Here is a 72,089-nt window from a genome sequence, read left to right as displayed (position 1 = left end):
AATACTATATACATTGGTGTAACCAAAGGATGGGACCCTCCCCCAGCAAATTTTTTAGTTTTCCTATATAACATTGGAGCGAATACCCCCCCCCCCCCCCTGAATATTTATCTTAAAAAAATAAGTTTACAAGTTATAATTTTTAAATAATGACTATAAATTTTAAGAAAAATGTTAAATATATTACATAATCCCACCAATAGCTTATAAAGAAGGGGCCTAACTATCCAATAATATTTTAGGGATATAAAAACCTACCCATCCCCTTACAATAATCTCCAAAGTATGTCTAAGAAAAATTATATACAATATGAAATTAGATTTTTATATAACTGTTGCATGATGTTTATTAGTAAAATTTATAAAAACTCTGGAAATATATTTAAAGAATCTCTAACTTACAATTTAGTGTTCCATAATTATTACAAACCATACTTCCCTATGCTTTCAATCTGTGGTTGATTCTTCCCAAACTCGTCAATACTGGTGTCATAGAGCCTACCCCTCTTACCCAGAGCAATAGCTCTAAGATTTTTACTTAAGGAAGACCGGGGTTATGGCGAACCCTAATAGGCAAACCTTAATAATATTAAAAGTATACTTTATCATTTTTAACAAAAAATATCTCATTTTGATCAGATATATTAGTTTGAAGGTACGTTTAAATTTCAAATATACATATCTAATACTTTTTTCAAAATTTTATTTTTTGGAATTTTTTTTGAGAACGAGTGAACCCTAGCCGGGATGCCTTTGCTCGGGGCTATTATATCTGCTTAATTTTCTACATAAAAGTTATATATTTTTTTTATTAGAACATATTTAATGATTTAAAGCATAAAAGTAATATATAAAATCATTTATAAACAAAATGGAATTATTATAAATCTTTGCAAATAAAAAAAAGGATTAAAATTGAAACATCTTCCGTGTGATCAATACCTACATTTACGATATTGAAACCAGTCATGATTAATGATACTAGAATTTTTTTGCACACTAAACAATGGTTTTTCTTATTAATAACATTTTTTGATTTTTTTCTTTTATTTACTCTCTTCATGGACATTTTTTCCATGTTAAAATCTAAAAAAATGGGGAAAAAGGCTCGTTCTAACCTCATAAAAATAGCCCCGATGCCACTAGTCAAGATCATGTTTTAATTCTATAAAATAGGATTTTTTCTTTTATATAAGATAATTTTTGGGTGGTAAAAATGTACATTAATCTTTATTTTAGAAAAATAGTAAAGGTTTAAAAAGTTACTTTTGCAGGTAAGAATCATATAATGCATTATCAAAATTCTTCAAGCTATCTGATAGAAATAAAAATTATAGCCGCATTGCATTATATAATTATTTGGTAAAAAAATCATCCCTTAAAGTTTAATACTCTAGAAAATAAAGCCACGTCTCGCTATAACCCCGAGTTCATTATATCCCCGATCTCCCCTAATTTAGAATGGCATGAACCAAATTACTCTTCCAACTTCCACAGTATTAGCACTTAGATGTGTCCGTAATAGGCACAGGTGATTATCTATATTTGATCACAAGGCAATCTATGAAAATTATTCCTTTGCAACTTGGAGTAAAGGTTTATAACATTAATCTTTGCGCAAATTTCTTCCTAGATAGTAACTTAAAAATCAGGAATTTTTCCACATAATTCTATTGAATGTTACATCTCAGCTGAATTGGGTAGGAATTATTTATAATGCATTTGTATTAGTAAACTTAATTCCATTATTAATCGAACCTTGAACCCAGCTAGATTTTATTTTATAAATCAACTTTACCTTTTTTAAATAACACATATGACTCAACAGAATTCTTAGCAGAATGACAAGTTAAGAAAAACCAAGATGTTTTAATTGGTATTTTACTTGTATCGACTCTCACGTCTCCCAAAATAGGGACATTATAAAGGAAGGTTACGGAAAGGCGCAATCGGTCACATCATATTCTATAGGAATATTTTTTGATTCCGATTGTCTTGAATATAAAGGACAAAACCGTTCAATTGTCTTCCAAATTTAAAGAACTGACGGATCATGACCCTTATGCTGATTTAAAAGATCGGAATGGGTCAATGCAAAGATCGGACTCTGAAAAAAAAATTTATAAGATTAAAATATACACAAATGTACATATAATAAAAATATATTTATTACATATAACCATATATTTTTATATTGTAATAATATTTATTTATAATAATATTTATTTATAATATATAAATAATAAAACAAATTTAATCGATATATTTTTATTTAATTTTATATGATAGATTTTTTCATTGATTCAATTTTTTCTTCAGGATCCAAAACAGATAATATAAGATTGAAGTTGTTTTATGCTTATTTATATATGGTATCTCGATACTCTTTTGCGAAATGCATAAAATGTTTGAAGAAAAATCTAGGCAAGAAATAATAATTAGCTATTTAAATTTAGACAGTATTTTATTATCGGGGTTTCCCATTGGAAAAGTTCCGATCAAAAAATAAAAAGGGGCAATAAAATAAGGGGTGTCAATTTAAAAAGAAAAAGTCACAAAAAGAAAATATATATCAATCAAAAATGAAAAATGTCAATCAAAAATAGAAAAATTTCAATCTGAAATTTTATTTTTCTCTAATTTTTGGTTATTTTTTAATCTATTTTTTTCACATCTTTAATTTCATTATTTTCTTTTTCTCATTTATTCTCCGTCATTTTTCCTAAATTCCCAATTGTTTGCCATTATTGACCACTATTTTTCCATTTTCAACTTGGAATATAGCTCTAATTTGAATATAAAAGAAAATGGTTTAAATTTTTGTCAGAATTTAAAATCAAATAATAAGGAGGAATGTATTAATTTATAAAGAGCATGGATAGAAAGGAATAACCTAAGAGAATATCAGAAATTATTTTTAAGAGTTTTATAGGATGAAGGGAAATGATTAATATAATTATTTATTACTTATATTGCAATAGCAATAATATAATTTGATATACAACATTAATAAAAATTTGATTTCCAAAAAAAGAAAAAAATTATGGAAATATAAAATGAAAATATAAGGAGAAAAGGAAAATGGTAAAAGACAAGAAATTGGGTTAAAAATGTTTAGAGAATTGAGGAAAGATGACAGGAAAAATTAAGAAATGTTTAAAAAAGACAAAAGAGAATAAATAATGGGAAGAAAATAAAGGAAATTGAGGAAATATGACAAAAATAATGACGTAAAATTAAAGGGAAATCCCAAAAAGTTGGAAAATAAGAAAATTAAAAATGTCCGAGAATTAAAGAAAAATGATATTTCAGGATTAGTAAAATGATAACAAAAAAAACATTTAAAAAAACAAAATTGATATTTTAGTTTTTTGATTGAATCTTTTACTTTTCTTGAGGGACTTTTCTTTTTTTGTTCAAACCTTTTCTTAAGTCTTTGATACTTTTCCTTTTTTGATTTTTATTGCACAATTTATAATCATAAGTAGGATATAATTATGAACACTTCATAAGATGTAGAAATCACTATTATTTACTCTCCTTCTGATTGCATAATCTTACAGTTTATTATGTTCATTTTTAAAAAATTTTAAAAAAATGCCTCACAATAGGAAAAAAATTAATACCACAAGAAAAGATAGAATATTTGTTTGCAATATCCTTTATTTAAAATATAAATTCGAATAGTATACCAATAATTCTTATAAGTTAAATTTATTATTCGTCAAAATTTTTTTAATATTCGTATTCATAACTTTCAAATCGAATAACAAATCAAATATCGAATAATTAGTGACAGGCTTACCTTTAGCCTCTAATTTGCTAATAAAACTCTTATAATAGTAATATTTACATATATAATAATTTCTTGTTTAATAATTTAATTTTTAAAAATATTCTTCGGTAATAAAATACTTTATCATTTATCAGCCAATGTTATAAAACAAATTTATACAAATAAAATGTATCTCGTAAAAAAATATAATGGTAAAAAAGAATATAGATTTTGTTTTGGTTTAAAATAAGTTTATTTTTTTAAATTTATAAAATACTTCCCCAAAAATGTTATTTATTGCAAAATAAACATTTTTTATTAGTTTTTTTTAATGATAGTTTTTGAATAAACATTTGGTGGAATTTTACACTTTTGATATAATATTTGAAATATTATTATAAACCATAAAATTATCAAAATCAATTAAAGATGTCAAATCAAAAAAAAAGGAGTTATAATTATCTAAATAACGATAAAATCGAATTATTTAAATGGATGTCAATCTTAGCATGATTGAATATTTTCAAATTTTTATGTTAACGCAGAAAAAAAAGGAATAAATAATTTATATGATCAAATACAATTTAAAAAAATAAATAAAGTCCATAAGGTAAGAAGTTTGAGGCAGCGACGTAATAACAAGGGTAACAGTGCGCCATAATGGGTTATCCCAAAAGTTATATATTTTAGGGGTGTTAAGAGGTTTCATGGACACATAGCCTAATGATATGTTGGAGTATCGTGGGAAAATAATAATTTGGAAGAAAATAAAATATTAAAAATGTATAATACCAAAAAAAGTGAATACTTTAATCAGGAATTTATCCCTATAAATATATCATCAAAATATTTTTTTTCTGAAAAACAAAAACGTGATTATTAAGGATAGGTTTTCTAGCACAGTCCATCGGTCTGATTTTTAAAGGTTCTGTCTTAGAAACTAGTTCCTAAGAATGGTCCTTCCAGATGATTTGCCTTTAGAAAACGCGTCTTAAGAACATGTCCGTTTTATCAAAAAAAAACGAAAGGTTAATTTTTTTTAAATCATTAAACTTAAAAATCTATGTTGATCAACACTTCCAGGTTTTTGATTATCCTATTTTTGCATTCATTTCCTCGTCTTTTGTTTCTTTTCAATTTCATAGTTTGTTTCATATCTTATCCTAACCCTTGAGTAGTATACAGGGGGATAGTAGTACCGCCCCAATTTTTTTGAATTGTTACAAAATATCTACACTAGTGTTGTTAAACGGCTCGTTTTGAGCCGATTTTTTAAAACGGTTAACTCAATATTTCATCCAGAAAATTATGCGAGCCTGAAGATTTTGCCCATAGAAGGAACAAAGGTTTAGACATATATTATCGAAATTTTGAAGCAATATATTTCTTGCTAAAATATTGAGTTAGCCGTTTTAAAAAATCGGCTCAAAACGAGCCGTTAAACAACACTAATCCACACTATGTAAATTTCCACCTACCTTTTTTTAGTAGCCTCCTATTTTGTGCTGAACTGTGTTTCTGTATAATTTTATGCTTTTTTTATTGAAAATAAGATATATATATACATTTATTGAAGGCAAAAAAGTATATTCATATTAACTCTAATAATTCTTTTTTAAAAAAATACTTCCTTATTTGAAAATAAATTGAAGTTCATATTTAAATATTAGTTAAAAGAATTATGTTAATCATTGTATGTTTTATAGGAAACCGGGGTAGTTGAACAGGTAATTAGTCACTGTTATAATATTTTTTTAAAATTATACAAAATACTTTAGCGATTTGCAAATTTTCATCAAAGGGTTTTAAATGATAATGTAATTTAAATAAAGAAATATACTTGCACTGAAAAAAGATAATCGTAATGTAATATTTATTTGCATTGATAAATATAAATATAATATACCATTTAGTTGTACCAACAAAAAATATATAACTAACTAATTACACTAATACTAAAGTAGACTGGGGTAGATATGATAGACGCCATTGAAGTCATTTTGTCTAATTGCCTTTCACATTTTATCTAAATGCCTGACACATTTTATCCAAATGCCTTTTACATTTTACTTAAATGCCTTTCAATGGAGGAATTTAATATAGGGTACTTATTATTCTTTAAAATGAAACTTCCATACAAAAAAGATTTCAGGAGGAGGAAAGCGCTTATCTTTGGAAGTTATTATATAAATATAATGAGTGAAATATATAGTTTATTATTTACTATAATTTTATAAGATATAATTTGAAAAGTAGCTAAATTATTTTATCGCCATATTATGAAAAATGTAGCTGGTTTTAGTTCTATTAACAATTATATTTTCACAAAAATGTAACTAATACTGGAATTTATATTTAAATAACTTTTATAATTTTAATAATTATTACTTATAAAATAAATGTAATTAATTAATTAGGCGTATTATTTGTCAAATATATTCTCACAACAAAGAAACTTAATATAATATATATTGTATAAGTTATATTTGTAAGTCAAAATGCCAAAATGTCACCCAAACCATATTGACTTTTTATCCAATGTTTAATATACAATAAATATATTATATTTAAAAAAGTTCTTTTTAGAGTATATAGAAATGAATGATATTTGTTTCTTTTTAAAATATGAATCTTTTCTTATCTTTTATTTCAAATGCATTTGATTTGAATATCATATTTGATAATATACTTAATAGATAATTTTTTCCATTATACATACCTCCACCAATGTATTTTTTTAAAGGAAAAATGTTATTTAAAATATGTTTTTATCATGACAAACTATATCATTAATATAATTATCGGCTCCAATAATATGGGCGCCATGAATAATATTACGCAATAAAATATAGAAAATATTACTTTAAAGGTAAAAATAAACCATTAAATATTTTAATAGTATACTTACAAGTTATAATCTATTTTCTATTCGCAATAACCATATACATAAAAATTAATTCATAAACTTTCATATAATATTTAAAATTCTAAATTCATGTCTGATATTATAATCTTAAATTAACATTTAATTTAAGATTATATATTCTGATTTGAAAGAATATTTTAAATTTAGGAGTTCAAAACGATAATCATTGTAGTGCTATGAAATTACTATGTATGTAAGTGTCCCATTTTGGAAATGAGAAGGGGTCTAAAATAAGGCAAATCTTGCATAAAAATATACAGATTTTGTGATTTTCTTTTTTTAAGACCAACAACACTCTTACATTCATTTTATTTTACACATAATCCTTAACTCTTTTTATTTTACCCTGCCTATAACATTGGTATATACATGATTTCTACTAGGGTATATAAATTAAGTTCACATTACATTTTCATAACCGGCTAATTATTCATTTAAGTGTTTCATTATCTTAGGTCTCTAGATTCCTGACGAAAGGCAAAATCTTTAAAAATTTAGGCCAAAATATAATTCTATACTCTATATGGAACCCTCCGATGAATTTTAAATATCGAACCTAAGCTAAGAATAAGAACATCAAACTTTGATTAAGAATAATTATAATGTTTTGATATTATGGAAAAGATCAAGCAGCATATTGCAAAACATATATGTTCTTTATACCAAGTTTTGGTGGTAAGGAACTTCATAAAAAAAATTTATATAGCAGATGAAAGGAAATCATCAAATAAGGAAGTTAGACAATATAAGTTTTTAAGAGACCATAAAGATGGCCTTATAACATTATGCTTTACTGAAAACAGTAAAAAATATTTTATGGAATTTATTAATTCCAAAGATGTCACAAGTCTATTTGACTACTCTAATGGTATCGCTACTAAATTATAAAAAAAATATCAAAGCTAGAGTCAGAAACATCGAGTCAAATATTTTAAAATACGATAAAAAAAATTGATATTTTATAATGATGTGAATTTTTTTTTAATATATTTTGTTTAGCAGTGCTTCATATTTTTCGTTCTATCTAGAATCTAGATATCAAATTTTAAATATTCTTTATTTTGCTTGACAACTTTTTTAAATATTATTTACCAATTGAATTGAAGCTAAATGTATATGTTATTTAAGCATTAAATATTGGCCTAAGTTTAATAGTTAGTGATTACAAAAGTCTGGCAAACTTAAGCTTAGGACTACCTCTTATGAGATTCAAATTCATATCAAATTTTTCAATATAGCTCGATTCTAAATATAATAAAATTTACTGTAAGCGTAGAATTATAATTAAAAGTATTTTGAAGAAACCTTACATATTGAAACGCTATTATTTTTGAATCACGATTTAGTTTTCAATTTATAAGATTTAGCCTAAGGTGTAGAGTTATGGTTTTTATTTTGCTTAAAACTGGATTCTGTTTATGACTGGGAAATCTGAATGGTGAATTAGTAGGGGAGATGAGCCATAAATGGCCATGTTTGAAGACTAGACACCACCCTTTAAATTTTTATATTTTATATATTGAACCAATTTCTCTCAAAATTGATCAAAATGTGAATATTTATGATATCCTTACCAAAGTTCATTTATTGAGTAGAGCAATCTAATAAAAAATATTTGATAAACTGTTTTTAGTACCTCTTTCTCGAAAAATCACGTTACATATTTTTTGTTTGGTGAATAAATTGCTAATTTAGATTACTGAAATTTTACATAAATATTATTCTTAGGAATTTAACATTATTCACACAAAAATATTAGAGCTAGGTTTTATTTAATAGATATATAAAGGAGCTGAATAATAATAGACAAGTGAGTAAGTCATGTATTGACTGGCCACAATTCATACATTCACATTCATTGAAATGAAATGAAAAGCACGAGCAATTCAACATTTGGTGAAATTAAATTTATACTAATGTTTAACAAAAAGATAATTAAGATATTAATTTATAAAATATTATCATTAAATAGATTATGATAAATTGAGATAATACTAATTAAATTAGTGTATAATTATCTTTTATATACCTCAAAAATGAAGAAATATAACATAGGAATTTTTTATATTTATAATAAATTCCTAAAAATATTATGGCCAATTAACACATTGTATATGGCCAGTCAATACATACCAAATTTTGACTGGCCAGAAAACAACTTTCACATAAACTCATCCAGTTCATAAACTATTATAAATAGAGCTTTGATTCAAATTTATTTCAAATAAGAATTGGGCTACACGTTAATAAAAAAATTGTTTGATTGAACACTAATTTTAATGTCTTTTTTTGAAAAAAACGAAAACATGAGGCATTATTCATTGGGATACCCAGATATTTAATTCTCCGAATCTTGACCATATTTCTTATTTTGCCAATAATATATTTTCCTTTAACTTATATAACAAAAATGTAGAAGAGCTAAAATCTACTAAATGCGCACTAATTTTTAATATAAGTTTCAGAGGGTATGCTTCCAGAAGTATGGCTGACTTCAGACTTAAGGAGTGGTATAATATTTTATAATGGGCTTATAGCGGTTAATTTTTGAGGTTGGCGATACTGGATAATTAGAACTTATATATTCTCCTTTCTAGAATGATGCCAAAAATTTTTAAATTTATTTTACCAGTATTTTATTTTCTTTCTACCTAACAGAAGAAAACAAAATGTAGTAAAGCACTACGTAAGAGTTTGGTATAAGCCGCTAATTAGTAATTCCAAAAGCTTACCTCACTTCACGCTTAAGCGTGACGTCATAATTTTCATTTTGTTTATAACTCGGTTTCTTTTTTTTGGTTCTCAAAACTGATTGAGGAATTAATAAATACAAGTCGTTTAATATTCTAGATTTTAGTTCTTAATTTTGTTAATAGTTGTTTTTCCTTTATACATTGTATATCTAATGGATTTAGATAATATACAATTTATCTTTAAATATTGATAATATTTTCAAAATAAATGCAGTCGCTTAGTGTTTGCAGTGGTCCGGTCGGACTGGTCGCGACGTTCCGGTTCATTTTGGTCTTATCTGACTCTTGGGTCCGGGACTGTCTGGTCGGATGGTCCGGTCTGGTCCAACCGAAGACTGATTAAAGGATAAAAGTTTACTATGAATTGCTTTTTAGTTAATGTACATGTACATGAACACATAAAACCTGATTATTTAATGCCTAACACTTTATAATATCTCATTCATCGTTTAATTTTTATAACTTTCATTTCATTCAATTCATTCGTCAAGTAATTTAATTTAGTAGGGTAATTTGTATTGAATATAATAAAAATAATTTAATGATATATTTAAAATATTGGTAAATTAACACTTTTCATTTTTAATAAATTTAATGCAGAATTTCATAGGTTAATAAAAAAACATTTTTTAGATGGAACCAGACCGATCGGACCGTACTGGACCGATAACTCCACGGTCTGGTCTCATTTGATTTATCAATCTATCGGTACTATTGCAGACACCTCAATCGCTTATGGTTATCTAAAATTTTGCTGCTAATAATATTTTCCTTTTATAATGGCTACTATAGGAAAGCACTCATAGGCACTAATTAAGCAGGAAATATTGGCATAGATTTTAGAATTAGTTTTTCCAATTGATCAACCAATTTTAAGGTGATGATCTTAAGATATCGGATATTTTTAAAAAGCAAAAATAACCACTATTGAGTCAAACTTAAATATCGAATCGTTAATTTTTAACCGGCCGATAACTGATAAATGGGGGTTAGGGAGCGAAGTTCCCCCAAAAAATTTGTAGCACCCTCTTCCCCCTAATAAATTCTGGCTACGCCACATTTGTTTAATCTAAATAAATTTTGAATAAGCAAAAGTTAATAGAACTAATGTTCTTAGACGTGACCAAACACGACTTCTAATTTTAAAAAGGGCAATTAAAATCTTACTGCCATATTAAATAATAGTGTTTAAACTTTCCCAAAATTTATTTTCTGAAATTTTAATTATTTATAAATCTAAACGATAAAATACGCATTTATTTTTTATTACTTTAGGCTCATCCCATCAAAAATATTGAAAAAAGATTAGCTATGGCTAATATTGTAATAAAATTTTTATTTAATAATTCATTATTTTATCAATATTATAAACAACAACGTTTTTTTACCACCTTTTTGATCTATCTATTCTGATTTGTGTATTGCAAATTATTTTTACATAATTATGAAATGCATTTAAATTTACGTCACTCAATTTACATAATTATGAAATGCATTTAAATTTACGTCATCCAATTTTACATAACTTTTTGAACAACTGTTTTTTATAATGTAATGTATTTTTTATGAAATGCTTATTTTAAAAAAATATATAAGATTTATAAAAAAAAATCATTTCTCCTCAAATTCTTGCAAAAATGTTAGTCTCTTTTTCTCCATTTTAGCACGCCCTACCATTTTTTTAGAGTAATAGCGTGCTTCCACCTCAAATTTTAGGACAAGGGCACTTGATAGGGGCTATTTAAAGTAACATAGATGTTTGATAATATTTTTAAAAAATCGTAGCCCCCTCCCCACCCACATAATTTTAAGGCAATGCACAACTGAGTAAGAAGGAGCAATTAGATTTAAGATTTTTAATCCCAGTTAAATTCTGTCTCCCAGCCCAGGATTTAGTTTCATAAGTCTGGCGTTTTAGGTAATAATCTAAACTTGTTTTATTTATAGCATGATGAATATCCTTTTGTTATTAGATCCAGTTTATGAAAAATTTAACGATCACGTTTTTCTGAAGGCCTATTTTTTTATGTAAATTATATTATATCTTTTAATATATAAATGGGATTAGAGAGAGAAAGTCATTTTAATAAAATTTGAAGACTGTTTCCAAATTCTTGTATCTCTAGTTATGTCCATTTATTATATATACATAAATATAGAGAATAAATGCAAGAAAACGTTTTATTTCATTTACTACACTCCTGCCCTCACATTATAAATTTGTAAATTACAAAATTAATGAGTTTTTAAATTAATATGTTATATTGGAAAAAATAGTTAAAAGGAATACAAAATGTAATTTGTTAATTGGTCACATTATTACATTTTTTCAATACAAAATACTATTATTTTATACTATATATTATATTTAATTGTTAACAAAAATAAATAACGATCCCAGTTTCTCGTATAATTTAAACATAATTATGAGCATATAAACGGAAAAGATGTCCCTAGAGAAATAACTCTAAATTATAGCGTTAAATTAAAAAGATAAGATGGTAGATCAACATTAAAGTAAGAATCATTAATGTATTTTTTATATTATTTATTATATAATATTTAATATATCATATATAAAAAAAATTGATGAATAAATATAATAATATTTCTTAAGAATAGAGTTAATATATGTGTCCACCAAATTTTAGCAAAATTATATAAAACATAACAGTTATAGAGCTTGTTTTTTATTTTGAACGATAGTATTTAGCGGAATTTTCGAAATTTTATGAGTCGTCAAATGAAGTCTACTAAGTCCGTTAAACAATTTTAGAAACATTTTGTTGTCAAAAATCTAGGAATCGGGTTCAAGAATTTTAAACTCTATTTAGCGGAAATTTGATAACAGAAACAGAATCGGGGCAGGTTCAACCTCTTTTAGAAAATCTGTTTTGGTTAAGTTCTAGATATCAAATTTCCGCTAAATTGAGTTTAAAATTCCTGAACACATGATTTTTAAAAGATTGGAATCATCCCAGAAGTATAGTTATACATTAATTAGAAACTGCTTCCTCCTGGATAAACTATTTTGTTCTATATTTATTGTGTTCAATGACTAAAAGCTCTGCTCAAATATCTGAACGTGGAATACATGATACAAAAAAATAATGTAACTTTTTTATACTTTTTCTTATCTTTTCTTCAACTATTTTATTGTTTTATCTTCACATAATAGAATAATAATTCTATAGCATATATCAAAATTATTTAATAGTCATCTATTAATTATAATCAGAAGGTGTTAACTCTACATTTTAATAGGAGCTAGCACCCATTACTACCATCTCAAAGGAAGCTAGCTCGCTCTACTAAATATAAAAGCGCCCTCCAGCTCTAAATTATAAAAGAAACGCAGTTTCTTTGATTTATTTTTATAAAATAAAGTTCACAAAGCAATACCCTAATTTTTTTTCTATTTTTATTCAAATGCATCAAAAAATATTGTTACATGTTCGCTTAATTTACTTCTTAGATATTTCGCTTATTCAATTTGTTGTATTTGTATATTTAAATATGTTCATATTATCTTTTTATTCAATGAAATTAACATGTATATAAATACATCTCAAGGCGATTAAATATATATATATTGATATATATTTTCATTTTCGAACACCACTTCTTTTCTTTTGCATAACCATATTATAAAATAAAAAGACCACATCAACGTCAATATTCTAATAATATAATCAATAAAGACTATTATTTTTCTTCGTTTGAATTTAATAAAGTGTCTTTTTTCTGTCTAATTTTTATCCTGTGCGACCATCCTAATAACCGTTCTAGATTAAATCCGCAAGCCTATTATTTCTCTTTCATTAAATATTATAATATTTTATATTACTTTTAAAAGTAGAAATTTTGCAAATTTAAATCTGACAAGGAGACTCACTTCTCGCCTAAACGCTGTTAGCTATATTAAATAATTATATACAATAAAAGCACTGGAGGTAAAGGGGCCTTTGTATTTTATAATAATACTTTTTAAATCGTTATAATTATCAAGTATATATATAATATAGCTTGATAAAAAAAATGTGTTTAGTATATTACCTTTCAATTTGATTGAATCCCAAAAAATTTTTTAAATCATATCGGTTTCGGTGTAATTATAGGTATGTTTGTGTTATTTGTTTCCTTAATAAATTAATTAATTTATTTTTAATTCTCTATTTTGATTGCTTATTAATTCCCAAATCAATTTGAATGCAGTAGTGTTGATAAAAGGCCCAATAAAAGGCCCGATTAAGATAATATTATGTAAGTAAGGAGATTTTGTTCATAGATTGCAGAAAGATTTATACTTCTATTTGGCATATCTCGAGGTTTGCATCATATTATTTTTAAAATTTTAATCGAGCTCTGCAGGCAGGGGTGCAGTCAGCGGGAGTGTCTATAGAGGGACAAATTTTCCCCTGTAGCAAATAATGCAGACTATATAATTTTTGAAAAAATATAAAAGGTTTTTATGAATTAGATATCGCAAAGTATATTCAAATAGGTTTTCTATTTTAAATTTAAACAAAAAAATTAATTTATATATTTCTTCCTCTTCTATTAACATTTTTTCCCTAACGCCCCTGGTGAGTACCTATATTTCAATATTATCAACAAATGGCTCTATTCAATTTAAAAATAATATTATCTAGAAATTCTTCATAGGATATTTTTAATTTTGATATTGAAAAAATTAAATATTTAGCACAATTATTCAAAGAATTGAATATGAAAGTCAATTAATTACAGGAAAATTTTTGTATGAAAAATCCATAGATCCCCCCCAACAAACGCTATGGAAGCATTGCATACTTTAAATGTATTTTGGGATTTTTCCCAAATATATTAAAACCATTATATTTTTGCAACAATACCAGTAGCGTTACTAGGGAAGCAGGCCCAGGGGCTTGAACCCCAAATTTGAACATCTTTTTTTTTATACTATTAAAAAAAATTAGTAGGTTAGCTAATAAAAAAAGGTAATTTTAGGTAATGAAAAAAGGTAATTTTAGATAATCAGTTTTTAAAAAAGGGTAATTTTGAATAATGTTAGCTAAAAAAGGAAATTTTGAAAATAATTTAAAATTTTTTTGAATCCCCTAAGATTACAAAGGCTAGAACAAATTATTGGAAAATTAGAGCAATCGCAAAGAAGTGAATTTTCTTGAATGATATTTTGATTCAATATGTAAATCATCATATAATCTATAATTTTGTATTTTGTTGTGACTTACATACCGGTTTCTAGCTATAATAATTTTTAAAGATATTGTATTCGCTTTTACATATGGTATTTTCCAATATTTTATTATTCGTTTTCGAAATTGTCAAAATATGATTGATTCTAATATATTTCATATGATGATTAGCTCTAATAAATATAATGTTCCAAAAAAAACATTTATAAATTTTTGGCTACGCATCTGAATGCAGGATGGATAACAGCAGCAATAATATTCTCATTATTATAACTAATTACTTTATAAAATTATAAAGTTTTATCAAGAAGAAATTGGCACAATTCTAAATCTAAAAAATTATTTAATTTTGAAATGGTATAGATATAGGATTTTAAAACACAGCTCCGTCAAGGATTTTAAAAGTTTTTGCCAGTATTATAAGTATTAAATATTTCGTGTAGGATGGGAATGGAAATTTTATTTCATCCATTTCAATATTTTATTTATCTTCTAATAAAACAATACTATCAAATCATCCATAGTTTTAATAAAAAGTGTTATTAATATAAATTAAAAAATGGCCGCAATCGAAAAAATGTAATAACAACTCATCTCAACATGTTATATAATTAATCACAAATTCAAATGAATATATATTTTGTTTTTATTTTATTCAAACAAATACATTCATTAAAATTATTTTATATACAATTTATTTAATTAAATTAAGAGCACCAGCTCCCGCTCTCAAGTTTAAAATAGAGGCATGTGCTTTTGCGTAGCAAGTAGCACGCGGCACTTTTTAATAACATTCACTTTAATATTATATGTATCAAATATAGTATTATATAACAAGTAAGAATTGTATGATTCCAACATCATTACCCCCCCCCCCCAAATCATTTAAGAAGCATTCAAATTTTTTCAATGTACCGTCTTGTCCACTTTCACTGCGTTTCAGAACATCGGATCACTGTCTTATGTTTTCTATGATTTAATCCATTCTGCAACTGGCTCCGGCAGAAACCCATTATCTAATGATGTCTCAGAATTATTTGCTGACACTTCACGCGATCTCCATATTTTCCCAACATACGTTTTCGTTACCGTTACTCAAAAAGAAGGAACGGATTTTGCAGGAAATGTATTCCAACATGTGCAAAATATCTAATCAGAATTCTATTAAGATATTATGGGTGATAACTGGCCAGTAACAAAATGTAAATATATACACTAATCATTATATAATTATTGAATAGTTTTATTAATACGTCTCGTATCTATAGTTCGAAAATACTCCTTGTGACTAACTTCTGGATATTTTGTTGCAAGCCCTTTAAGATTTTACTATTGTTTCTTAAACATTGATAAGTGCCCTCCCTTCTGAACTATCATAAACTTCTAATAAAGTGGCGAGCCCCGGTTGGGAGAATAAAAACATAGACACCGAGTTTTGATCGTTTGGATGAAGGGTAACTTCCACACAAGAGAGGGGCGAGAATTTGAGATTTAAAAGGATTTCATAGTATTTCTTTAGTTGAATTTTAAGAACTAATAAGATTTAATATGGCAAAAAGATTGGCGAAGAAGGAAAAATATATAAGATTTTTGGAATAAATAAAAAGTTTTTAAATAGATAAAATGCTTTATGGGCAGGTTAATGTTTTAATATATCTTTCATTTTATTATTTTTGGCTAGAAATTCATCTCCTAAATCAATATTGCACTTATTATTGGTGAACTAGGTGTGCGTGTGTATGAGTAAGTTGTTTAGTCAACTCCTATTTTAATAAAATTACCTGAGTTCAGTTTTATTCCGAATGTGAATAGGGTTCACTTTTATTTGGGTTAAGTGACAGCCATTTTGTGAGGGTTAAACGATTTATGATTGCATGCAGGATCTCATCGCAAGGACCATCTAGGGTAACATTATCGAGATACCAAACATTCAATTTTAAATTTTAAATCACTATTTATGGATATTTTTTTATCTTTAATTAAATGCCTTTATAAAATAATGCAGGATCTAGTGGATCTCTTTTTTAAATATCTTTTTGAGAGAGAATGATTGAATTGTTAAGCTTAAAAAAATGTATTAGTTGTATGATGCCTAAGGTTACATTGAAAATTATGGGAATGTTTCGCATAAGGAAGGTATAAAATGTTCCATTCTACCTGATTTGAAAGCATTCCGCATATCTATCTTGTAGATGCACTGATCTTATTTATTATGGAGGATAACACGAGTGAAGTGGGATACTGTTTCAGATTCTTGAGAAATATTATATTCAAATTGATTAGGTTTAATAAATCAAACAACCGGGATTTTATGTAAGAGCTATTTATTTTATAAATTGGTGGCCGGAATACTGATTCTACTTCAATAGGTCTCATGTCCTTATTTTTTTGCTTACTTAAAGTTATTAAGTAAGCTCCCAATATAAGCTGAATTGCATGAGGAATTTTATTAAAATATATGATTGAGTAATATTATAAGTTGTTTAACCAGATTCATTTATAAAACTTTGTCCCTTAAATTAAACTTGCTACTGATTAAGCAACTTTTTACGCCCCTCCCACACCCCAAATTTGATTGTATAATAGTAAGCGACCATTTTTCAGGCGTATTGTGAAAGAAGACTTGATATCCGGGTTTTTCAACAGCACCCATTCCAAAGGTTAATAGTCGATTTTCAACACAATCTTTTTCCCATATACGCGATAGGAATTTTTAACAATTGACCTAATGTTCAGATCTCAAAATCATTAGGAGTATACCATTTTTATGCCTACAGCAAAATTTTGGAAGCATAAAAAAGTGATCTACTATTTCTGTCGGGTAGCCTAAGTTTCAATATGGCTCCTATTTCTATAATCGAGGGATCAAACTTGACTATTACAAGTTAATATGCGGAATAAGGAATCAAAGTTTTCTCTATTATTAATAAATTTTTCATCCTTAGTCCTACATTTCAAGAATTTTTATACTGAGAAATTGGTCTAATGATAGTTTTGGGATGAACCTCATATGATAATTTATCATGCTCAAAACGATTGTAGGTGGATACCTTTCGGAACAAGAACTTTATAAATGGCTTAAATTTTCTCATGTATAGGATGAATACCAAAACAATTGATAGTATAGTAACAAACTTTTGCAAAAAATGTGCTTTTTACTTCGCTTTAAGACGAACACTTTAAATCTATCAAAAACCTTATTAGACTCTAAAGACAGATCTTGTTGTCCCATCATAACAACATCATTTAGTAAAACTCAAACTCCAGTTATTGATTCTCATTAATCTATTCATATAACGTTGAAAATTATCGTAGCACATGATAATCCGAATGCCATCCTTCGACATCAAAAATATCCTTTATATGTCGAAATGATTAAATATTCCTGAGAGTCTGATCCTAGATGCCATCTGAAAATAAGTGAATTTCAAATCTATTATGGTCAACTTAGAATCTCCCTAAATCTTAGGAAGTAGATTATTATATGTCAAAATTATAAGGAACAAGAAGATAAAATTTTCCATTCTTAATAATTTAATGTAGGCTTATATTGATACAAGATCTTCCAAATCATTTTGCCTTAATATTGTATTCTAAATATTAAATAGACAAAATTGCCTTATTTACTCAACCCTCGCCTAATTTAGCTGTTTATAATTAAAATAATTGTCAGATATTTATTTTACACTTATATACAATTAAATGCAATATAAATAATATGATAAATCAAGAAAGTTCACAAAATATAAGTAAGCATCTTAAAATAATTTGATGTATAAAGTAAAATATTTTCACTGCATTTCCATTCTTTATAATTTTAATCTAGGCTCATTTGACATAATATTGTACTATTGTAAAATACTTTTTATAAATTTTAGATAGATAATGATTTCAAAATGAACTAACAACCAACAAGTGTCCTTACACTTACAATTCAATCACCAGAAAATCTTAAACACTAACCTTAATATAATATGTGTGCATAAACTAATTTGCAATATATTTATTGTTATAAAAAAAAATATATAATTAATTTGTGATGAATGCAGTAATATTATTTTTAATAAATTTATTCAACTATATAGAATGTATAAGAAAATATAATGTATATAAAAATATAGAGTAAAATCTATAAAAAGAGTTGCCAAAAATATGATAAAAAAAATTGTTATGTAAATTATATCAAAGATTAGCTAATATCATATTTGTGTTTTCTTTTTTTTATTCTTTCTCTCCTAACCAAAGCTGTCGATTGGACATGGATCTTTGATCCCTTTTGATGATAAGTTTTTTTTATTTAAAAAATAATGCTGAAGTTGGGGATTTTAAATTATTTTTTAATTTATGATAAAATGATTTTGTTCCTTTTAATATAATCGCTTTATAGTATATATCCTTGGATAAATTTTCAGCATTCTCAAATATTATTTTGCTTTGTGCATAAACTAACTAAAAGCATTAGGTTCTCTATAATATATCCCATAAAATTTACTGATCTAAATATTTCCATAATGGTAAATGGTTCAGATTTCATATTGGTGGTCAGGCATCTCATTTCTGCCTGAAGGAAATGAAATTGGCAGAGTAATTGCTTTGAAACAGGCCAAATATATCCAATTGCATATTTTTCAGCAGTAGAATCATCAGTCATGAATACTTTAAAAAAGGGTGTGAAAATAATACTAAATACTTACTTCTTTACCACCAAAACATGTAGAAAAGGTAGCCTTTAATATTTGAAATGCTTGTGTATAATTATTCTCTGTTTGTCTCTCAGTATTAAAACACAGAGGGACAGTGCTCCTGCTTTGGTTGATGTTAGTATTAAGATCAGATTGGAATGGGCTGCATCACAACTTCAAGTTGAATAAATAAAAATAATATCTTGAGAGGTTTCCAATTCATGCGTGCATATCAATCTTTTCTAGTATTTTTTTTATTGGATCTATAATGGTTTCATAAATTTTAGTAATCCAAAGGTTACATAAATATTTAGCCTGCCTCTCAATTGGATTTATAGAGGAATTATATCTAAACTCTCCTTTTTTTATCCAATCTAATGGTTAGATAGTGATATCTTTTGGCATCCACCAATGACATTCCCATGTCAAAATAATTTTTAAAGAGGGTCTTTGTCTTATAAAAATTATATTAAATATTATATTTATTTTATTATTTACCTTGTATAAATCTTCAGTTTATATGCTTGCATATTATCAATAGGATCAGTATGAACAACATATATATAACGGATTAACTTAGTCATTGAGGGATAATAAAAAGAAATAGATCTTTAGATTTTTATTTAATATTAGGAATTCTTTTAATTTTTTTTTCTTTTTAGCTTTCACCTTTTCTGGTGGTAAGCTCCTTCAATATCTTTCTCCACTTTATTACTTATGCTATCTATTTTTATCTAATTTATATTTCTGATCGATTCTATTTGGATCTCCCACCGGAGTATCGCTATCAAGGCCAAAGTATCCTGATCTCAAAGTATCAAGATTGACAAATATCCCACCGGAGTATTCCTCACACCGAAGAATCAAATCGACAGATATCCCACCGGAGTATCGTTATTAAGGCCAAAGTATCTTGGTAGACATTGAGCTTGAACGACCCCCGAAGTCACCATTATCCTAGTGCTGGCCAAGAAATCGTTATCATTCTTTAATGGCCCACGAGTTCATCTAGCCGTCTTATTTGGTTTATTGGACAAGTATCCTAGCACCCAGCTGTCCAAGCCTGTCGGTGTTCGGGGTGGCATTTCTCAGCTCAGAAATTTATTATATCATATGTATATACACATCTGTCATCGCAAAAAACCCCAAAATTTTTTAGTTCCTTACCAGGATTGAACCTGGGACCTTCGGTTTTCAAGCATACATCATACACCATTTCTTTTAATACATATATAAATTTAGGTTTTACATCTTAAATCTATATCACCTTTTTCCTTTTATTCTTTTGGGTTGTGATGGCATATCCAAGAAATATGTACAATTCTAAAAATTAAAAATTTATATAAGAATTGATATTTATTTTGGTAGAAATCAGCTCTTATTCCACAAAATAGTATTTTTAAAAATATGTGATTTCAACACACCCAATTATTTGGAAAGAAATAAATGTATATTATTAATTTTTTAAACTTTTAAGAGTGTTGTATACAATAAATAAATGTATATTATTACTTTTTAAACTTTTACAAGTCTTATATACAATAGGAGCTTCTAGTGTTATTAAATGGCTAAACCAAGTCGACTTTACTGCGACTCGAGCCTATTTCTAGTCGATAAAACGACTCTCACTCGAGTCGACTAAATGAGCCGTATTAGTCGGCCCGCTTAGTCTGCTCAATTAGTCAGCTCACTCGCTTAGTCGTCTCGCTTAGTCGTCTCGCTTAGTCGTCTCGCTTAGTCGTCTCGCTTAGTCGATGCTTAGTCGATTCGTTTGGTCTGCACATTTTTCTAGTTTTTTTATTTATAAGTAAAATATGATTTTTTTTACATGTATTTTGTAAAACGATTTCATTCGAGTCGATTTTTATAACCAGCTAACTCAAATATCTGGTAAATTGGTAATTACTGATTAATGTGAATAAAAATTATAAAAAGACATTATTTCCATTTTTATTATATTTATGTCGAAACTAAAAATGGTTCTGGACCCGAATTCTGCTTCAGGGTTTTCTCAATTTGGTGGAGATTTTGATAACATGAAATTAATAAATCGCAGAAGTTGGGTTAATAAGCCATTGGTTCAAGCCGGCTCAGGAAATAGCTTAAGGCGACTTGTGAGCTGAAATTTATTTATATATGATTAGTGTTGTTAAACTGCTGAGCCAAGGACTTATTTCTAACCCTAAACTCAGCCAGTTTTTGAGACGAAAGATTGACTCAGGCTTAAGCCAGCGCATTAAGACATATGAGTCGGCTGGCGCGGAATTTGGTTTAAACCGGCTCAGGAGTTAGCTTGGGTTTAATTTAGAGCTGAAATTTATTTATATATGATTGAGACATTATAAGAATATAATTATGTAGAATTATTGTCTTACCGAGCATTAATTATTATTTATTTATTTTTAGTAAAATAATTTTATTTATTTATATTTTAATTATAATATTTTTAGTAAATTAATTTATTTAATTTTAATATTTTTATGTTTAATATTTTTTATTTATATTATTATATTATGAAATGAAAAGAAAATGGAATTACTTATTTGATGTTTTTTTTAATTTGATGTTTTTTTTAATAAAAAAAATGATATGCTGCTTTTGTAATATTTTTTTACAATTTATTATTGGTGTTCACGTCCAAAATTTTAACGAAAATTATATTTTTTGAAGTTCAAAAAGATTTTTGAACATATTTTGATTTGATAAAAATTTTTAAACATTTTGTAAATATATCTATTTGAGGAATTCTTTTGTGAATTTTCTTATAAATAAATAATATTTTAGGTGAAATCTTTTATAGTTTTTTTAAAATCATTTTTGTAAAATTAATTAAAAGTGTGGTTTTTTCTAAATAATTTTTTTTAAAAATATTTATATTAAACTTTTTTATGTTATCTTTTATAGTTTTTTTTTAATCATTTTTGTAATACTATTTATTTTTTTAAGTATATTGAAAGAGTGGTTATTTCTAAATAGTTTTTTGTTAAATATTTATATTATACCTTTTTATATTATTTTATATGATATCTTTTTAAGGATTATATTTTAATATGACAATTGTCTTATTCGTTATTTTTTAACATTTTTTGACACAAAAGGGTAAGAATATATTTTATATTGTAAAGATGTTAAACTATAAATTCAATGAAGATGTTCCTCGGAAAAATGACAATTATCATAATTGGTATTTTTAATTAGATTTTTTGACGCTCTTGAGCAAAAACATGTATTTTTAGCATGTTAAATTAAAAATTCAATTAAGATGCACCATATAAAAGTGACAATTGTCATGATCGTTATTTTTAAAGTTTTTAAAATTATTTTGACGTAACTGGGCTAAAATAATTATTGCTAACATGTTTAAATAAAACTTCAGTGCAGATGTACCTAGACAGGTGACAATTCATAATCGTTATTTTTAAAGTTTCAATTATTTTTTGACGCAAATGGTTAAAAATATAGATTGCTAACATGTTAAATTAAAAATTTAGTGAAGATGTACCTGAGATAAAAGACAATTATCATAATCACTATTTTTAAAGTTTCTTGACTTTTTTGAGGCTAATGGGTAAGAATATAGATATTAAACCCATTAGAGATTATTTAGAGCAACAAACAACATCGGTTGCCAGCGAAATATCATTTTCCAGAGCTGCCGATACCCTTACGAAAAAACGAAATAGAATGTCGTCTACAACTCTCAATCGCCTTTCATAAATTCATGATATAAATATATTAAATTTAACGGAACATTTTTGCAAATAAATAATATTTTAGCATATTTCATTTATATATTATATAAAAAGTGTATATTATTTCATAAATAATGATTATATTTAGTAAAAAAATGCATCCTTATTTAATTTTTTTCAAAATTTCAAAATTAGTTTTATCGAAGTCAGATATAAAATAGATATCTTAACTAAATGGTCTTTAATAAACAAAATTATGTGTACTAGGATTCTGTAATGAACTAAACTCTAGCAATAAATTCCTTACTGTTTTCTAATATTTTTGATGAGTTAGAAGCTAAAATATTATACAGAGAAAGAATATTAACACTTGTTTCTTATAAGAATTGAATATATCAAATTATTTAACAAAATTTTATGTTATCTCAATTAAAAATTAAGTTCGGCAAGGTTCTAAATTTTAAAAAATTTATTAGGCCCTAACCGAAATTATTTTTAAAAAATATAGCTTGGGCCGGGGGTATTATAGAGTTTTTAATATATTTACTTTAAGCACGTGAAATTTTAATTTAACATGTCTACAATCTATATTTTTGCGCATTTGCGTCAAAAAAATTTAAAAGATTTAAAAATAACGATTATGACAATCGTCACTTATCTATAGTACATCTTCACTGAAGTTTTATTTAAAAGCAATACTTATCTTAGCCCGTTTACGTCCAAAAAAAATTAAAAAACTTAAAAAATAACGATTTTGATAATTGTCACATATATATTGTATAATTTCACCAAATTTTAAAACCTATTTTTACCCATTTGTGTCAAAAAAAATTAAAAAAACTTTAAAAATAACGATTATGACGATTGTCATTTTTATAAGGTACATTTTAATTGAAATTTTAATTTAATATGTTAAAAATATATATTTCTGCCCATTAGCGTCAAAAATAATCAAAAATGTTTAAAAATACCGATTATGATAATTGTCATTTTTTCAAGGAACATCTTTATTGAATTTATAATTTAACATCTTTACAATATAAATTATAATTTACCTTTTGTGTCAAAAAATTTCAAAAATGTTAAAAAATAACGAATGTGACAATTGTCATATTAAAATATTATCCTTAAAAAGATATCATATAAAATAAATAAAAAGGTTTAATATAAATTAAAAAAAAAAAATTATTTAGAAAAAACCACCTCCTTTAATATACTTAAAAAAATAGATAATTTTACAAAAAATATAAAAAAAAACTAAAAAGATTTTACCTAAAAGATATCATATAAAGTTACATAAAAAATTTTAATATAAATATTTTAAAAAAAATTATTTAGAAAAAAGCACCTTATTTAATATACTTAAAAAATAGATAATTTACAAAAAGATTAAAAAAAAATTATAAGAGATTTCACCTAAAAGATTGCTTATTTATATTAAAATTCGTAAAAGAATTTCTCAAAAAAGATTTATTTACAAAGAAGATTTAAAATTCTTATAAAATCAAAATATGTTTAAAATCTTTATGAACTTCAAAAAATATTTTTTGCTTAAAATTTTGAGCTTAAAAATCAATAATAAATTGTAACAAAAATAATATTACAATATAGCATATCATTTTTTTTATTAAAAAAACATCAAATAAATAAATCCATTTTCCTTCATTTCATAATATATTAATATAAATAAAAAAAATTATATCATATATGTTTTTTGTTGATAATAATAAAATATTAACATTTGTTAATATGGTGCCAAAAGTTAACAAAAGAAAAGTAAGAAACTGCGTTTATTGAGTTTATTATATTTTTGCATTAATCTTAAAAAAACTAACTAAAATCTATCATAAAAAATAAGGTATATATATCTTTCATATTAAATACAAATTTGATTAAACAAAAATAAAAAGTATCAAAATATATTACAAAAATATTTTAAACAAAAGCAAGGTTACAAGCTAAAATAATCGTAAGTTTTCATTAACATATTAAATAAGGTTATATTCAAATAGTACCAATTAAAGTTATACAAAATATCAATCAATTTAAATATAAAAAATCAATTCCATTATTTAACAAAGTATAAATAAAATAAATTATTTTACTACAAAGGAATAAATAATAATTAATGCCGGTAGAACAATAATTCTGCATAATTATATTCTTAAAATGTCTCAATAACATAAATAAATTTCGGCTCTAAATTAAACTCAAGCTAACTCCCGTATTGGTTTGAGCCAAATTATGAGCCAGCCGACTTATATGTCTCAATGAGCTGACTTAAGCCTGCCAATTTTTCGACTCAAAACTGACTGAGTAAGGCTAAGCACAAATAAATAAATATTAGCTTTCGGCTTGAGCTAATTTCTGAGCCGGCTTGAGCCAACTCCTGAGCAGGCTTTTTAATATCATATTATCAATACATTTGAGTTAGCCATTTATAAAATTTTGACTCGAATGCAGTTGTTTTGCATAATACTTAGCGTTGTTAAACGGCTCAATTTGAGCCCATTTTTACAAACGGCGAACTCAATATTTTATTCAGAAAAATATTATGCAAGCCTAAAGATTTTGTTCATATATGGCACATAGGATTGAATACCTATTGGCGAAATCTCGACGCTGACAATATTTTATGGGTATAATGTTGAATTAGCCGTTTTTAAAAATCGGCTCAAATCAAGCCGTTTAACAACACTAATAATACATGTAAAAAAATAAATATCAAAAGTTATTAGATACTTATAAATAAAAAAAATAAAAATTGATCCGACCCAGTGAGCCAACTAAGTGAGCCGATTAAGGGAGCCGACTAAGCTACTTGACTAAGTAAGCCTACTAAGTAAGCGTAAGCCTACTAAGTAAGCGTAAGCCTACTAAGTAAGCGTAAGCCTACTAAGTAAGCGTAAGCCTACTAAGTAAGCGTAAGCCTACTAAGTAAGCGTAAGCCTACTAAGTAAGCGTAAGCCTACTAAGTAAGCGTAAGCCTACTAAGTAAGCGTAAGCCTACTAAGTAAGCCAAATAAGTAAGCCGACTAAATAAACCGACTAAATAAACCGACTAAATAAGCCGACTAAGTGAGCCAAATAAGTTAGCCAACTCTAAGTGAGCCAACTAAATGCGCCGACTAAGTGAGCCAACTAAGCGAGCCAACTAATAGAGTCGGCTCATGCGGCTCCTTGATCGGCTTGAGTGGAGCCATTTTTTACGACTACGACTCGACTTTCAAGCCTTAAGAACTCGATATTTTAACATTATACTTGTGGCTTCTTCCATATCATGAATAAAGTTTCATACGTTTTCTGAACTTATATTTGATGTTCTTAGAAATATCTCATCCTGCATTTTATTTTGGGCAACAATATTATAATTCTTTATTAGACTTTCGAGTTTTATTAGTTCCTATAAAATAAAAATATAAATTTATAAAAATAGAAATAAATTACTTCATTTTGTGTAAACTCACTTGATTGCAGAATGATTGAATGAGTTTAATTGCATATATGTATAAAATAAATATCAATAAGCCAAAATAATCGTGATGTAAAATTTAAAAAATTTATTTTAAAAAAAAATCATATGAAAACAGCTTAACCCAAAAAGTGCTCAATATTTCTTAACAGGATGAGTTTTTGTCCAAAAGGGTAAATATATTGCGAAATTTCATACAAGAACCAGTTCATTATCAAACTTCCCATGTTTTGGCAAATATGTCTTCGCCAAATTTTTTAAAATACATACAACTAATGTTGTTAAAATGCCCGATTTGGGTCGATTTTTATAAACGCCCCGATTAATTTTGGCCAAAGTAATATTATATAAGTATCGAGATTTGGCAAATATGTCTAAATCTTTCTGCCATCTATAAGAAAAATCTCGAGGATTACATAATATTATTTTGGTTACAATCCTATTTTTAAAAATCGACCTGAAATGATTTTTAATAACATTACATACCACCACGAGGTATCTTTTGCAAGACCATAGAGGTATAGTTCGCTTTCGATTAACTCTCAAGAATAAAAATGAGTAAAAAAACTAGTCTTTTTTAAAATGCACAAGTAAATTAATTTGTAGAATTTGAACCCTTTAAAATAATTTATACGTGATACGTGATATATAGCGCTTATGCCCTCTAGTGTTGAAATGCAACAGAGCTACGCTAGGTTTTCCTCATTTCCATCTTATTGGAACAGTTAAATTTGGGTGTAAAAGTTAAAATATGAGGAGCCCTCCACACGTTTGTGGGCAAGCCGTACGTACTTGTAGGCGCAACATTCCGAAAAATATTACTTAAACCTCTATAGGCTTATATAAAAGGGAATGGGACAAAAAAAGAGCCTATACCCGATAACTACAGTGAAAGTTAATTACGTTGTGGTGGGTTAAGGACAATTTACCATTAAAAATCTTTACTATATTAAAACACTTTTTGGTAAGTAAAATAAAATATACTTATGAGAGGATTAGGATGTATGATGGTATTGGGAAAGTTTGATAATGATGAGTAGTTTTTGAAATTTATTACTCTGGTAGTATACGATAGGATTAATGGGTGATGATAATGTAACATACATTCTGAGAATGTATTTTGTACTTATTGAAGGTAGCTTTTCTTGATGCGAAATAGTTTTTTAATGGATCTTTTATTGTTATTCAGTCTAATGAATTGTTTCATGTTAACATTTAGATCCATTATATCTTTTATGGTTTTATAGTACCATAATGATTTGTATTTTGTGTACTGTTTACCTTTATACGAGTACAGCCATGTTATGGCATCGTGGACTAAACTATTATCAGAGTTTCTTATTACATGGCCTAATAACTGGATCCGTCTTTTCCTAAGAGTAATATTCACTGGAGTGTGAGTAGACTTCCTCCAAAGATTCGAGTTAGAGATTACTCTTGGGTAGAAAATCCCGTGTATCGTACGCAGACAATTATTTATGAAAGATTGAAGCCGTCTGATCTCTGTTTTTTTTGCCTCCCAGATATCTCCACCGTATAATGCAATTGGAACAATCAACGAGTTGAATATTCTCAATCTAGTGAACACTGAAATTTCACTAGCTTTCCATATTTTCATATATCTGTAGAAAGCACCTCTAGCTTTCTGTATCCTCATCTTCATCTCATCTTTACAGCTACCTTTGTTATCCAAGATTACCCCTAAGTATTTTATATTCTCTACTATTTTCACTGTATTCGTTCCAACTGTAAAATCCTGGATTGAAGGCGCGTTTGGGGAGGGAAGAATAACCGTTTTGTTAAAGTTGATCCTAAGGCCAGCTCTATAGCTCACTGTCTCGATTAGATAAAGTAGATTTTTGGTCTCTTCGATACTTTTCGAAATCACTACAATATCGTCTGCATAGGATATTATCCTGTTAACGAAAAAAATTTTCTCGTTTGATCCTATGTCTACTAGATCTGCAGCTCCTAATACTTCTTTTATTATTTTATTGATGATTATGTTGAACAGGAGAGGTGAGAGGGTACAGCCCTGTTTTACTCCTTTCTTAATCCTGAAAAAGGGGGAGGTTTTATTATTTATTTTGAAACAAGCGAATAAATTCGAATAGTGATATTTCAAGATACGAATTATCTGGGTTTCAATACCACATTCTACGAGCGTTTCCCACAACGCTTCATGATTAACATTATCAAATGCTCTACTGAAATCAATAAATGTGTAAAATGACGGAATCTTATATCTATAACACTTTTGCATTATTATCTTCAGAGATAATATGGGTTCTAGTATATTTTTATTAGGCCTGTAAGCACAAATATATTTAGAAAAAAGATTGGGCGTCGAATGAACAATCTTATTCTTCATAAGTACCATAAATATCTTTGCAACACAAGATGTTAAAGCGCACGCCCGATAATCGGTGAATTTCAGGGGGTTTGCAGTTTTGGGAAAATTGCATATAAGGGACTTGTTCCATTCCGTAGGGGTGCTTCCATTTTCCCATATTTTATTGAATAGGGCTAGTAGAAAAGAAGATGTCGTTCTAGGTGCGATCTTCAGATGTTCCGCCGTAATGTTGTCAAGCCCCGGAGCTTTATTGTTTCGTAATTTCTTTATTACATTCATAATTTCCACTAAGGTGAAACCAGACTGGGGTGGAGCCATAATTATATTTACATTTGTTGCTCTAGTTACTTTACGTCCATCGAACACCGTAATATAGTAGTCGAGCCACAGCGCCATCTGTTCATCTTGATCAATTATTATTTTACCATCATTTAATACTATTGAGGGTACCTTCTGAAAACCGTTAGGTTTACAAAAATATTTTAATTTCTTATATGCATCATGTAGCCTATTTTCTCTTACGTCTTTGTCAATATCAAACGCTTTCTTCGCGCTATAAACCCGTCTATCTCTCCGCAGTAATCTTTGTATCATCTTCCAAAGATCCTTATTAGAGCTACACGCGGTTCTTAACTGGTTTATTTTCTCCAGGGTATCATTCGCCATCCACTCCTTCCTGTGGATAAGACTTACATCTGGCAATACTCTGTATGTATCGACTAGGGCATCTTTGAAAAGATTCCAACTTTTCTCAACGCTTGCAAGCCTAATAGTGTTGTAGCTGGCTTCTTTCCCGCTTAATATCTCATCAAAATGTCTTTCATCATCTAATGTTCTTATTTTACTCAGTTTGCGAGTTATTTCATTACACGGGGGAGTAGCGCTAGAACTAATCGAAATTTGTCTATTTCCGTTATGATACCCCCATAAATTTTTAACTATAATAATCGCTCTAAGCAGTCTATGATCTGACAAATTCATATTAGTTAGGGCTTTAACATCCACGAACCAACGATGAATATTCGAGATGAAGAAGTCAATTTGTGATTGCTGCTGCGCTCTTTCAAAGGTATACGTATTCCTATCCCTATGACTGAAAAAAGTGTTTTCAATTTTGAAATCTTTATTACAGCAGAAGTCAAGTAATTTTTTACTGTATTCGCTATTACTCTGTACTAGGGTAGCGTGCCCAGTGACGTTTCTATACATATATTCCGCTTCTCTGCCTATATCCATATTTAGATCTCCCAATATTATTATGTTATATCTCTCTGGTAAGGAGTGTATTATGTTAATCATTATATCTACAAAGGCTAATCGCTCGCTCCTTTTAGGTGGGACGTAGAAATTTACGATTATAGTAGGCTTGAAGTTCGTATGTAGGTATAGGAGCCCGCACCTTTCCGAGATGGGTACAAATTTCATGACGTATTTCTGCATTCTTTTATTAATAAGGAAAGCAATCCCTGACCAGCTGTTGGAGGTAGTACCCGAGCAAAACATCTTATATTCATTGAAATTAGCCATAATATCTCCAGGGTAGTGGGTTTCCTGTATGCCCAAAATGTCAATTTTCTCTGCCGTTAACATCCTTAACAGAACTGCCAGTTTATTCATTAATCCGTTAATGTTAAGAGATGCTATTAGGATCTTGCCTGTCAATTTGTTCTAAACAGAGTATTTACACATAAGATACTAGAACATTAAGAAGTTAATTATCGTGAAATTTAGGATATTGATGTTATAATTAAAAGATCAGACCATGGAAATGAAGATACAGCAAAAACAGTGCAAGATACCTAGTACGGTACCAGCTTATTCTAGGGCGTAAAGATTCTTAAAACTGGAAGAAAAATGAGTCATATCTAATGATATGTATAATGCATTAATAGGTACATATATAAAACAACGGTAACAATGATTATACTAATACGGACATGATAATGTAAGTCATTTATTACCATTAACGGTAATGATACGGATGTATTAATATGTATTAAGTTGAGAGTTAAAATTATACTACCGAGATAATGATAATTTAGGGAAATAAGATACAGATGGAAAACATACATTAATTTACTCTATCATCTATTTTTAATATTTCTGCTTTCTAATAATTTTATATAAATATTTATTAGTCATTCCTCTTACCTCATGTACTACCGAAGGGGTAATAAGTAAAATAAATTGCAAGATTACTGAACAATGAGTAAAATACCATATACTAGCACAAGGCTACGTAATACTGCGAAATTTTCGAAATAAATTAGTTTCACCATAAAAAATTTTTATTTAAACAATTAAGTATATGTAACATTTTAAAATTCATCGTTTTCTCTATCCTTAATTTACCTAAATTTTAATTTATCGGAACACCGATAAAGCTTATGAAACTACTTATATTCGATTAAAGAAAGGACGAAAAGATCTGAAAAAAAAAACAAAAACAATCGAACAATGATATATAGGGAAAATCTGCCTATATTAAATGCCCGTGAAAATGACAAAAGAGGAATTTAGAAGGGTATCCCACCAGACTTAGGAAAAGATTTACCGTTCTTATCGGTATTTTAGTTTGAAACCGAGAGATTGAAAACTGACTTGAAGGAAAAAAAAAAATTTTTAAAAACTATCGTTAACGTTGTAATTTATATTAGGTGGTAAAAACGTTCGAGCTAACACTATTTAAAATTAAAAGTTTGAAGAATGCATTTGCTAAGGTGTAACAAAATAAAATGAGAACATCGAAACAAGCAAACCTACCCTGATCTGGAAAGGGAGAGAACAAATATAAATCTTTAATACGGAAAACGGAAATACATACAAAACTGTATAAAGAAAAAATATACCTCCATATCTCTGTGCCCGTTTGGAAATCGAGTTGACGTAGACATTTAAATAGAAGAATATTTAAAATTTGAAGGGAAATAAAATTCAACTTAGCATATAACAAATAAAAATAAAACTTTACAAAACTTTTGTATAACCTAAGACTATGAAAAAGGAAATGATTAATGAATAATAATTAAAACAATAATATGGGGGCGAATACAGGGTGGGATTACCTAATCACATACAATAACAAAATTATGAATTATACTATCTCTAAATAAATAATAAAAAATTAATAACAAGTTGTAAAACCTTTTTCCGAAAAGCACGAAAGGGAAAATTAAAATGTTCAGAAAAGAGAGAACGATGACGCCTAATATTAGAAAAACTTATATTTTTAGAGAAAACAAGGAAAATTATATACCATTGGCGCCTAGAGTTGAAAATATGGGTATTAGATTAAATTTTTTATGGTCATTAGAAATTACGAGTAAACATAAATAAATTTAATAAATAGGCAGGAAAGTAAAATAAAGTACCGTAGTAAGAAGAACTTAACCTATTACAATGTGTAAGTTTGGATTCAATACAATTGGGTGAGCCACAAGATAAGGCGAAAATTCTTATAACAGTAAAATGAGTGATATAAAATTTTTGGAGAAAACTATTAAAGTTTTCTTATCTTTTAGATGATTTTTTAGTTTGTTTATAATAAACACCTTAAAAATAATAGAAACGATGAGATATACATGTTTATAGGTCTAAACAATATTAATTTATTTTCCAAAAAAAAAAACTATTATATCCTATTTCGTATTTTAAAATTGTTTACGAATTTACATATTTATTTTAAAGGAAAAGCTAAACCCAAATGGGAAACTAGAGAGAGACAAAAAATAAAAAAATAAAGGGGAAAAAATAAATAATTACTTATAAATAAAAAGGGAGGGAAAAAATCCAAGATGGTGACGGAAAGAATAAAAGTTATACAAGAAAGGGTGAAACAAAAATTATTAAAGATGGAGGGCATAAAAGTAAAAAAAAGTTTATATTGAAAGGGAAAAACGAAAACCAAGTGAGAAACTAGAAATAAATCAAATAAAAAGTAAAACTAAGTCATAAAAATGGGAGGAAAAATTCCAAAATGTAGGTGATAGAATAATGAATTATCTAAGGGGTAAGAACAAATTACTAAAAGATGGACAATAAATTATAGACAAGTATTAAAGGATAAGGGGGATAAAAAATTTAGTAGTACATAGAAAATGACCAAGTAAGACTAGAAATTAGTCAGGTGCTTGGTAAAACTTATCCTAAATTTGTGTGTACATAATGTAATTTCTGGTATAAAGTTTAAACTACTGACACACAATCTAATTATTATATTAATCTAAAGTAATATACATAAATGGATAAAGCATAGGTATATATATGTAAGAGGTATATATAGGAAAAATATACATGAAAATAAAGCATAAATCTGAAAGTAAATAAAGTCTATATACAAAAAATAAGCATAAATATGAAGATAAATAAAGTATATATAAGAAATTAGTGAATAAACATAAATTGCAAAATGAATAAGGTATATTGAACAAATAAGTAATTATAAGAAGTAAGTGAATACTAACCTGAGACATCAAGAAAAAAAGTTTGATAACCTAGCTCTTGTTCCACCATATACAAAGAGTTAGACTGAACCTTACATTGTCATCTGTTGATATCCTCTTACATAATTCATTGGTATTTACTCACAGTCGATCAATCCTTGTTAGTAATATTCTAAATTCATATCTCAGTAAAATTTGGTTTTTGAACTAAATGGGAGCCAAAACAATTTCATATTGTGATATTTTAGGTTGGGTAAATTACATCATCAACAGAATTATTTTTTAAAAAACCAATCCATATGGGAATATCAAATGCAATTATTTTTATTGCCGTGCGGTCGTATCATATGGGAATCTATAGATTTTTTGATGAATTCATAAAAAATTTTAAAAAGTCATGCTGATTTTAAAATAGTTCCTGATACATAAATAAATTAGTTAGAAAAGAGATCAATCCCTCCCTTATTTTGGGGTAGAAATACTAAAACACCGTCAATTCAAATAATTTATTTATTTTAAATATTTTATATCAGAAACATATGATAATTAAATTAAATTATTATATATTTAAATGCATCTGTTCTTTTAATTTTGAATTCAGGTAAAATGAGTTGGAAATCTGAACATGAAACTTATGGGATAGGTAATAATATAAATTGTTCAAAAATATAACAAAATTAGCGATTCATAATTATGACCAATCACGCCCATATTCATTAAAACTCTGGCGAGGGGATCTCATCAAAATTATTGAGTCAAACCAAGGTAATCTATTGATTGTTTGTACGTATTTGATAAGTTTCTTTTCAAGATTGGTTTAGAGGCAATAAACTTAACGATGAAAATAAAATTGGAGTATTTCCTAAATCCTTTATTATGATCAATGATAAAAAGAGAAATAAGTTATTTAATAATAAATAAATATAATAATATTGTATTATAATTATAGTGATTCAAGCTTAATAGCTGAAATAACTATTACAATTAAAAAATGGTTTGTTTGTTGGAAACAATTATACAAAGTTGAATATAAATATTATAAGAAATAATCACAAAATCATAGGAAAATAAGTTAAATCATTTTACAATGATCAAGATGATGATATATTTGTTAATTGATTCAAGAAAACAACTTTTATCAATAAACTTGACCAATGTTTTATTTTTTTGTAATATAGATATATAATTATTTAAAAAGGATGAATGCAACAATATTAAAGATATAATTTTAGCACATATTGATCTAGGAAATGGGTATTGATTAATATATCCCAATTATATATAAATATATATATAGAATATTAGGCTTACCAATAGTAATGAGGGATGAGCTCGGAATTCTGATAAACCTAGACACTATTAATATTATATCTTTATTGAATATAGTATATCATATTTAAAATGATAACAGTTTATATATATATATTATAGCATGTTAAAGAATCAATTTATCTCAAAAATCAAATTGTAAATATATTTAAATTATTTAATATAAGTATAAATATAGAAATTTATTAATGAAAATAATCAAATTTTATGCAATAATGGTCTTAGTAATATGGAGCAATTCAAGTTTTTGAAAAATTTTAAAAAGTTTCCAACAAAAAGTTTGGGAATTTATATGTATATATAATTTTTTGAAAGAATGTCTAGTCATATTGTAAAATCATATTAACCATGTCATGCAACTTTTTAAACTTGTTCAAAAGAGATAAATATTTTTTTAAATTTCTATTTTGATACAATGATTTAATAATAATTTGATAAAAAACTATTTTGTATAATTATAACTTTATACTTTTATATATATGCCTCATAATCTTTTTTTCATAAAATATATTTTATTACTAAAATATAGACATTTTTGTAAGTGGTCATATATACCATAATATGATAAAAAACATGCTTCTAGGTTATGATAGAAAACCTATAATAAACTCTGAAAATAAAGAGATTTAAAAAAAAATATTACTTGCAAGGTTTTGTAGTGAGACTGATGAATATATTTCAATAACCTGCAGTGGTTAAAATCTTAAAACTAGCCCAAATTTTTTTTACATTTTAAGGCTCGCATCTTAAAAAATTAATTTGGCTTGGCTCATTTTTTTAAGTCATTTTTAACAATTTTGAATCAGGTGCATAGCCATCAAGAGACCCCCCCCCCGCCCACACATAGCAAATTTTTTAAAAAAATATAAAAATTTTCATGATTTGCAAAGTATTTTTAGAAAATTTAACTTACATCATTTTTGGATCTGGAAGAGCCTATTTTGAATGCCCTTAGAGAAATATTAGAATTGGCTTAACTAGATACTTCATCTGATTCAGTTACATTATTAGATTGAATATGACATTTGATATTTTTGCATTGGAATGTATTAATAATTATTAAATTACACCAAATTTTTTGCAATATTTTTCAAATAAATGATATGGATTTGGCTGAAGATTTAAGAATCTCGAATATTATTATATTTCAAGAGATTTATGTGATTGTTGATGCAAAAACAAGATTATAGGATTTTGAGATTCACAATCACAGACTTGCACTTAGACAAACAAATGGTTCAAATATCAACGCAGATTCAATTGAGGATTACTCTAAAATAACCGTTTATATTCCACTTTTTGATACATTTTTGACTCAGATCAATGAACGATTTGTGATTCATCAAATGACTCTATCTAATTTATAAATTTTATTTCCTGTAAATCTATCTGAGGATATATTAAATCTCTATGTTGAAAAAAAATAAAAATTCCGTTAAATTTTATTCAGGATGTACATATATCAGTGGGCCTAGTAATTTCAGAATTTGAATCTTGGTAAGAAAAATTAATTTTGATAAATAATCCTTCAAGGAACGCAATGTAAGTATGACATACTTTAAAATATATTTTGGAATTTTTTCCAAATTTATTAAAATTACTGTATATTTTGTCAGCAATACCAATTAGTAACGAACAAATGAAGATCTTTTCTACGTCAGTGGATATAATAAAAACTTATCTACGGCATCTTAAAATTGATTGAATGGACTAGTTTTACTTAATGTACATCGAGATTTAATCCATTCTCAGAAACATTATTGAAAAATTTGCGCAATCGCAAAGAAGATTAAATTTTTATTTATGAACGATATTTTTATTAGCTTTTTAAATCATCATATAATGTTTAATTTTATTTTACTGTGTTTTAGATAGTTTAATGATACTTCTTGCCAAAGGCAGTACCGATCAAACGATATCTTACAATTTTTGTTATATATAGGCACTAACAAAAAATATTCAAGAACCTACATATTTTTTTAAATAAATATATTAACGGAATCACGTGGTCGAGTCCGATCTACTATATATAATCCTCCCAAGGAGGAACCACCAAGTTGGCTTAAGAAAAAAAACAGGATCTTTGCTAGAAACCAGAACCATCAGATTGGCAAGCGACACTCTTATCGACCAAGCCACAGACGCCTTCTAAAAATTAAGATTTTTAAAATATAGACAAATTTGGCAGTCTCTATGAAAAATAAACCAAATACCAATTCACTCGGTACAGCTTTTGGCAGTATTCATTATAACATTTATCTTTAAATCTGTGTTTCCAATATTTTATTTTGTGTTCAAAATTGTCATTTTTAATATGGTTTATTATAAATTATTTTCATTAGCTCAAATAAATTTTTTTTTGGAACAATTAAAATTTATTTCGATATAAAAAAAAATTATCCCCTTTCGTACATTCTGGCTACGCGGTTTAACGGAAAACTAAAATATGAAGTGGTAATATTAAACGATTTTTATATAAATTTCTAGCTGATTAATTCACGTAATTTAAATTTTTTAAAGGCCTAGCCCCAATTTTTAATAAAATCATATTTTTTTGGGCTATTCCGGGCTGGCTATCAGGTCTCTAAAATTATTTTAAGTTAATTTTAATTATTCTTTGGTTTTTATTATAAATTGCCTATAAAAATAAATTATAAATTTATAAAAAAATGTATATTTATAATTATTTTAGCCAGAGCTAAGGAATTTGAACTTGATAAAAGAACACACTCTTATAACTTATTGATTAATTTAGTCAATATAGTTTGTGATAAATTTTATGAAGCCCATTGCACCAATATAGATGCCGATGTCATAATGGCATTGTACGATGCCAAGGAATTACGTTTTTTCACGTTAAATATTTTCATTTATTTTTTATTTATCACCATAGTTTTTAAAATATTTTGATTAATATAATTATTTTATTTACGAAATGGGATAATGAACCTTACGAATTTAATGGTTTCTTACACTTTAACATGTTTCAATATAATCATTGTTTATAACTGAAAATTAGGACAAATTAGATTAAAAACTAAGATTAAAGCAAATAGTATCTTAAATAAATTCTCGATTAAAAAATTTATTTTAATAAGAAACTTGCAGAGGTAGAATATTTTAGGCCTAACCTGGAGATTTGAAAAAAAGTTTTCTACCCCGGTCCGAGATTTGAAATTTTTTTTGGCCTAGCCCGCATTTTTATTTTTGAACATCAACCCGGCCCTTTTTAAAATTACATTATTTTGAATAATTTTGTAAATTGTTTCAAGGGAAAATTGAAAATATGAGCAGTAAATGAATATTAATCGACGCTTTATATGTTTTTTCCAATTGATTATTTGGTATAAATTAAAATAAAATTTTTAAATTAGCCCATAAAATCATACCAATTTTGACCCTGTCTCTGATTTTAATACAATTATACTCAAAAAATTCAAAGATTTATTATGTATTTTATTTAAATAAAAACATATATCAGAGAAAATTTTCACATCAAATGGTGCGGGAATAACGATAGGTTCAGAACATCTCTCAACATTACCACACTAAATAAAACACACCGCATAGATGACGAATCGAAATCTCTCGTGGATATAGTGTCCAACGATAATAGCTATCTTTTGGAAGGAGATTTTCGGAAAGATAAAACTTACAAAGGAATTTTTATGGTTTTATTATTTTCGTCATTATTTTTGAGTTAAAATTTTTAAATTCTTCCAGAATTATGGACCATATTTTTAACATAGTTTAAGCCCGCCCACACCCTCCCTACCAATTTTATGAGTAAATTTATGATCTCAATCTGTTTTACTGCAGGAATTTACTGTTAATCCGATTTGAAAATTAGAAATGTTATATTGAATAATTTCAAAAAATCTCCCATAAACTTTTTAACTATTTATCACATTAAAAGAGTAAACTTCTATTTGTTTATATAATTAAAACATATGGTAATAATAATCTCACCCCCCCCCCCCCTCCTTCCAATTCTTTTCTGTTTATATCATTATAACAAAAAAAAATTTTAAAATTATTTAATTTAGGATTTAGGAAGGAAAGATCTCACGAGGGAAAAAATTTATTTGGTGTGCCAAATTATCAGAAAAGGTTGTGTTACTTCTGTTTTATAGAATATTATAATATATATTTTTTGTTTCTTCTAGGCGTCATGGAGATGAAAGATGGGGATATTAAAAAATTAACAACAGATATACGTAGACCATACGTTGTGGCAGGTAATCTATTACAAATACAATTGACTTTCTTTATTATTTACGAATATTTATGTATAAATATAAGGGTTAAGGTTCAAGGGCTTAAGATTTTTTGCAAAAATTAAAAGGGTTCATTCGGATTAAGAAATTTATTACGAAATTTAATAAGATTAGTAATTATAAAATAAATAAAATTTTAAGTTTAACGTGGGATCGTATTCGGTTAAAATAATGGAAACTATTAAAGTCATATTAACTCTCAAAGTAAAATAAAATGGACAGTCCATCTTATTTAGTGATTAGTATACAACGAATACGGAAGGATAGGGAAGAATTTGTGTATAAATTTTCAAATAGAATTCTGCTTGATACATAATAAACTATTTTTAGAAAGAATTATATTATAATAATTTTTTTTATAACGATTGGAAGAAATATTTATATCGCTGAATTTTTTATTTTTAATCATTCTATTATAGTTTAATTTTGTTAATAATAGCTGTGTTTATTATAATATTTAGATATTTCAAGACTTAAAGAGATATTTTGAAATAAAACTAATTAAAAACTATCTTTTATTTAAGTTAACATTAAATATTGTGTTATTTTATACTAGAAAAATGAGATTTTGAAGAGTAATTTTTTAATTCTATTATTTATTCTAACATAGGCATCGTATAAAAGATTTTTGAATGCTGGAATTGTATAAATAAATAGAACTACATTGAAATCAATTTACGAAGAAGATGTTCTTTACTATTTTTGTTTTTTAAAATTGAAAATATGATAAATATTGGACATTATACCTGTCAAGTTTTAGCCTAAATTATAAAAAATATCATATCCTTTAAAATAAAGTAAAATACATAAAAGATAAAGCCAAAAAAATGTAAGACATAAAAATTTGAATATTTCAAATCGCACTTTGAAATCATAGATTATTCTAAACTCTTCATGCATATGGAAATATATACTATATTTTTTACATATTCTAATTTTAAAGCCCTAGAGATAACGGATTATATTAACGGCACTTTATTTTGCGACGGTGAAACTCAACATTTCGTTCCCTTTTTACAGTTAAAAATTTGCCTTAAAATATACAGTGAAACATCCAAAGATGACCACACCTCTCTCTATTGACCAAAACATAACCACCTCTTAGTGATCATCTTATGGAGGTTTCACAACTGTAATTTTTTTTTTGTAAAATTAAATAATTATATTTTATATATTTTATTATTTACTCAAATAATTTTAAAATACCAAAAAAAAACAATCCCAACTAATATACTATGCTAGATGCACCGACAAAGAATCGATCGAAACAGTTATTAGAAAGGCTATACATGCCAAGGAAATTAATCATAAAGGTCAAGGTTTTTGGGTTTCCGTACGCTTGTTGAATGAGGACATCGAAGAGGTAAACTATAATGTTTTTATTAGCGGTCAACGCTCGGTGACAGACTGAAAACTAGGCCGATTATTAAAAAACGGGTTATTGTTTTAGTGTTGTCTTTGCAAATCAGTCCGGTCTTTGACTTTCGTTACATGTCATCACATCTGGTTGACATTTTAAAAGAACTTATATTTTTTTTATCTCTCAAAAACATTTCATTTTATAAATATACCATTAAAAACTATTTAAGCATCATTTTAAATTGTATTAGTTAGAATGCTCTGTTTTTATATATTATAATATAAATATGAATCCGATTATCTTAGATTAATGTTTATACATTTATTTATTCACGTTTTATAATCTATTTTTTCGAAAATCGTCAAAACTGCATTTATAAAAATGGTTTTTAATGCTAAATTTTTCAAGAACAAATAATTATAATCAGATAAATTTAAAGTATAATTTACAATTCTTATTTATTCTATTTTGATTTTTTTATCAGTGCGAATATAATTAGATAATGTAATGATTACAAAGTATAACTAGCAGGAAAATATTTAATTTGATAAATTTCTATATTTTCTAATATAGCATAAATCAGGATCAGGTTCTTTTTAGATTTAAATATATATAATTATATATTTGTGCCAAGAATTAATTTTTCTTAATTATATATTGCAGACTCAGTATGATAATGTGGTTAAGATACAAAAGATGGGATTTCCAGATATTATAATGCCAGGTTGTTCTTAAATATCAAAAATTTTTGCTGATTTTTTGCCATTTACTGTTAATTAAGCTAAGCTCGCCTAAATTATAGAAAAATAAATTAAATATCTTAAGCTCACTCAAACATTGATACAAATTATAATGTATTTTTTTTAAATATTTAATTCGTTATTAAAATTATTAAAGGTGATTTTAGAAATGATTTGTACATAACTTTACAGCAAGGGGAATTTTCGAGATACATAATGGGCAAAGTTTTGGATAAGAATATCGAGGTAGCCATTAGTTTGCATGACAATTCTGGATGTCTTATACAGGTATTGATATTTTATTTAATGTTTTTAAAAAAGATAATCTACATCTGCAGCTAAACCTTAATTAAGGCCGTTAAATCACTTGAGTGCAATTAATGATTGTACTATGACTTAGTCTGTTTCCAAACAATGCGTCATATTTTTATTGCATAACAGGCTTTAAAATATGGAAATCTTTTGATTTTTATATTTACATTATGCAGATTGTCTAGGTAAATTATTATCGTATGTTGTTGAATGTAAAAATAAATATGTTAAAATCGTGATTATGAATTTGTTTTAAAAAAAGTCTTATTTAGAAAAACTTTATATTATTTAAATTTATAATTGAAGGTATTCTAAGTTAAACTTATTTGTAAATTTCACTTAGGCTAAGGCCATACCAAAGTGTTTGAACTTTTTATAAATTAAATAGAGCGTCTTGTATTCATTATAAAAAAAGTGTAAATATATCATTATAAATTATATATGGTAGTTTTAAATATATTATAAATAAATACACCTATTTAAAATATGGAAATTATTCCAAATTAATAAAACTTGTAGGCAGACGACATGGGCATAGCCAGGACTTTTATAGGAGGAGAGGTGGCATTATTAGGTTGGTCTTTACCCATAAATTTTATTGGGGCTTTTTAAGTCCACATATTTCAGGCTTTGGCTGGAAGGGAGGGGGTGCACATGGGGATTTTTTATGAATGATATTCACGGGAACAGGCAATTTTTAAAGCGAGTAATTTCCCGCTTTTCCCGTCTCATTTGTACTCAAATGTCAGACGACAGGTGCGTTACCAGGAATTTGCTGTGGTGGGGGAGGGGATAATTAAATTAGATAAAATTATTATTTAAAAATATCAAGCATAAATTTATTAGGACTAATAACTATTTCTAATACACAATTTTAAATTAATGTGAGTTATAAAAAATTTAATATATAAACCGGCATATAAAAAGTATAAAATAATTGTGACTTAAAAAATATTAAACGGATATAATCGGCGGCATATGAAAAACTATAAAATAAATGTGAATTATTATATATTAAGTGAATATAACTACCATATGAATCACTATAAAATAAATGACCCAATATAGAAATTTAAATTTTTTGAGCCTTTAAAATTTATATATAAAGTAAAAATTTAAATGTTGGAAATTAATACACAAGTTTCTTAGGAATAATTGTATTTTAAATGTATAATAACTTATAAAGTATTCATGAAGAAATATATAACACATTAAAATAATCGCACAAAAAATATTATTAAGAAGCATATTATATATTTATTATGTAAAATCCAGTCTTCGTTGGGACTAATTTTTCAATTATCTCACCAGGGCTTGGCGTCAAATGTCTATGAATGTTCAAAAGGGCCAAACCATTCAATCTACTTTCAGAAGCTGTACTTCTTAGGTATATTTTTATTCTTCCAAAGAAGAGTATGGTCTCTCATAAGTTGCAGTACTAATGGGAAGAGTTGCTAATATATAATAATTTTAATACATAAAAAATAATTTAAAAGATGTTTGAAATGATGCAAGACATTTATTTTATAATACTCCTCTACTGACCATATATTAATCTTTGGACGATGAGTTTGCCTTGCTGAAAGTCGAGGGAGACAAATATTAAACTCAACAATAACATAAATTATGAAATTCTTCATCTACATTAGCCCTAATTTCCTTGAGTTTTAATAAAATGCTCACCTCTATTCTCATCGTCTCAATCAAGTCAATGGCCTATTTTTGAAAAGCATTACATAAATTAGTTGTATAATTAAATAATTTATTAATACATTCTAATGAGAGCTGTTACTGCTTGATGGCGAAGACTCCATCTCCGTTGGACCAGCTTTTTGCAATTTCTTTCTCCTTGTTGGATAAGGAGTTTAAGAAATAATTCTGCTTAAAATATATCATTGGTATCTTTAATACCTTTTTAAGAAATATATGTCTTTCTTCTAGGCTAATTATAAAATGTTATCAAGTTATTTGTACTTTTTTGCTTTTTTGTAGGATGACTAGGATTTCCATCATCATCATGTCCATAATTTTATTTGACTAGAAATTTGAAAATGATAAATAAATATTACGCCACTATAAATTTTAAAATAATAGATATATATTACGCCAAGGAAAACTTGAAATCGAAATTAATTTATAAAATAACTTAGAAAATGAATGTAAATGTAATTAAATATATTTAAAAAGCCAAAGATAGGAATAAATATTATAAAATATAAATTAATATAAACATTAATATTTTTTAAAAATATATCCGGCATCTCATATTTTGGCTTTGGGGGGATTTGTTCCCCCCCCCCCCGCTGCGTACGCGCCTGTCAAACGACATTCTCGAACCCTTGATATGGCCTTATCTTACATATCTCTACAAATTATTATATTTATTCAATTTTGACTAACATGACCAAAAGCGGGGCTTTTTATTATGCAAATCAACAAGACAATATACTTTTTAAAAGTGAATAAAACAAAATGTGAATTTTTTGGTCAACAGGCCTCACGTCAAATAGAAATAAATAATGTTTTGGTAATATTGTACCTTATCAACCAGGATGATAAAATAAATAAGATTCGCCTATCCTTTAAAAAAAGGCTTAATTTTTAAATTTCTGATAAAAAAAGAGTTAGATAAATGTATAAATTATAATGATCAGAATTTAAATCAAATCAATTTTTTACACCAAGATGTTTTATATGCACATGTATGTTAGGGTGTCTTTACTATCGGTGCAACTTGTACCCAGCCATTCGATACATATAAATCAGCTGTTTATTATCACGAGGACAAACCAAAATGGGCCGAAAGTTTAAAGGTCTACCTTCTTTTTTTTCGCGCCAATTGTTTAATAAAAGAAAACATATCTTTAAACGTAATAACTTTGATATCATGTTTTTATTCATTTATGTCGTCAGTCATAAATTAAAATATATTGTTATATAATTAAAGTTATTTAATAAGCATTAAATTGTGAAATTTAAGATATAGGCAATGTTTTTACAGATTATTAAACTTTATTGTTCCTTATATTATAATGTCTGTGTAAAGATATAATAAAAAAGAAAGAAGAAAAGAAAAAACATAGAAAAAATTTTTTTGTCATATTGTTAACAATGTTTTAGATAATAAAATGTTGTAGTTTCCAATTATTTATTTATTTGATCACCAACAGATAACGATACCGATCGAGATTTTTTACGAATGCCACATTAGATTTACTTTTAAGCACAGATGCTCCAATGAAGGTTAACATAATTAATTAAAATAACATATTTCAAGGTTTGTTTTTTAAAATTTCGAAGAAAATCCTTATAATGCGAGGATTGCTATTGGTGTTTTTCCAATACGCTTAATTTGATTTATGAATAAATATTTAAAAAAATCACTCACTTTTAGCTTGTCCTAATAATACCCGTAATAAAAACCAGTGGAAATTAAAATTTATGGGAAAAGAAAAAAGAATCTTATCGATGTTATTAATTGTATTAACTCTATAATAGAGGTCTCCCCGCCCACACCCGCCCATCTAAATGGGCGAGCGGAGGGCGGGTAAAAAATTTTTTGAGAATGGGCAGGCAGGTGGGTTAAATTTTTTTTTAAACTATGGGCGGGTTAAGAAATTTAAAATTTTTGTTCAAAAACAAACTAAAGAAAATCATAAGTAATTATGATCAATAACAATATTTCTTTTTTTATTGTACCAATCGTTTTTTAAGTGAAGAACACTTTACTAGTTTTTTGACATCTTTATCTAATTTTTCCCACCATATATAATGTCTCGTAATGGATTTCATTGTTGTTATACCCGGATGTCCCGTATGCAATATATGCTAAACTCTTTTTTGAAGTGAGTACGGAATGATTAATTTGCCATTCCAAAATAAAATACCGTCATCATTTTTTATTTCATCTATTCTTGTTCTAAAAGCTTGTAAATCTGGTGCTTGATTTTGTATATTTGTTCCATTTCTTTTCTTGATAGAGTTAATGTGTCATAAGTAAGATTTCTTATATATTTCACTGTTTTATTTTTACTTTTCTATCATCATTTTTCTCTATTGAATTTCGCGATTAAGCATCTGCAATTATATTATTAGCGCCATTCTTGTACATTATATTATAATCATAAGCAGATAATTTATAAACCCAACGTAATAATCTTTGGTTTGTTAATGAGCTTAAATCTCTGTTATTACCATATATCTTTATTAAAGGTTTGTGGTCTGTTCAAATTTTAAATTTTCGTCCATATAAATAGTTATGAGATTTTCCTACGCCGTTTATTATTGCTTTTGCTTCTTTGTCTATTCTAGAATAATTCTTTTCAGCGTCTTGTAAAGTTCTTGAGGTGTAAGCTATTAGAAATTCGTTACCATTATCATATTTTTGCATGAATACAGCTCCAAATCCTTGATTAGATGCACCTGTTTCTAATATTAACTCGAGGTCTGGTTTATAAAACTGTATAGTATTTTGTTCTATTACTATTCCGAATAGCATGAAACGATTACGAAAATAGCACGGTATTTTATTTTGGAATGGCAGATTAATCTTCGTACTCACTTCAAAAAAGAGTTTTACATATATTGCATACGAGACATCCGGATCTCACTTGTGGATGAGGATATACTTCAAACGGATATCCTACTTTGGTGGAAACGAGAAGAGATTTGCCAAAGCTACCAAGATTAGCAAGAAAAATATTGGCAATTCCTGCAAACTAGTGCTTCTTCTGAACGAGGATTTAGCATTACTGTAAGGTTTTTATAACAAAGAAGAACGTGTTTGAATCCAGAAAATGTCGATTCATTATTATTTTTGCATCATAATTACATATAATATAAATTTTATATTTATATTTTTTTCATAAATATTCTATTTGATCAAATAAATTAATTCGTAATGCTGAAATATTTTTATTAGATGCTTAAAAAATTGAAAGAATGGCCATTATTAAATTTTATAAGTGGACTTGGGTTAAAATTTTTTATAAATAATGGGCGAACGGGTAAAAAATTCTAGACTAATGGGCGGGCGAACGGGCGGGTAAGGAATTTTAGACAAATGGGCAGGGCGGGCGGGTACATATTTTTGAAAACTATGGGCGGGTTAAATTTTTGACATTGGGTGGGCGCTTTTGGTCCAAAAACCCGCCCAATGCAGACCTCTGCTCAATAATGCCTCATCTGGCTTTATTTAAAAAATATTTATACTATAATTTGATCATTGAAAATCTATCTTTACCCAGAATAAGCCTATGGAAATTATTTGGAGTCATATCCTCCGTATAATTATGCAGGTTTTTTTTCCAAATGCCAATAAACCTTGTAACTCAGGTATATTAATATGGAGCGATAGCTTGCCTATTTTTAATTAAAAGAAAATTCTGAAATTACTTCCTACTACGTAAGGGGTGTTCTGATTAAATATTTATTAAGTAAATTAAATACATAAAAAAATTAGTCAATAATAAATAAATAAAATAAAAAAAAAATGAGGGAGCAACATATTTAATCTCATTTGATCGATTTAAATTTAATTGTTCGTAATTATCGTATTAATTAATAGACAAAAAAATGTTAATCGTGATACTGAATTCTCATAACGTTTATTGATGTGCCTATATTTATACAACAGTTGCAATAATCAAGAAGAATTAATTTTAATATGATCTATTTATATTTAAATCATTCTATTTAATGTAATTAATTAAGGTTAAGGGACTCATGATTAAATTTTTAAGATCATAACCCTAAAATATCAATGTTTATTTGTGATGTGCTTACTATAATTATTATTAGTAGTAGGTAATCATGGTACGATTTAATAGCAAGTATGAAATTAAGTAAGAATTTAGAAATCTGTTATAAGGTAATAAGGTATCGAAAAAACATAACTTTAAACGTCAGCAATTGTTGGCAAGATGGCCGTAAATCGTGACTAACAATGTTAATTCGCATCTGTTTGAAGCAGTATTGTTGTCGGGTTGTATCTGAGACCCATTTCTTCTAATGTTTTTGCAATCAATTCAATCAAAACCAATTTTTTTTTAATGATAAGAAGGGTTTAACGAAGCTTCGGCCTGATATACTTTGTCTAGATCGTGGTAAATTAGATTATTCGGCAATTGCCTTAGGACATAACCTATTGGTTCGATTTCCATATACTTTATATTTGGTAAATAGGGAGATTATTGCACCTCCCCCAATGGACTAAGTTAGAAGTGTTATAAGGATAGGTTTTTACAAGGAAGCGGAGGTACTTTTTGACAAAGGATTGAACCTCGTTATTATTCTTAGCTTTCGATCCAAGATCATTACCATAGTAAAACGAAGAGAGCACCAAGGTTTTGAAAAGCCTTAAGGAACTAGAAAGTTGACTTGAAGACCAAATATTCATAAAATACTTATACCTAAATCTGACAGCAACCTTTTTAATCTTGATATATCACCAGTTCCTTCTTTCGTATCCTGAATTACCCCTAAGCATTTTCTACTTGTAACTTCCTTAATCTTCAAATTATCTATAATTAAGTTATTGTGTAGTAAAGAATAAAAGACACTCATCACTTTGGTTTTATCAGTATTTAGAATCAGTCCAAAATTCTTCGCCTTTATAATTATTCCGTTTATTATATATTGTAAGGTAGGCATAGATGTGGCTGTTATATATAATTAGCAAAATATTTAAAGGCATCTTTTTTTTACCTCTTTATAATATTTATAATTCAATTAAAGAGCATGAGACATAAATTACAACCTTGTTTTGTCTCATTTATGCTGGTATAATTTGGACTAAATAGGTTTGGTAAATATTTATAAGAAGATTTAGCAATTTTTTATCGACCCTAATCTACCTTAAAAATTTCCACAAGCTGATTGTATAATTGAGTTAAAAGCTCTTCTAAAGTCTAAGCAATAAAGTTGACGATTTTATACTAAGGATCTTTCCATTAACATTTTTAGAACTCTGATACTCCACAGCATTTTTTAGTTTACATTACACTCCTTCTCAACAATATAAATTAGAAATGGGCAAGCTCTAGTTCCACCCTTTTGTCTATTAAGATACTTGAGTTAAAAGGTTTGTTGACATCCTTGAAAAAAGCGCATAATTAAACAGATGATCGACCATACAATTCAGGTGCTTATTTTGAGAAAATCTCAAAACATTTACCAATTTTTTGACAATCCTTAATCATATTAAATAGCCAAAGATAGAAATGAGAAACCTTTTGCGATATCTTTCCTCAAATTAGTAGATCATCTGCAGACTGCCATTAATGACGGTTCCCATAATCTTCTTATATACAAGGTTTATTACATATAATACAAACATTATTTTTGCCTGCAGTGCATTTTTTATTATAAATTTAAAAGTTGATATTTTTATTTAAATTAGCATTTATTTTACAGATAATTAAATTTATATTCATATTTATCCATGCTTAAAATAAATAAAGATTGATCATAAGAAATACGATCCAAGTAAGGTTGACTACTTGGAACTTCCTTATATACACGAACATTTGATAAATACAACCACATCTGACATTAAAAATAGCGGTTCAAGATTCAACTTTGTCAATACCAAATACGAGCTCGATAATATTCTCCCCAAGAATAGTAATCCATTTGAGCCAACTATTAATTATAACAGTGCAAATAGTACCGATTTGGGTTTAAGTCCTCATAGTAAGAAAAATTACTCCCTCACTTGGAAGCGTCAAAAAAAGAAGAGTAGTTCTTCCCCTCAATCTAAAGTGGACATTGGCGCTGGTCCAGAAAATAGTTATAAAATGGATCATATATTATGTACGTTTAACTGTTTTTATTTATTTGAAAAATATTTTAATTAGAGTTGCTAAAATTTATGAAGCTTATTTTCTTTAAAGACGATTGCCGGTTTACGTTTTATAATATATTAAAAACATGCAAGATATATATTTTTTTCGATATAGATTGGATGGCAATTTTTTTATAGATTTAGGACCGTGGCTCCCAGCGGCCTAAATTTTTATGGAAGTATATATCGAAAAAATCTCAAACTCAAAATATACTATATTATAATGTTATGCGTAGTATTCAGCAATAACGTTGATAATTTAATGATGTTTATCATTTATTCTATTTACTACAAAGTATGGTTTGAATATGAAATATTTCTCATTTCCTGATTTTTTTTAAAAACTTTTCTTATTTTTTTAAATTCATATTATAATTGTGATATTCAATGGAAAAAAAAGGAAAAACATACAGGGAAATATAACAAAAATATTTCTTGGGGCATGAACCTGTCTATGTTTTATTGATTCTGTTCGCGAACTGATCAAGCCGGCTCCGCATATAGAAATTCTTTGATATTATAGTTTCAATAAAATCAATTTCAAATCGACATGACTGCTCTCTTATCCAATCACAATTACAAAATAATTAGTGAATTATTAATATTAAAATTTTATATCATTAAGCTCAAAGTCCAACTATAAAAAAACCGAAAGCTCCTACTTCCCCATCATTTTCATCGAATATTGAGCATGATTATACTTCGAATCCTGCTTTAAATGGATATTTGACTGCCTTAGATGGTAGCGAAAGGAAGTGCGGGCTAACATTGAGCCTCAAGGATTCTTTTAGGATATGCTCTTTACTTTGTTCCACTAAATTGACTCAAAATGGTAATAATAAATATACCGAAATATTATTTAATATAATTTCTATTTAAAATAATAAATATATAATTACCCGCCTTCAAATATATTCATCCATTCGCAATTATGCGTTTTTAAATTCTATAAAAATATTACATAATTTAAACCAAATATTTTTATTTTATATTATAGTGCACATGTTAAAGAATATAAAATTTTATTAATTTATACAAAAAAATGTTAAATAACATTCAACAATATAAAATCGTTTCATAAATTTCCTTTATTTACATTTCTACATAAATAATTGTTCATTTTAATTTATCATTTATAAATTATCGTCCATTTGGATTTAATAACTGGTTGCACCTTTAAAAGTGTTTATTCTATCAGGATTGTCATGATACTTCAACATGATTCCAATGTTTTAGAATTTCATATATCTTTTATAGTTTTTAGATTCTTCCTAGCAGGATATATATTAAATGTTTCTTTTTTTCATGATATTCCTTAAAGTTTCGATTGAATTTAAATCAGGGGTCGATGCTGACGATTCAGTGTATTATTAATCCCTCTGTCAGAAAACCACACTCAAGTCAGTGTCCCGTATTTATGAAATACACTTGCACCATCCTGAAATAAGGCGTGTATTATGGGAACGATGTTAATCTAATGTCTCATAATATTTTAAAGCGTTTGTTTTAAAAAATATTTAAGCCTGGTCTAGCCCGAGTTTTTAAAATTATATGGGCTGAGCTTACTAGCCAGGTTCTCGGTTCGACCTGCAGGTTTCTTATACACTATATTCAAAAATAAAAATATTTGGTTTAAATTAAGTATTATTATTTTGAACGAAATTTTAAAATTATTAAAATAAAAAATTGTGGGACGGGTGTATTTGGTTAGTATATAAAGTCACTTGTCCAAAATGAAATGCTTTTTCTATTGATTAAGCGTTTAACTATAAAATGTTTTTTTAGATTGTTAAATATAATTATAAAACTGACATTAATATAAGATTGCGTTTAAAATCATTTTTAATTCTTCAAACTAATACGTTCAAAAAGCGAAAAAGTTTTCCTTCAACACCCTGTTTTTTTAGATGAGCATCGTTTAAATTACTCTATTTCCCCTCTTTATTTAAATTATATATATAATTTTCAGAGGATTTGTTGGGTCTATTAGCATGGAAATCGAATCCCACAAACAAGGCATTGGAAAAAATTTTAAGCGCTTTGCCCAAAATCAGGGGAGAGGAAATTGTCAAGTATCTACCCGATACATTAGACGCGCTATTTGGCATTCTAGTTTCTAACCAAGGAAATTACACTGAATTCGAAAACGCGAAAAATTCACAAAACAAAATATCGGATTCGATGTTTGAATGTAGTAACAAAGATTTTTACGATATTCTAGGAGTAAAAGAGGATAAAAATGAAATCGGAAACGATGATGATAGGTCGTTATATATTCCTAACAATGATATTGACGTAAAAGAGTCGGCGGTCAAAAGGAACTTTTCCACAAAGTATTATTCAATTTTAACAGATATTTTTTAACATATCCAATATGGAAGTGTGCAAATCATCCTATTCTATGAAACTCATCCGAAGCGCCTATCTAATCATAACTTATTAAATATTTATTTTAAATCCTATATAATCGATTAGAAATGTATTAAGTTATTTGTTTATTTATTTATTTTTATTGATATATCGGATTGGATTGCGCAATTTTAAAATATCGAGCGATAACTGATATTTGATATTAAAAGAATAATCCGCGATCTTATATTTAAAAATCGGTACATCCATAGTATTAGTAAATAATTCAAAAGTGCTTTAATTTATTTGGACTATTTTGCTAAAGGTATGAATGAATGCTCATAATATTTTTTTATTTTTCTTTAAATAGTGAATCTGACGTAACTAAGCGCCACCCCACTACAGAGATACAGAGTATGGATTTGCTAGTATTTGATTCTCTTGTTTTTATCATAAGCTTAGTATCCGACCGGAAATACATGTACTTCAAAAGCGTTTTGGATATTTATATCAAGGAAAATTTTAGTTCTACACTAATTCACAGGTAATTTATATTTAGTTCACTGCCTACATCCTTTGCTACTATCTTTGGTATTTATCTGGCAATGATTATTACCTATTCAAGTTAAAAATTACCCCTAATTACAAAATCATCGCTTAATTATTGAATTCCTTCTCCCTTTCGCTCAATTTTACAAGAGGGCTATTTAAAAAATAACACTGTCATTTTAGCATATAACAACTTTATTTTTTATATCGTCACCTGAGAATTAGAATATTCTATCTCCACTTTTTGTTATTTTACAAGGGTAGCAAAAAATTAAGAGTATCGGTTAACTTGAAATTTTTTTATAAATATTTCGGATTTTTTAATGTAAATAGAATAATATAATTATAAAAATTTATATATAAAAAAAGTCATTTTTGACAAAAAGTGGATATAGAATAACCTAATTCTCAGGCGACGTTATATAAAAATCATTTAATTTTAATTAATTCTGTTGATCTAAAGATAGGATTAAAAGTGGAGCTTGAATGTTATTAGCAATCAAGTGACAATACATATTTCTTTATACCTAATAATTTGTGTTATTTCTTAAAATCAGTTTGTCTTTTTTAATATTTAGAAAGCTGATAAAAATTCTTATAGCTTACATCGAAGCCGGTATTCAGAGTCCCTCTCCCAATTTCTCAAAATCTAATCTTAATAAATCTCACTCGTTTAATCATGCTTCCGAAATGGAAAAATCTAACGTCACGGAGAGTTTTGACGAGAATAATACGAGGGTGAAAGTCTTGAGAAATATTTCTCACGACAGTTTACTCAAGATTATGAAATGCCTGGAGTATTTGATCCGTTTTTCCATTCGATCTTTCCTATTGTATTCCGCCCTTAATTCCGAGATGTGTGATTATGAATCTTTTTCGGGTGATATCAAATGTCTTTTGAACGCTTTGGCTCAGTTCATGTCCATAGGTAACCCAATAGCTCTTAGCGATGAAATTAATATTACGAGCTCGGATAGTCAACGTTGTGGTAGCGTAAACGAGCCTAACTATGGTAGTAAGCTTGAACTTGTCGCCCTGTCATCCCACTATGATACCTCATTGATTAGTAGCGACTCCATTTCCATCAAGATTAGAAAGGAAGAGAACGCCGATTTTTCTTCTTTTCAAATTAATCAATTCAACAGATTTTCTGCTCAATCTCAGACTTCTCTCCGTTTTTTTAGCTCTTCTAAAAACGAGGCAAACGACGAAAACAAGTTGTTCCTCGCCAAAGCATTGCTCATACAAGCCTCTATCCTTAAATATTTGCCCGTGGCTATTGGGGAGATCTTTAAAATTTATCGGGACACGTACGACTTGACATTCAGACTCTTGTCGGTGCTTAAATCGTTACCGCTGACTACCCTGAGACGTCAGAGATTGGATTTTTATGTGATTCTAATGAATCAAGATTCCGAGGGTGAATGCCAACTGCTAAACGATAGAAGAGCTTTTGGACTATTTTTGAGTCAAGAAATCATCCCGTTGGCCCTAAATACGATCGAATATAAATCCTCGAGTATTGACGGTAGAGAATTTAATGAAGAGTACGACGGATTTTTTAAGGACTCTGACTGCTTATCCAAGTTATTAAACCGAACCCTTGAAATATTGTCTAAGAAATACGAACACGATGAAAAGTTTTTTTATTCACTATTTATCTTAGATCGTTCAGAATCCCTCGAATTTAACCCAAATGAGATCAACCTTTTCAAGGAAAAGGTAAAGTTGCTCGAGCATAACGACGCGATGACATGGGCCAGGATTCATAGCTCCATTGTTATACGAGTTATAGTGCCATATTTGGAATCTTACAATGTTAAGAACACTAATTTACCCGGGAAAATGGATTTATTTAGGCAGTATCTTGTAATAGCCTTAGGTATGATGCATTTGACCACGGAACAACATTTTAATTTGTTGATTGATAACATAATTACATCGAAAAATTTGTCGGCAGATTTTAATATGCTGAACTATTTGGCTAACTTAGTAGATTTAACCGATTTTTTAGCGGAAATAATGTGTACTATATTAACGATATATATACCTTCGTATTTTCTTAACAATGATGAAGTTTTTGATAATAATTTTCCTTTCCCCCAAGAATGGGTATCCATATATTATAAAACTGATTTTATATGCCTTAAAATTTTAGTTATGATCAGTAAAACTGTTCAAAAATGGTACACAGCCATTCCTTATTCCTTTAAGAATGAGATTTCCACTCCGAATTTGTCTCAAAATACCGAAAACTCTAGCGAAACCTTGTTTTTAATGTTCCTTAAACCCACATGGGAACTTTTGTTTCACGCTTTTCTCTCTTTTTTATCGCATCATTACACGTCTTTAATTCAAAATATTAGCGAAAACGATGAATATATAAATGACCACCCGGCCACATTGGACACTAATCATACACTCATTGTTGCTACTCAAGAGATATATAACCTTTGGAAGGCCATACCCACACACCTCAAACCTTATTTCATAATTGATAAGGGTATCATGGATTATATGCTCACTGTCACAATAATAGCTAACCATTTTGAAATAAGGGAGATTTTGATTACAATATTTTACGACGTTTTACGCTTAACTAGTCAGAATACTAGTTCCTTAAATTTTTATACGTCTCGTTCTTCCTTCATCTTTAACTCGCAGTCTTCCACATGTTTTGATCAAAATAATAGCGGCGCTGCGTTTATGGGTTGGAATGATAATCGATTGGATTTAGACGCGAAAACAACCCTGGATAGCTATTTTAAGCGATCGTTTTTTGAAACAATCGAAAACACTCTCGAAACAGATGGGTACATAAACTTTCGCGCCTTTAAAGCCCTAATCTTGAACTTTAGGGCGTCTTTTAGACAAACTATTCAACACGAATTATCTCGGGAACCTAGAGATTTTGCCAATCACGATTCAACCATCTTATATTTGGATACCGTAGATAAATTGATAGACCTACTCCTAGAGTATCATAGTTGTAAAATATCTAGCAAGTCAAATTCTGGTCTTATAGATGAGTTATGCATATCCAAGCGTAAAATACCAATAATATCAGACTCTGAAAGTCAATGTCTGGTAGATCTGATGCAATTTAACAAGGATATGGGGAGGATCAAGGCTTACACTCACTTTTTAGACAAGTTAGTCATCTTGCACATCAGTCAAGAAGATTTTGGGGAAGCAGGGTTTGCGTTAAAACTCAAAGCTGATTTATTAGATTGGAGCGAAAATGAATATGGTAAAATAAAATTTAAAGGAATATTATTATAATATCTTAAATGATTTTGTCTAAAGCTGAGATATAAAAAAAATTGGACTTGATTTTTTTTAAATTTAACATACTCTCTCCTGAGTAACTGAAAAGAAATAATTCATTTTTTTTAATATTAAGAGAAAAAAAATAAGATTTATCCATTTAAAAGAAAATCTCAAATTCATGAGGTAAAATGTGTTTTAAACCTCTTAAAAGAATCTCTTCATCTTCAATAATTGATAATTTAATTTTAAAAAAAAATTATTATTGTCCATAAAATAAAAATTGACATTTAAAAACTAAAAACAATTTTGAAATTCAAAATCAAAAGCAACCAGCCAATTTTGATACATCAATAACTGGTTATAATTTTTACATTTATATTTATGTATACTATGCCTATTAGGAGAGATTAAGGACCATGATGAAAAGGTTGAATTATATAGAACGGTTATAGATTATTTTACCAAGGGGAAACTCTGGGAGCCCGCAATAAATATGTGCAACGAAATCCTGAGCTATTACGGAACAATCAACGCCTTCAACTATTCTCAGATCTCTCGTTGGCATCATGTTGTAGCTTCCCTGTATGATTCCATATTGACCCAGCTGAGGCCCGAAATTGAGTATTACAGGGTAGCCTACATAGGCAATGGCTATACCTCGCGAACCCATAAAGTTATTTCATATATTTTTTAATTAAGAAATCAATGTTAACTCTTATCTTTTCATCAAGAATTAAAATAAGGTCAGAACCTTGATTCTAGCGACGGAAAATATTGTAAGCTATAAATTCTTTAATCTTATAAGACAATATCTTTCCTATCTTTTATATAACATAATTATAGTAAAACATCCAACAGTGGCAGCTCTAAATAACCATTATTGTTGATTAAAGTGTATATCAAATTTATCTAACATTTATTATGTTATTAGTTATACATGTATATTTTTTTTCTTGTCACATGATCTCTTTATATTGATTAATCTAAAAAGGATCTTTCTAATATTTTTTGAAACCATTTCCGGTACATGTTGTTGATATTGATATCTTTTTTAAATATAAATTGACCCCCCCCCTCTTCCATTATTTATATGTGTTTTTTTTTATATTCAGAAAATCCTAGATAATTTTTAAATAATATCGATCACAAGAGCAATTAAGCAGTCATTTTTAATATTAAAAAAACCCTATAGAGAATAAAATTCTACACGAGGAACTTCATATATTAATCGGAGGGGGGGAGGGGGGGGAGGATAATGTTCCATTAAAAATGTCAGCAATATGTGATAGCAAATTATTCTGGTTTTAGTTAATCAACCTGCCATTTTTCAATATTTAAAACGGCTATCTCTAAGATAATGATCCACACACATAACAAGACAAACTAAAAAGGTATATGTTACCAGCAATTTATCGATCGGTATTTGGGTTTTATTTAAGCGGTCATTATTTAATATTTTTAGAAATTAATCTAAAACAATATTCTAAACATCTCATAAAAATCGAAATAAAAATGTTTATGCTATTTACTCGTTAAACTGACAATAAGAGGACTTCATGTCATAAGCTTCTCAGATGGACATATCTTTAATTAACTAGCAATGCAGTTAGAATTACGCTATTTAGTCATATCGGGATTGAGTTATAAGAAAAGTGGTAGGAATAATTAATATAAAAGTTTAGGAAAATAAATTCTAAGCAATAAGAATTTTTAAGGTTGGTCTATGTTAGTATCCGACCCGAGTATGAAATATTTTTTTGTCAGAATCCTGCTAGGCCCAAATAAAATTTTTACTCAATATCTAGTCCTAGAGAATATCTTAAAAGTCCAACTAAAAGATAGCAACTATATATTAGAGGTTTTTAAAAGTTACTGTTTCTTTGAATTTGAACTACTTTTTCAAACCACATATTCACATTTAACTAGGGATAACGCTGATCCTATTAGAAGTTTATCAACCTATGTTTATTTTTTTCGCCTCTTTTAACAGAAAATATATAGTATTTTTTTAAATAGTTATATTTATATGTTTAGGAATGTAAAATTAAAAAATCATTTGTAAATGCATGCTCTCCTTTGAATATTATCTCACTTTATATTTTATAAATACTATTTTAATCAGAACAAATGTTATGTGTATCGAGGCAAACCGTTTGAAAGACTATCCGAATTCATACATCGAATGCAGGAAATTAAGCCTGATGCTAAAGTATGTTATTAATCATTTCTTTACCATGAACATACATTTTGAGCTATAATGAAAAAAATTATAAAATATCTTATATAACAATTTTATACAATTATATTTATAAGCTTGTTACCACAGCCGATTTATCAATATCTTCCGAAATGATGAATTCGAACGAAAAATGTAATAATTTAAAAAAATAAAAATATTAACGAAATAATATTTTTATCCATTTTATATAATTATGTAAAGATTTGCATATCAATAAAGTTACTCCTATCAATAAACAAAACTACATATTCGATCAAAAATTGATTCCCGAACAAATTATCTCGTGAGTGTTCAGGCATATTAATTTCCCTATTTATTTTAAAAAAATAAATTTTAAATTTCCATTATACTGGTCTGAGTTTATCTACTAAGATTTAGAGGTCTGCGATGAACGTGTTATAAAATTTATACATTGCGCGGGCGAGTTAAAATATTTGTAAAACAGCTGACGGGTGAGTGAATTTCAAATATTTTACAAAAAAGTAAGAATATATTAAAATAAAATGAATAAACACCACAAACCAACAAGTCAACTAGTTTTAAACATTGGATAGATGGGCTAGACAAAATTATAAATAAATGAGTTGGCGTAAATATACACCCATTGTAGATTAATACTCTAATTAGACCCTGATTAAAACATTTTAACATATAAATTATGGTTTGAAATCCATTTAATTTTAATTTGCAAACATTTAGATATTACAAAACGAACGAAGTTCAAGAATTTGAATATACGCGGCCCATTATTAAAGCCGAAGCGGGTGTTAAAGGAGAAACGGATTTTGCCGTGAAGCCTATTTATATATTTTATTTGTTTGGTATTTTTGATCATAAATTCATCAACCTTTGTTATTGCAATTTTATAAATATCTTTATTTGATTTTAAAAAAATGATAGTCGTTGCATTTTATCATTAAAAATAGTTAAGAATCTACATGAAATTGAAATAATTTATAATATAATATAGAATATATGGGTAGAAAAAACGTATTTGTTAACTTCGCATTCCTTTCCAGGCATTCTAAGATTTTCTCCCATATATCATTCTCATACGGTATATTTATTATAATTTAATGTACCTTTATTGTATATATTATGTTATATTTATTATATATAATTGTTGGGATGAGTTAAAAACGTGATTTAAATTTTGAGACTTGATTTTTTTTTTGATTAACATTATAAGAAGGAGAGAGAAGAAACTGCTTAAACATTCAAAATTAATTTTTTGTTTTTTTTAATGTAAAGGAGGTGGAAGTGACCCCTACGATTTTTCATCACCCATTTTAAGTATTTCATTCAATTTTATTTTATAAAAGGTTTTACTCAGTCCCCTTGATAACGCTATTGAAATCATGGAGGAAACTAACAAAAAATTGAAGGCTGGCGTTAAACACCATCTATTACACGACAATGTCGTTGTAGACGACGGTAAATTATCCACTATTGACAATAGCAAAAGACTTTCCTCGCCTAATAACCCATCATCCATTAATACTCTAAGTTTGCTCTTGAACGGAATAGTAGATCCTGCTGTCATGGGCGGTATTGCTAATTATGAAAAGGTTATCATCGATTTTTAATTGATTAATAAATAAGTAAATTTTTCTAGTATGTATTTTGGGATTTATTTAGTGAAGTTAAGCATTTTCAAAAAAGAACGAATTAGTTCGCGTTCGCTTATCATCGGCAAAAAATCAAATATTTTAACATTTTCATCCCATAATCCAAAACATTTTGTATTTAACTTTGAACTTATTAGGCTGGAAGCGACGTTCACTATATCTGAAGATGGTATGGCAGTGTACATTTCATGAATAAAGATTATTTCTGGAAATTTATTAAAAATAGCTAATATATTATAAAATATTTAGATAGACAATCGTTCGGATTTTTTTAACTTATTTTTCATCAAAAAAAGAGATTTCTACTAGTTTCCTTAAATATGATAATAATTTATTAAAGCCTTATCCAAGACTATCCGAGTTATGCCAGATGTATGATTTAAAATTCCATTTTAGCCGATTTTTAAAAATAGCTATCTCTGTATTTTATTTAGAAAAAATATTATGCAAGTCTATAGATGGCACAAAGGTTTTGACATCTAACAAAATCTCGAGGCTTAGGAAATATTATCTAGCTAAAACATTGAGTTAGCCGTGTTTAAGAATCTACTCAATTGAAGCGATTTTTCATCACTACCACATGTATTGTGGAGGAAATACTATACTGATCTTCAATACATATGCTTAAATCTAAAAAGATGCAAATATAAGTATAATTGATTTGATAACGATAAACTTTAATCAATCCCATCTATTATCGCGTTTAGTAGGGGTTGACAATAAATTAGACATGCATTTTTTTGATAATATGATCGTTAATTGTAGGCGCTAAATAACCAAAATGCAAAGTGCGTTGACTATTAACTCTATATCTATTCCAATATATGAATATAATTTTTTTTAATGTTTGTTTTTAAAGTGTTAAAATTGAAATGCTTTTTAGGCATGGCAAAGATATGCGATCTGAGTCCGATTCGTATATAAGATATTTCTATCTATAAAATAATTTATAATCCTAAACATAATAAACTATAAAACCATATTGGAGTAAAATATTAACCAGAAAATAAATTTGATTAAAAATGTTTGAAGGAAGCGAATAAGAAAATAAAATCCTTCATTAAAAAAAATAAAAAATTTTAAATTTAAAAAGATCACATATTTTTTAACAAGAGCGTAAAAACGAACGCGTTCATAAAAAACAAATCTTATTCACGAACCCCTTTCAAACTAAACGCTTTTGTTTACAACACTCACTTCATTTATTTAAAAATATTGGTATGATATTATGATACGAAATTAATCTAGCGTCTTTTTAGGAAAAATAATACTATATATAACATACCTACTTTTCAATGATATTGCAGTTTTTTTTCACAATGTAGGCTTTTCTGAACGAAGAGTATTATCGTGCTCACCCCATGGAAGAAGAAAAAATCAGAAAACTAAAGACGCTCATTTTATCTCAAGTAAAAAAATTTATAACAGGTGGATCGGGCCAGGTTCTAGCCTTTAATGTTTTATTAACTGGGCCGAGTTAAATATTTTTTTAAAAAATAAAACCATTGTATAAAATTATTATTCTTATTTTATTAAAACTTCACTTACAATTTACGACGCCATATTGCTCTTTATAGATTTATTAATTTTTCATTTATGAATCCATATATTTATGATTTGATTTACTTATGCCAATTCATGATTCCGTTTATTCATTTTATTTCGGGCTACGGCTAAAAATAAGCTCACGTTTACAGCTTTTAATTTTTTTTTATAATTTTATAATTCAGGGGTCATGGATAGTAAATTAAGTTAATATCAATAAAAATTAATTAGTAATCAAAACTAAGAGAATTTATTAAATCTTTATTGTTTCAAATTTATAATAAAAAAATGGTGCCATTATATTTTTCGTATCTATATAAATTTCTTTATCAATAAATTTCGAATTATAAGAAAATTACATATCAGACGAAACAAAATTACCACTTTATCACAATGCAAAATATATTATGATTTTAAGAAATTTAAATAATTGACTAAAATTTATGTATAAATTTATAAAGAAAAATATATAATTTCAGCTAATTACTTATTCTTGTGCAAATATACACCATCCTCACTTATAACATTCAATATTAAATTTTGACATGTGATTTAAATTACCAGTCTAAATCATCTTATATGACTATCCATAAGCAATTATAAAAAAATCGATGATATACTTAATAGGTATTTAGAATTGTTCCAGTCCAGGATTGGGTAAGCATTTATTTAACCTTGAACATCTTTGGCCGGGATGGGCTCATAATATCTGCATTCAGGTCTGAATTGATCTCTACTAGGTCGGCCTGAAAGCCCGGTCAGGACAGGAAAAAGAATTTTGGGCCTAGCCGGACAAAATTTTCATTCAAAATATTTTTACGGGCTGAAGTTTTGAAAATATTTATAAAACTGATAATTAGGCAAATTTATGTCGTTTTCCTTCGTAAAAAATAATTCCGAGCTAGACAACATACAAAATATATTTTACTGGAGGCTGGGCCGAAACACACAATAGAAAATTTATACGAGCAAGTTCAGGCCTTTGTCCTGACTTCTTTTGTAAATGCCAATAGAATAGCTGTAGTCTCATGTGTAGTAATTCTAATTGTCATTTACTAACCTTAAATTTTTTATAAAACATTTATTGTATATATTAAATTAAATATTATTCAATTATTGTCCCTATTTCTGTCTTCTGCTATTCAAATTTAAAAATTATTTAACTCTCATGTATTATAAAAAAAAAGATACCTTTATTAGAGATGGGAATCGTTATACACGGTATAAAATCACACGAGAGTTTGAAATTGTTTCATCAAAGAATGGAGGAATGTTTTTTGAAGCACAAACAACATATCTTGGAACATTATTCAGGCATTAAAGTTTTGTTTATTAAATTTTTTACAAATATAAAATTTCTTTGATAATTAAATACCATATTTGATCATGAGTTAACAAGGATATAATTATCCTCAAACTTTTTCTATACTGAATTTTTTTATTCATTCTCTACTTAATTCTTACCATATATTTTGTTATAACACTTAACGATTTACCATTATATTTAAGGCACCGAATGATCTTATTGTTTCAGCTCTTAGACTTTTACTCTTGAAAACTTATACCAAAGACCCTTGCGAATCGTATAGAAACGTGTCCCCTTTATTAGATTCTTGCCTTGGAACTATTGAGATCAATTCGCAAAATATAGTGAATCAACATTTTTCTCCTCTATCATGTTACAGCCCAAACCGTAATAGACATTACTTCCAGAGGTTAATTACATTCATGAATATCAATTTAATTCTCTCGTTTATTTACCTTTAAGAATTTCGACTCAATCTAATATCCGAGCTTTCGCGAAACCGAACGATGACCAGATGCCACCGTTCTCTCCCATCGTTTATAATCACAACCCCTCTAATTTTTGTTTCTCAAATCTGTCTAACTTCAAGAATAAAAATATTAAAAATAGCAAAGCCTTAATTAGGGTAAGATCTACGGGCAAAAAATTGCTTAATAATTTGACGATTCTCTCAAACAATATGGCAGATTCCAGTATCCAATTAGACAATCATCAATTAAAAACTCCTTTAAATCAAACTGAAAATATCAATTTTATTGAGAATGAAAAAATTAACGTTAATAATCTTGATATATTTAACGATATTGTTACTACGGAGTGGTACGACCAGGAACTAAGGAAAACATATTACGATATTAATACCATGAAAATTGTGTTGAGAGAACAAGCTCTGTTAAATATACCAACTTCGCCTCATGACGTAAATTTTATTTATTAGATCAAGATAGCATTTATCTTATTGTTTAAATGGTCAATGATGTATATATATATACTAACCCAACGTCCATTCGCAATTTTTTATTTTAAAATTTTGATAAAAAATAGATACACAATTTAAACTAAATATTTTTTTTAATGTAGTGTATTTTATATTGAAAGAATATTAAATTATAAAATTTTTATTAATTTATATTAAGAATACATTTAAAGATAAAATATAAAAGCTTTATTCATAAATAATTATATATCCTATAAAAAGGGTGGTAAAATCTATACTTATCTTAATAAATTTTAAATTATTTTTTTTTCTAATTAATCCTCTGCACATATAATATTTTTAAATTAAAAGCTATATGATTTGTGTCTTATAACCAGAAATTATTTTATTGTGCTTAAATTTAGTCACTGCTATTCAGGAAAATATTAGTCTCCTAGATCTTAATTCTCTTTAACTATTCTAAAAGAAGTTCTTATAAGACATATTCTAGGGAGATCGTGTGGTTGGATAGTAGGTTATAAATTTGATTAGCGTTAGATAGAAAGAGGTGTTTATTATTCATCTACAATTTCTGTATTGTTTTTCTTTTCTTTTCGTGTAAATATAAAGATTTTAAATATTCTTATAAATTTGTCTGTTTTTTATTCTGAAATTTAAAAATAAAATATTCTTATTTTTTAAATAGTACAAATTTTATATGATTATGATATTTTACGTAATTTGTTAAAATTCTTATTCATGTGTTGAATAAGTTTTAAAAAAATCAACTTATTTCTTTAATCTCTTTTTTAGCTTTAATTTTTTTTAGTTTAGGTTTTATTTTTTTAAATAACTTTTGATTTTTTTCTAAGTAATAGTACAAATTTTATATGATTATGATATTTTACGTAATTTGTTAAAATTCTTATTCATGTGTTGAATAAGTTTTAAAAAAATCAACTTATTTTCTTTAATCTCTTTTATAGCTTTAATTTTTTTTTAATTTAGGTTTTATTTTTTTAAATAAATTTTGATTTTTTTCTAAGTTTTAAAATTATTCTTTATTAGATAGATTATTATGGATTTATAAAATATATTAAGATTAAACTTATTAAAACGGTAACGAACCGATATCAATTTTTCCCATAACCGAAATGGAGTTTAATTAGTGGTTATCCTATATATATTTTAAAAAAAATTTAATTCAAATATCAATATATATTTTAAAATAATAATTTAAATATAGCAACCCATTGCTAAAAGAAACATTCGAGATTTGCAAAGATTCCATTCAACCCCTACTTGTAAATCTCTAGACGTCATAAACCATACTTTACCTAAACGACAATATTCTTCTCATCCTATCCCTCGCAATGATATCTCTAACGATAAAAATGGTATAAATTACTTCTTTTTCAACATTTTTAATCTTTTCTGATATAACCAGCAAGATTTGGCATATATATTTTTTTAAAATTGTTATTATAATTAGTGATGCATTAATATCAAATCTATCCAACGATTTATATTTTTAATAATATCGGTTATCTACCAATCACTTTGAATTGGCCGATCCGGTATATCAAAATCAGATAATAAAACAAATTATGCATGGTTTAAAAATACATTTGATATTATTTTTCTTCTATAAATAATAATTATACCCTAAATAAATATTTAAAGATATTTATTAATAATCACTCCGCTGGTATGATTAAAAATTGGACCAGCTGAAATCAGAGATCGGCCGATATCGATAAATCTCTTATAATACTTAACGTATTAAATTGTAATTTACAATTCTCATTAATAATGAAGCGTGAGCTTGAACCAATTATTTATGCTGTTACTTAAAAGCTAGTTATTTTCTTGAAAATCAGTTAAGGAAATAAATATAAAATTAAAATTAGAATACCCCTTTACATTCATTTACCTCCCCCTTCCCTTTTATTATATTGAAAATAATGTTTTCACAATCTTCTATCCCTTCAATTTCAAAGTCTATTATACCCCCCCCTCTTGGTAGAGGTGCCTGACTACTTCTAGTATATTAAGATCTCTGAAAAAATTCAAGTCTTTAGCCATATTTAAATTTGATTTTTTGTAAAGTGCAATTTAATTTTTTTAAATCTGTACAATCAATACCTTTCTCCATACACTTATATTAAAATAGCCTGCTCAACGCCCAATTTTATGTTATAAAAACATCACACATTTGGCAGCCATTTGCAAAGATACCATTCATTTTAATCATTTTAAAATTAAATATTTCATTGTTATAATATAAAAATAAATAAATTAAATATAAATATCTATATTAAAAATTTTTTATAATAATAATATATAAGAAAATAAATTTAACAAAAAAATTTCCGCAAGATAGAGCATTTAATTTTTTTTATATAACAAAAATAACGGCTTAATTTACAACAGAATATGATAATTTATTTTATAATATAAATGACATAAATTTAAAATTCATGTAAAAGTTTTTTTTGTTCAGCAGAATAAAGATGTCTCTTTATCACATGTATAAGCATTTATTTATGTATTTTTTGAATTACATTCTTAAATTTTCTTAAACCTTTGACAATCTTTATTTAATGAAAATTAAGTTAAATCTGAATAATAATATAATATCACGAGTAAAAATTTAATTCTATAATTTTAATTAATATTATTTTTTAATTTACAGACATAATGTTAATATCTCTGACTTTTTTTCTATTATTTTTATTCCTGATCACTTTATTATTATATAAAATAGTATGTGACTTTGAATCAAAATGATTATCATTTTTTTAAATTATTTAGGTTTCCAATTAATAATAAAAAGTAATTGGAACGGTGTAGTTATAGATAGTTTTTTAAACTTCATATGCTAGATCAGGAAGATCCCTTATTTGCAATCAATTAAACTCATAGTTCCTAGATATAAAAACATATTATTTCATCATATTGAGAGAAAAGAAAGCTTTAATTTAAAAATAAATATGATAAATTAATTAATTAAAAATATAATAATCTTAGGCCAATATTTTTTCATTATATAAAACATAATTTCCTTTTTTATAAACTTATGTTTTCATGAATTATATGGGGTTATTTTTATTTTTCATATTGTAATTTATCAATTCTTCCAAAAAAATTAAAAAACTTTTTCATTAATTTTAAATTTATATATTTTTATATTATAATATATATATTCATATTCTGTTTTAAATTAAACCGCTATTCTTGTTATATAAAAAATATACAATTGAATTTTAAAAAATTCTTCATCTTGCGGAAATTTTCTTATTACTTTATTTCCTTATTATATATTATTATAAAAGTTGTTTAATATATATAATTAATTTTTTACATTCATTTATATATGAATTTTTAAACAATAGTTAATTATTTTTATATTCAATAAGTCATTCATTCATATATACCCCCTTCCCCCTCCTCCTTTTTTTTCTTCTAAAATGGGTGTCAAGCATTTGTAATGCCTGCCATAAAAATATAACCTTGACCCAAGCTATTTGTTTTTATAAACATGGGCCCAGGTCCATGTATAAACTCTGGTAAACCCCCTTCAAATGAAATTTAGTACAACAAAATTGAAACAAGCCCCATTGTAACTCAAAATATTTATCCTGATTTTTATGATAATTTTTTAAAGTGGGAAAAGCCACCAACCTTAATCCACCTACCCCTTAAATCAAGGTCTTTAATTTCTAATTTTTTAACAACACTTATTATGGAAGTTAATTCAAATTTAAATTCCCTTAAAGCTTGGGAGAATCTTTTAACCTTTCCTTTAAAAGTCTTAATTAAACCTGCAGATAAAAATAAAAAAACTATTTTGCATGAATGTATAAAATATAAAATAGACCATTTTTATGACTTAGAAATGGAAAATTACGTTCCTGATATAAGGGCTACATCTGATTTTGCCCATAAATGCAAAATTATATCAAAAAAATAGACCAACGTGACGTATGTGGAGCTCTTAAATTAGCTTCATCTAATGATAAATTGGCTCCATTTGATGAACATACTTTTACTTTATTAAAAGAATTGCACCCTCAGGCTTTTCCTGAAAATCTTCCCATCCCTATAAAATCTAATTTAATCGAAATAGGTAAGGAAGAAATAATTAAAACAGTTTTATCTTTTAATAAAAACTCTGCAGGGGAAATGACGGTTTTCGCCCCTCTTATTTCCAATTTTTAATTAATCCTAAAAACCTTATCAAGATTCATTTGTAAATTCATTGGTATTACTTAGTGAAAATATATTGAACAATGATTTACCTAGTCAAGTTCACCAAATTCTTTTTGGCGTAAGATTAATTGCTTTTTCTAAGCCTGATGGTGGAGTTCGGCCAATCGCAATAGGGTCTTTTTTTAGGAGACTATTAGCTAAGATAATCGTTGAGCGCATCAAACCTGATACTTCAAAAATGTTCCAAACATATCAACTAGGCTTTGGTCCTAAAGGGGGATGCGAAATAGCCTCTCACTCTCTTCGCATATATATATATCGAAGATCCTCCTCCAGACGCCGTAGTCTGTAAGCTTGATTTTAAAAATGCTTTTAATTCTTTATCCAGAAAAGCATTTTTGAACATTTTTTATGAAAAATTCCCAGTTTATGCAAGATTTATTGAACAGTCTTATGGCTGTAGAACCCCTCTCAACTTCGGGGAATATACAATTCCATCTGACGAAGGTATTCAACAAGGAGACCCTTTGGGCCCTCTAATCTTTAGTTTAGGTATACATAACCTAGTTTATTGTCTAAAATCCTTTTTTAATTTAGATTTAAACATATGGTATCTAGATGATGGTACCATTTGCGGACCTTCTAAAAATATTCTTGCAGCGATAGAATATAGAATATATAGAGAAGAATTCTCTAAACATAGGCCTTACTCTAAATAAAGCTAAATCTGAAATATGCTTTTTAAATTCAAATACTCTCAAAGTCCAAGGGTTTAAAATCATTAAAAAAAGTGAAATTAATCTTCTAGGTTCACCTTTAAGCAATTTTTCCAACTGTGAGGTGTTCGTGGAAAAATTTTTCGAAGGCTTATTAGGACTTGAAACTATTTTAAAAGAAATTCCTCCACACCAGAGCTTTTTTCTTTTAAAAAAATATTTATTTTTACCAAAGATTTTACATATTTTTAGATCTTCTTCCTTTTTTTTAAATAATGAAATTATTAATCGTGTTCATGAATTTTTTAGAAGTTTATTAGAAAATATTTTAAATATTAAATTGGAAGATATTAATGGGGGTTTCTCACAATTACCCTCGAAAATGGGTGGTTTAGATTTATATCCTTTAAATCTTATATCTCTTTCCTCATTTTTGGCATCGCGTTTGATGAATAACGCCATGATATCTTCTTTTATCTCTCCTAAAGATAACCTTTTAAACTCAGCCTTGACAGCCTGGGTATCTTTAGCTCCACCTGAAGACATGGTCTAAATTGTATATATAGTCAAGGCAGGCATGCAAGGCATGCAGTAATTAATAGCTATTAGCCGTTCTCTTACCAGGGCTCGAATACCAAACATCCTGGAGCCTACAAATTAATCATTAGATGATGGCTTAAGACCAGATGGCTTAACTTCCGTGCCTTGGTCTTTAAGGAAATCCTTAAGTTGAGACTTCACATGCGTATCTTCTTTCCCAAAAAATTTAAACTCCAATCCGGTTGATATAGCCGAGAAAAAAAAACAATGAAATATTCCAAATTCACAAATTATATTTTTACACCGATCGTTATCTCTTCCCTTGGACATATGCCAAGCGGAACTTTAAAGTTCTTAAAAAATATAGGCGATAAGACAAGAGCCCTTACATCAGAACCAAAAGAATTCTATTTTTTAAAACAAAACCTACAAATCACTATTTTAAAATATAATTACTCATGTTTTTTGGGAACTTGTAGTCCCACCTCCGTTTTTATATAATATTGTTTTATTTTATATTTGATATGTTAATTTTAATATTAATTGTATTTCTATATATATTTTTAATTTAAAAATAAATGACATTAGTTTTAAAAAAAAAATATGAAATATTTAATCTTAAAATCATTATAAACATAGACTTATTAAATAAAGGTTGCTTATTTGCAAATGGCCATTATTTTCGGCACGTTTTTTTAATCGTTGATAAGTGTGAATTAATATAAATCTAAACCTTTCTCAATAGTTTTTAAATAAGCTTTAAAAAATATTAGTCAGGTTGCTGAAGATTTGTATTTCTCTATAATCTTTTTCAATTAAACTTAAAGAAAATAATATTTAAGTTTTTCTGTAACTCATAAAAATTTATAAGATTGGTAGTCTAATTTAGTTATAATGAAGGTCACGGTCCGGACTGAACCGGACCGGACCAGGGTCCTTAAGAAAAAGATCGATCCAGACCCTAAAACATATTTTTTTTAAACCTAATTTAATTTGCTTTATCATTTTATTAAATATAAGAGTATTATATAAACAATAAAATTTATCCAATGGTATTGAAGAAAGTGATTTTGTGCTTGTGGAGGGAATATTAAAATTAAGAGTAGATTGTGTTTTTTAGATATTTTCATTTTCATCATTTTCATCATTAGAGTATATATTTTATGTTTTATCAGATGTCTGCCTAAGGTACCTAATTATTTTATTAAGAATAATCAAGTTATTTTGACAATGAATTATTCAGACAGTTTCTTAAGAAAAAATAGAACTATATAAATAATAATCAAAATATTTTAATAATAATACTGCTTATTTTGATTAATTTTTTGCTTAAAAAATTATAAACAATTATTTTGTTACTTGTTGCTGACGATACATTAAATTTGGTACTGCAGTGAACACATACTCATGTTTTTTATTGGAACTATAAGTAAAATGCTTCTTGGACAAACTTCTGGTTTTCATATTGTAAAATAAAAATTAACAAAATCTAAAATAACTCATCTAGAAAAATATCATAAAATAAAATATACAAAAAAATTATATTAATTGAATAGAAAAGCAAACTTAAATAATAATAAGGTCCGGACCGTTAAAAATAAAAAGACCGGTCCGGACCACGGTCCTTAAAAAAGAGACCTTCACTAGTTATAATATACATCATACCCACCAGTATATTACATAAATAGCAGATCACAGACCGGTCCTTTATTTAATTTTTTTTAAATACTCGGGTCGGGGCTAAGAAAAAATTTTAAATACCCAAGCCTGGCCTAAAAAAATTTTTTTAAATACCCTGGCCGAGCCGAATATATTAAATCGTCATTATTAACAATAAAAATTAAAAATAAATATAATATATTTTAAAAAATCCAGGATGGGCCTGTAAATGTAAAACTCGGATCGGACCGTGCAAATGGTACCTCAGGTCTTTGATATATAAAATAAACTTTAAAAAAATTTATGACCAAAAAAGAAGCTTAATAATAATTTTAAATGTTGAGAATTAAATTTAAAATAGACAATCTGATTCACATTTATAAGTGTTTTTAATATCGTGTTACCACCTGTGAATGCAAGGTTAGAGGAATGAAAATATATGTCCACACCAACTATCCTGAACCGAACATATCCTAATTTTTTGGGGTTCAACGCCCTAATATTTTCAATACTTTTCCATTTTATTTACGCCTCGTATATGTTGTGTTAAATATTTATCAAGTCTTTCTCCTAATTTTATGCCATATTTTATATTATTTTCTTCATTTTTAATAATTTATGTATTACGTCTATCTTGCCTATAGTGAAAATTATGCTAAAAAAATTAATTTAAAAAAAAACTAGATGAACAAGTGAATCAAACCATTTACTATAATGAACCGTAATTGTACTCAAATGTTTATATCAATTCGCTAAAAGTAGCGATCCGTTTTTTATTTTTTTATAACGGAGTTTTTTTAATTTCATGGATTTAAAAAATAATATTTTAAAACATTTTAATTTTTAGTTGCTTGAGTACAGTTTTTTTTTATAAATGGAATATTTACAAAAATGTTGATATAAATGTATACAATAAGTTCTAGTTTAATTTTTTATTATTATTGTCGAAAGACCAATTCTTTCAAATTTTGATTAAAATAGTTGTTTGAGTAAATTTAGTTCATATGTATTAGTACGAATAAATGCCTGACAAGAAAAATACCCAGATTATATATAAACCCCAAAATACTCCTAATTTGTTTCCAATTGATTAAATGTTCATCATTTTTGTTATTAGATCATAACACACTTTTAGAAGTTCCCGTGACAGATTATTTAAGTCCACCTATTCCATCGAAGTCAAAATCTTCAAAACGCGAATCTCCTCATATTATAGACCAAATTTTAACTAATTCATTCGACCAACTAAAAATAAATGGGTGTCAGAATCATATGTTTAATAAAGTATAATTGCATCTTATAATATTTTAGTCATTTCAAAATATTTATCATATTGAAAATTATATTATTTAAAATAATATTGTTTTTTATGATTATAGATATCCTTTCATTCGAATCTTAACAATGATAATATTACTTCTGACATCAAAAATCTAAACATTGACAGCAAAAACAATATACCTTGTCAAAACGGTATGCAATTAGAGTCAAACATGAAACTACTAAATAATACACAAAATGATCAAATAAATAAATATTCAATAAAAGATTTGAAAAAAATATTCGACATTTAAAATTACTCAAAATTATAGTGATTATTATTTGTTATGAATTTTATATATTTATAAATGATCACGAATGCTTATATCTTAATTAAAATCTTTTTTAAGATATAATTTACTCATTTCAATCTTACATAAATGAATACACAGAGACCATCTTAAAAAATTTTTTTATACAAACTAATAAATTATTTCAAGACTATGTTGTAGCATATTTATTTTTTGGTCTCGTTCGGGATTTTTTAGCCCGGCTCAGGTATTTATTCTTGATTATTTTACGGCCCTGGGGATTTTTGAAATTTCGTTATTTTTAATAATTTTTGCAAATTTTTCACAATTAAATGAATATTAAACTTTATTATTTGATTTTTCAACTTATTAATTAATTTTATTTTTTATGAAAAAAAGTTTAAATCTATAAGACCTAGATTTTTAGAATCATGT

At 27.0% G+C, this 72,089-nt stretch overlaps 2 protein-coding genes across 4 annotated transcripts; one reads left to right on the top strand and one right to left on the bottom strand.

Annotated features, from left to right (window-relative positions):
• Positions 1–27,624: 27,624 nt before the first annotated feature.
• LOC135926773 (uncharacterized) lies at positions 27,625–30,468 on the bottom strand. Its single transcript, XM_065462705.1, has one exon. The coding sequence runs from the start codon at positions 30,466–30,468 to the stop codon at positions 27,625–27,627; it is 2,844 nt and encodes a 947-aa protein (XP_065318777.1).
• A 3,396-nt stretch (positions 30,469–33,864) lies between these two features.
• Positions 33,865–71,686, top strand: LOC135927606 (uncharacterized). 3 transcript variants are annotated; one of them, XM_065463713.1, is made up of 39 exons: positions 33,865–33,936; positions 33,975–34,058; positions 34,105–34,195; positions 34,243–34,315; positions 34,357–34,449; positions 34,492–34,547; positions 34,591–34,678; positions 34,725–34,760; positions 34,801–34,900; positions 37,315–37,477; positions 38,104–38,293; positions 38,669–38,732; positions 38,789–38,860; positions 39,843–39,918; positions 40,142–40,262; positions 40,923–40,983; positions 41,157–41,287; positions 44,023–44,124; positions 44,482–44,554; positions 48,520–48,623; positions 48,772–48,934; positions 49,780–49,986; positions 51,124–51,487; positions 51,874–52,047; positions 52,631–55,302; positions 55,724–55,995; positions 57,445–57,531; positions 57,636–57,693; positions 57,763–57,844; positions 58,261–58,351; positions 58,532–58,618; positions 58,884–59,129; positions 60,515–60,598; positions 61,922–62,056; positions 62,244–62,449; positions 62,503–62,959; positions 64,203–64,353; positions 71,201–71,367; positions 71,463–71,686. In XM_065463713.1, the coding sequence occupies exons 1-39, from the start codon at positions 33,900–33,902 to the stop codon at positions 71,655–71,657; spliced, it is 7,713 nt and encodes a 2,570-aa protein (XP_065319785.1). In that variant the 5' UTR covers positions 33,865–33,899; the 3' UTR covers positions 71,658–71,686. The 3 variants fall into 3 exon arrangements, with proteins under 3 accessions (XP_065319785.1, XP_065319784.1, XP_065319786.1); XM_065463712.1 differs by having other exon boundaries at positions 48,772–49,123; XM_065463714.1 differs by lacking the exons at positions 33,865–33,936; positions 33,975–34,058; positions 34,105–34,195; positions 34,243–34,315 and having other exon boundaries at positions 34,400–34,449; positions 34,599–34,678; positions 48,772–49,123; positions 71,463–71,685.
• Positions 71,687–72,089: the final 403 nt, after the last annotated feature.

This window comes from Gordionus sp. m RMFG-2023, chromosome 3 (assembly GCF_954871325.1).
Source record: "Gordionus sp. m RMFG-2023 chromosome 3, tfGorSpeb1-WG-v2, whole genome shotgun sequence".
NCBI classification, from domain to species: domain Eukaryota; kingdom Metazoa; phylum Nematomorpha; class Gordioida; order Chordodea; family Parachordodidae; genus Gordionus; species Gordionus sp. m RMFG-2023.
The sequence above is the reverse complement of the archived record's forward strand: the minus strand, read 5'-3'. Positions and strand labels throughout refer to the sequence as shown.

What these genes read in the sequence shown, in the direction of transcription:
- LOC135926773 (XM_065462705.1), bottom strand. Translation starts at nt 30,468, where the DNA reads ATGAATAAACTGGCAGTTCTGTTAAGGATGTTAACGGCAGAGAAAATT.
- LOC135927606 (XM_065463712.1), top strand. Translation starts at nt 33,900, where the DNA reads ATGAGTTGGAAATCTGAACATGAAACTTATGGGATAG. An exon ending in CCATATATCATTCTCATACG is followed by an intron (nt 58,619 to 58,883) that starts GTATATTTATTA and finishes ATTTTATAAAAG; the next exon opens with GTTTTACTCAGTCCCCTTGA. An exon ending in GTATTGCTAATTATGAAAAG is followed by an intron (nt 59,130 to 60,514) that starts GTTATCATCGAT and finishes TTCACAATGTAG; the next exon opens with GCTTTTCTGAACGAAGAGTA.